The 72,089-nt window shown below is 39.3% G+C and overlaps 1 protein-coding gene across 1 annotated transcript; it reads right to left on the reverse strand.

The window, feature by feature from the left end:
- Window positions 1-6,774: 6,774 nt before the first annotated feature.
- GUCA1C (guanylate cyclase activator 1C) lies at window positions 6,775-43,352 on the reverse strand. The gene is made up of 4 exons (XM_063393830.1): window positions 43,149-43,352; window positions 12,861-13,010; window positions 10,127-10,214; window positions 6,775-7,162 (listed from the first exon to the last, which is right to left on the reverse strand). The coding sequence occupies exons 1-4, from the start codon at window positions 43,350-43,352 to the stop codon at window positions 7,032-7,034; spliced, it is 573 nt and encodes a 190-aa protein (XP_063249900.1). The 3' UTR covers window positions 6,775-7,031.
- Window positions 43,353-72,089: the final 28,737 nt, after the last annotated feature.

The raw sequence follows: 72,089 nt of genomic DNA on the forward strand, positions 1-72,089 counted from the left end.
CCTGCTTGTTCTCAGGGTCTGTTTCCCTCTTCCTTGATCTTGCAGTAGTACTTTGGACAAGTAGAAGAAAGCAGAAAGGATTTGGCAGGGGAAAAACCCCAGCAACAAGCAGACCAAAACAGTGAGAACAGGAAAAAAGACACGAACAATCGGTGAGTCCAGAGGAGAGTCACCAAGATAATTAAAGGGATGGATCCCACCTTCTAGGGGAAAGGCTGAGAGAATTGAGATTGTTCAGCCTAGAGAAGAGAAGGCTTTGAGATGACTTAATTGCAGCCTTCCACTGCCTGAAGGGTGCCTACAAGAAAGATGAAGATAGACTTTCTACGAGGCCAGGTAGTGACAGGGCAGGGGGGAGTGGCTTCAAACTGAAAGAGGGCAGGTTTAGATTGGATATTATGGATATTATGAAGAATTTTTTTTCTGTGAGGGTGGTGAGACTCTGGAACATGTTGTCCAGAGAAGCTATGGATGCCCCATCCCTGGAAGTGTTCAAGGCCAGGTTGGGTGGGGCTCTGAGCAGCCTGGTCTGGTGGGAGGTGTCCCTGCCCATTGCAAAGGGGCTGTAACTAGATGATCTTTGAGGTCACTTCCAATCAAGCCATTCCGTGATCATGTGATTCTGTGATTTGTTGACTGTTACCCCAACTTTTGTACCTGCAGGCCAGTAATTTCTTACAGCTCCATCCTCCTTTTGTCTGTTTTAAGAGCCCTGATTACCACTTCCCTTTAGTCCTAGCAATTGCTTCTTGCCTATTGTGCACATTTGGCTTCTCTCCAAAGGTGAGGCAGCATTTGGCACTTTTCTAGAGAGGAGGCTGTGAAGGTGACAGCAGAACATATCCTGAGTCTGAGTGGGCACAAATGTGCTTTCTACAGCAATCAAAACCACCAGAAAATAGAAAATTAAGATGTATAATTGTGTTCTCCAGAGGCATTTACTAACCCTGGCAGACAGAACACATGTTTCTGGGAGCTTCCCTTTTTGGGGAGCAAGACTATGCCTTTATTTTTCTTGTTTTTTTTTTTTTTTTTAATAATTAAACTTTTCAAGGTGGTAGGTCTCGTGCTGGCTACCGCTACAAGAACTTCCTCTTTCCACTGATGATCTAAGAAAAAGCAGTTCCTAGCTTGGGTACTTGGGAATCTCAGCATCTTAGATAATGAAAAAAAAATAGACTGAGCCTTAAAAAGCCTGGATTTTTTTGTGTATTTTTTTTCATGATTTAGAGAATGACTCCTTTACTGTATTCCCTAGAAGATGATTGCTAACTGACATGACCATTAGAGGCTGAGCTGGTGAACAGGATATGAAAGGGTAGACTGACCTAATTAGAAAATAAATGAGGACAAGGGAAAAAAGATTCTTTTGATATGAGTACCCTTAGTATAATAAGAACAATAAAAACATGTTTAATTGTAAATGTTCAACTTTTTCTTCTGTTAGGAGCTTTTTTAAAAGTGAGCTATATTTTAAATTTGAAGGCAATTTGAAGTCCTCCAGGATAGAAGCAGTTTGTCAGATATTTGTAATTTAAATAAAAAGTGAAGAATAAGTGCAAATTCTTTGAATATTGTCCAGAACATTAAAGCTAAGTGCCGGAGGTATGCTGCAAGTGTAAAAACCAAAACCAAAACCAAAACAAAACACCCCACTTCATTTTTATTGCTTTAGGAACAAAGATGGAAGGGACATGTGAATGGATGGTAAGAATGAAAAGCTGTCCCTGAAGCCTGATGGGAGTTTAGTCTCTTTTGATACCCTCAGAACTGTGTCAACCCTTTCCATGAATATTTCATTGGTTTTTAAAAGGGAAATTATCATGATTCTAATACATCACCTGTTTTTAAAATATGTTTTCAGAATACTTCTTTCATTCCTTCCTTACATCCTTCAGCAGTAGCCCACAGAAATACAAAAAAGTTAATAGAAGAGCTACATAAAAGGTTAATGAGTGCTACACAAAAGGTTAATAATAGTCTCAATAAATCAAGAATTTGATATATTCTTTAGATGTTAGTGAAAAAAATCTGTTCTGGTTTGCAATCAATAGGATCTTTGACTTATATGGGACCACAAATGGACTACAATATTCTTTGTGTAGTGTACTTTCTGAGTGTACTTTGAGTTTTCCAGGAAAGGTGAAATTTAAAACATCTGTGATTGCTATGTATATGCAAGTAACTAGATGGCTCATGGGATAGGAGAATAAAACACTAACCATTTTCTCTTATGTCAGTTGCTCACACTCAGCTGCCCATTGCCATTCAGAGGGCACTTATGGGAAAGATTTATTGTGTTTCCTAAATAAATTGCAGTTTTCCACCATATGGAAAATTCTCCATGCCAACACATCAATTGCTACCTTACTAACTTGCACAGGTAATGAAAATAACCTAGAGAGGAACAATGAAAAGTACCTTTGTTGTATTGAGCTGTCAAACATTCTCAGTGAATAAACAGAAGACATCTTGAGTGGTTAGTTCCCTTGCTATTGGAGAAATCAGGTGCAGTACCAGTGCAGAAGAAACTGCTACAGGCAGATTATCACTGTTTCAGATTCTTTTTTTGTAACATTGCTAATCTGATTCCTTCTGAATACTAGAAAATTTCAGAAGACTATTTTAGTTTGTACCTTTGTGCAGGACATGATAAAGAGATGACAGGCTAGTGTGTCTGACCTCTTGAGCTTTACCTTCAGTGCATCATTGGAAAAGTTTTTTAGTTCTATTAGGGCAGCGTGGAAAGTAAAATTTCAGACAGACCCTCAGATTAAGTACCATATACCTTCTGTTTTTGTTGTGCACTTGTTGTCAAATATTGTCTGAGGTACAGAACATGAACATGTTCCTCCATAGCCTCAGTCTCTTATTCCTTTTCCTCTTTTCCATACTTTGATATTTAGACTTTAGAATATGCCCCTTAGGGATAGGGATTGTCACATCATGCTATTCCTTTGATGAGACCTGATCCTTTCCCTTTTAAGGTTTCTTGCCTTGCTTCTTTTCCTTTGTGGTTTTTGGGTGTTCTGTGACTCCATCCAGTCCTCCCTCCCAGTGTCTCCAGTATTCTGCACAGGACATGAGTTTCTGTAAACAGTGCAGCTTGAAATGAGACAAAAAATTTAGGCCTTAATTTCAAACTGGAGCCAGATAGTTTAGCAACTCAAAAGTTATTGTTTTTAAGCACAGTAAAAACTGCCTAGCAAGGTGTCTTGAATTTTCTTTCAGGTTGTGGACTCCCCATCCTTGGACCAGGCTGGATGAGGCTCTGAGTAAACTGGTCTAGTGGAAGGTTCCCTGTCCGTGGCAGGGGATTCAGGACTAGGTGATCTTTAATGTCCCTTTCAATCCAAACTTCTATGATTCTTTAGCAGAGGAGGTGGAAATAAAGATTAAGTAGTGATACAGCCACGCCTTTAGAATAACTAAGTTACCTTTGATGGCTGACTCTTCTGTCACGTGGCCTCTGGAAGGCAAAAATCAGTGCAGGCCTAAGCAGATGTCACTTTTCAGGTCAATCCATGTAGTCCAATGATGGTCCATGTAGCTGAAGTCCAACTCCTGGCCCTGCACAGCAGCATCCCCAGGAGTCACAGCCTGAGCATTACCCAAAGCATTCCTGAGCTCTGGCAGCCTTGGGGCTGTGCCCACTTCCCTGGGGAGCCTGTCCAGTGCCCGAGCACGCTCTGGGTGAAGAGCCTTTTCTGTCCATGCAGGCCCTCTATGCAAAAGCATCCCGTGGGCTCAGGCAGCCCTCAGGACCATCAGGTCAGCAATGCCTTGAGCTTCTGAAGTGTTTGCTAAGGTGTGTACATAACATGCACTAACACTGCTCTTTTCCTTTTCTGCTGTCCATTCAGCTAGCAAAAGGCATTCTGATGGTCAGGTCAATTTACAGCATACATTTGTGACAACAAATTGCCCCCAGAATGATGAGTTGCAGCTTCATGTTGTTTCAGAACAAGATTTTGAGAGGAGGAGTCACACTTGAAAGGTTTTCCATGTGTCACCTGATTTTACTGATACACTTGATAAGCAGCTGAGTTTAGATAGAAGTTATGGCCAGTCTCAAGCAGCTGTTTTTCAAATTGTGTTTAAGTAGTCAAAGGAAATGTATGTTAATCAACTTACAAAAAAAATTAGGTAGAATCTTATGTCTAGTCGTAAACATGTGGAGTTACTGTAGATAGATAATTTTTGAAATCATGTGCCACAGTGTTTACATTAAAATACACAGATACTTGCATCTTAATTACACAGGTTTCTGCTAAATGATTTTAAATTAATGTAGAAATGAGCATTTCAGCTACACCTTCGTAACTTAGTCTAACAAAATATGGCCAAGAACTTCCTTATGTATATTGTTTTATAATGCAACACAAAACTCTACCAGAATTGGTAATTCACTTCATATAATTACAGTTACACAGAAAAATTAGTCAAATTTAAATGGAAATACTCTTTTTAAAATCCACTTATTTAAAAAAAGAGTCAGTGTATATAGAAAGTAATTTTTTCAAGTCTATCACTTCATTAGTTTAGAACTAAAAATCCCAAATACAGCTGTTTCCGTATACCCAAGCTGCTTAGATTGGACCATTTTATTTTAAATATTGTAAAGCCAGTTCTGAAGGACACCACCCTCACAGGCTTTAAATACAAAAGCATCAGACTAAGAACAGTGACTTTCTGAAGTCTGGGTGTGAGAAAACTGACAGTGACATATTTGTGTGTCAAAGATGAGTAAATACAAGAACTTAAAATTCAAAGCACCAGCAATCTCATACATAATTTTACTTTTTATTTAATTTTTTTATTAAGGATATAAAAGATTCAAATGTCAGAACTATAATGTCAGAACTGTTTATAATGTCAAATGATGCATGTTGCATATTCTTTCTGTATTCCATTGATCAACCAGAACCTGGGATAATAATTGTAGATGATGGAGTACATTTCGTGTGCAAATGGACATGGATTTGAAGTGAATTTGGAAGAAAAAGTCTTTCATGTTGAAGTCTTAATAAACAAAACAGTTTTGTTCAACCTGCATGAATCCTTGCACAAATTATTTTACTTAATTCTGATATTTTTAATGGTAATTAGTATTCGTGTGATGCCTGCAGGGCATTGTCAGACAAGGAGAACTTAGTCTTATGATATAATACAGTAATTTGATAAAATTTGTTACAGATTGGAGAGAGAATCAGTCCTGATGGAACCAGGAAGAACTACAGTTCTCCCTTTGCACACATTTCATGCCATTCCATTGCAGCTCGTAGAATTAGTCTTGTTATTTACAAAGTAAGGTTGTGTTTTGAGCCTGCTTTCCTAAAATAATAAAGAATATGTGATCATGCCATCTGCAAATGCCTTCCCTGCAGTCCAGGCTGCCACCTTCAGAGACAATTGCAAGCCAGATTGACAGGAGGTAGAACTCTCAGAAAGACTCAGTTGCTAAAAGCTTTAACCCAGGTATTTGGGCAGGGCAAAGATACGTAAATTGGTCAGGGAAAGGCTGTCTGTTTTGCAGACGTACAAGTTACCCTATACCTCTTACCTTTTGTCTTACGTAGCCATGGCAGGGAGCCCAGTAAAAACGGTTTTTTTTGCAAAGGAAGACATACAAGTCAAAGGACACAAATCTCTGGCAGTGCTTACAAACTGATTGGGGTTTTGCTATTCTTTGAACTTCTAATTTTGCTTTACAAAGACAACAAAATTTAATTCCAACACTTTTATAAAAGGTTAATTTGAAAGAACAGTGGCTGAGCCCTGGAAAAAAAAATCAAAATATCACATTATTTTAATTAACAAATGTAATAGAATCAAGAGTAGTAGGGAGCTTGTTAAGGAGGATACACATCTTGGGAATATTAAGCTAACTGAAGTGTTTCCCAGAGAACTTAATCCAATTTTGGGTACTGATTGGAGCAAATGTTAGGTTAATGCAAAGCAGATTTTGTTCTTAATTCATCTGGATAGAACACAGTCCTACCTAAAAGTTTGTGCCCACCCTTTAGATAGTAGGTTAAAGAACACATTATTAAAAGAAAAAAAATATTAACTTTGTGTCTTCTAGAAAAGTTGCAGTTTGTGTTATTTTCATGATTTTATTGATTAGTCTGAACAGAAGCAAACGTGCTATTCTCAGTTTGGGTAGTGGTAATTTTCTTCATAGTAGCTGGTATTAGACTGTGTTTTGGATTTATGACCAAAACAATATTGATAACACAAAGATTTTTTTCATTACTGCTGAGAAGCACTTGCACAGTGACAAGTCTTTTTCTGCCTCTCACCCACCGAGTGGGCTGGGGGTGCACAAGGAGTGAAGGGACAGAGCCAGGACAGCTGATCCCAAGTGACCACAGGGATATCCCACACCATATGGAGTCATGCTCTGCTTATAAAGCTGGATGAGAAGAAGGAAGGGAGGGATGTTCAAAGTAATGGCATTTGTCTTCTCAAGTCATCCGTATGCTTGATGGATCCATGCTTTCCATGGAGATGGCTGAACATCTGCCTGCCTGTGGAAATGGTGAACCAATTCCTTGCTTTGCTTTGCTTGCATGCATTTTCTTTCCATATTAAACTGTCTTTGTCTCAGCCCACAAGTTATCTCACTTTCGCTCTTCCAATCCTCTTCCCCATCCCACAAAATTGGAGTGAGTGAGCAGCTAGCCAGGGTTTGACCACAACATGTTCATAGAGAGCAAATAAGTTACTTTTACTGCATCAAATACCTTTTCTATTATATGCAGGCAAAAGTTGTTTGTTTTGTTTTGTTTTGTTTTGTTTTGTTTTGTTTTGTTTTGTTTTGTTTTGTTTTTCTGTGGCTGCCACAGTCATTAGCCAGGGAAAGAATAAAGAAAATAAAAGGAGATATATGAAGAGTGAAAATTGTTACTCCTGAAGAAGGCTGCTCAGTATCGCCCGGGCAGGCTTTGACAACATCAAGCTCTCTGAATATATCAAATATTATCTTTCTTGAAATGATGACACAGAAACCACCTCCATGACTGGATCCTTCAGACACTGTTTCTCCTGCCGTTCTGTATGACTTTGAGTACGTTGGAAAGGTCAAAACTTTTCGTAATCAATTCCATTAGGTCCTCATCTTTTTCCACACCATTGATAAACTCTTCTAAAGTCAGTTCCCCTAAAAGAAAGTCAGATATTCTTTAGAAACTGAGAAACCCAGCAGTCTCTCTAGAAAGCAAAAGACAATTCTTGCCAGATTGAATCCCATGTGAAAGCTGCTGATAGGCAAATGGAGGTAGAGTATTTGGTAATGTTTTCTCATTTTGCATCAGTCAGATCCTAGAACTCAGACTCACTTGTTTTTCTGTTAAAACATGTCAAACACAGCTTTGACTGAAGTCTGAAGCAAATACAAGTGCTCATAAATGTGTGTAAAGGAGCTCTAATGAAGCCTGTTTCAGGGCTGAACTTAGAAGTACTGGCCAGTTCTCACTGAGCTATCTGGAATTTATCTTAGAGCTGTTTTTAAAAGAGATTAGGATGTGATTTGCTAAGGATTAGTGGGCATAGTCCCTGTGTTGACTACTAGGATTATTTAGAGCCATGATCAGATGAAAAACAATAAATCAGCTAAGTGGTTTGATAGGTAAATTCTTCCAAGGAACTGAAATGGGCCATTTAGAGTGTGTTTTTTTGGGCTCATGTTGAAATCAGTTAATAACTTGGAAGTTTCAAGACAACAATAAAATCTCTTTTATTGCAGAGTAGGAATATTATTTAATGTTCTTCCTCTTTTCCTGCTCTTTTCCCTGTCAGCAAAGACCAGTTCTAGGCCTGTGTCTGTTTGCATAGTACACAGAAATGCACACAGTTCTCCATGTAGGGGTTATTCCGGTGATACTGTTTTACCTTGAGAGGAGAAATAAATCTTGGTTGAATAGGAAGAGCCTGATTGTTTCCTCTGAGAATGGTTTAAAGTTTTGTGTTAAATTCACAACAATTAATGTTTTCTTGTAAAATAAGAAACGACAAGGGCCAGGCAAAGAGGAAAATAGCTGGATGAGTTAAGGCCCCAGGGTGCAGTGGGGCAGCAATTCAGGTCATGTCTGTGTGTGGTGAATGCTGAATGTGCTGACTTTGGGCTGTTTTCAGGTTTAAGTACTCCCTGTAGTACTTTTTTTGTGTCTTGGTTTTTGTCCATGGCAGCCTTGGAAATTTCATCTGACATGGAAAAGGAAAATGATCAGCATTTGAAAAATGTGAAAATCACTTTCTAGCCATAGTCAGGAAATTTTGCTTTCTGTTTAGTCATGTATGTCCTTGCTACCCTGGTAACAGGCTTATATAAAGAGGAAAGTCATCATTTGACAGAAGTCCTGGTTCTTAGGCTTCAATGAAAGTACTAAAACTCTCTCCAGGAGCTGGCATGCAGAGCCCTGAGGAAGTTTGTACTCCTTTTTTCAATAACAGCGTATATAATCTTTCCCCAAGCAGAATCAGAACAAGCCATCTCTGTCCACTTGCATGCATCATCCCTCTTCGTCACTCATCCACTCACTTCCTCTGAACTCTCCTATCCCAGGCACTCCTCTTAGTTCCTCTCTCCTTCCCTCTATATTGCCTTTGACTCAGGTCTTTGGGTGGATGGGGTTCCTGGACTCATCACGTGGACATTCCTCCTCATTCACGTCAACTGGTCTTGGAGTCCCTCCTCTTGATCCCAAGCTGTCCATTTTGAGGTACCAATAGCAGGCATACAAACCACCCTGCAGTTGCCAGATGAGGTTACACTGGCAGGCCCAGACTCACTGCTGCAGTGGTGGGGCTCAGATTTCTGTGAGATAATGAAAATAAATTGCAAAACCAAGAGGAGATTTGTTTTAAGAATTGTTCTTTACAACCCATGGGATTACTTATTAATTATATGTCAGTATAAGGAAGGACTTTGCAATTTATTTGTCTGTTTGTGCTTTTCTTTAATAATCTACAGGGAGGTAGCATAGTTGCAGCTAAACTTGGTACAACTTGGCTCATTCCTCAGGCTGAGCTAGTCCTGTTGCTTTCCAGCAATTTAAAAACTAAAAACTATGGAAAACAGTTTGAAATAGAACCACTATGAAGATAATCCGGAATATGTCAAGTTCTGGATTTTCCTTGCTAAAATGTATGACTCAAGTAATGGTCTAGCTGAGATACAATTATTAATTGCCAGTAAACGTATGGTCAAAGTAAGCATAGAGTTTGGGTTAGATTTTGACTGGGTTATTTGGAATCCTTTCGTAATTTGTCTTCACCCAAAGAGTGGGCCAAGGAAGTGGGTGAAAGAAATCCTCCAGTAATGCATCCTTCACATGCATCATAAGACCACTGTTTATACTCTGACTATATTTTGCAAACAACTTTTAAAAAGAGTAACCTCAATACCCTAAAAAAGACCATAAAAATGCTCCTTCCTCTGCCAAAGTGGCCAAAATTCCTGTCTGTGACCTAAGTTTGCTCTTTTTTGCTTTCCTAATTTTCCTAATTTATCAGTGATCTCATCAATTGCTGTAAAACATACTTGCCAGTAGAGGGAGTATTTTTATGATTGGAAGTTTGGAGGGGGACATTCATTCATAACAAATTTTCAATTAGAAACAACTCTGAAGCAGTGAAATGAAATGATAGTTTCCAAATGCAAGACCAATTGCCTTAATGTGGTATCTTGAGGAAAAAACAGGAGCATGTATCTTAGCATGAAGACAGTCAGCCTTCAAGGAACATCCAGTATGCTCACCAGTCTTTAGAACATGCTAGAGCATGTGCAACCATGCATCCTATTTATTTTCTTTTTAAAGGATTTTAAATAGATTATACCAACCCAAATATATTACTCCTCCATTGCCAATCAGGCTTTCATTTTGCTATGCAACCTGAGAACTGGAATTTTGGATGAACAGTGCAAGACCTCTGTTTTAGCCCTTGCTGCATGTAATCCCTTTGTCAGTTGACTTACACTTCACTGTAAAGCTGAAGTAAAATAAGGGCAAAGAAGGACAGATTCAGGCTTCCAGTTATCTAAACCAGTCATCCTTCAGTTGCATGTTCAAATCCCTTCTTGCAGAGAAGTCCCTGCCAAAGCCAACAAAACCTAGATTCTTACCATCATTGTTCACATCTATCTTCTGAAATATCATGTTTGTGAACTCTTCAGCACTCATGTTGGTGTAGCCATTAATAGCCTGGATGGCCTGAGGGCAGAAACACAGCAAGTTCTTTCAGAGTTTTTCCCATCAAGTTGTGAAAACAATACACTGGTAGAAGCAGTACTTGAAGTGCAACTCTTTAGTTCACAAACCCTTTCAAAAATCTCTAAATAAATAGCTATTTCAAGTAAAACTTCAGTAATGAGGGCTAGAAATTTAATTAACATAACACAGCCTGGAGATTACAGACTAATTTGCATATCTCTGAAGAACCGTGTGGCACCTCTGCTCTGTAATACACTTTAGATTCCACATCAGCATTTTTATCTGGCCCTAGAGAGTTCCCTGCCTTCAGAGAGTGCCCTTTGGTCTGTGTGATTTAAATGCAGTATTATTTTTCCCAGCGGAAAGCACAGAAAGCATAAGTAATTTTTCTATTAAGCTATGTTTAATTTAGTAATCACAAATAAAGTCAGCAGTCCTGGAAGTTGTCAGAGTTTACTTGTCCTCCAGAGAAGTTATGAAAATCAGAAGAATCCCCTCCAGTTTTGTTGGTGGTGGTGTTTTTTTTTTATTTTTTTTTTTGTTTTTTTTTGGTTTTTTTTTTTTTTTTTTTTTTTTTTATTTTTTTTTTTTTTTTTTTAGCCAAAGGACTCCAGATATTGATCTGGAGTAAAGGTATAAATTTTATGTTTTTGCAAAATTGTATCCCATTGATTGGGAAAATATGTGCATATACATTATATAATGGGCACACTATAGAATTTGTTTCTCTGCCCTTGAATTATCTTGACATGAACTGTATATGTGCCACTTGTTTCTTTTGCTGTCTCTTTCCTAATATTATATTAGACCTCATATTCTAAAACAAGAAGTTAAAACTATTCAGCACTGATACGGAATTCTTGACCAAATAAAATCATAAAAATGCCCCTCCAAATGCCCCGAATTCCTGTCTGTTTCAAAAAGTAGCAATAATTTTAGAAAAATAGTTACATTAACGTATTTCTATTACTAATTTGTATTTTAGGTACTTTTGGTGTTTTGTATGTCTGACCTTCCTGCAGTCTTCAGCAGAAAGTTGTATCCCTTCCACAGTTAAATTTGTGGAAGTATTTGAGTCACTGACTGCCCTTAAGCCCCTTAAATAGTAAAATACTGGGCATGGAAATGGTGCATGGTTATCTGGAAGGAGATTGGGTGGTTGGTAGTGATATGCTGGTCGATAGTTTGTATAGCTGTAGAGACAGATTTCATTTTAATAGCACTTCTGTGTTTCTAAATTAATGTCTCAGATATGACACATCTTTTTGGACAAGCCCTTGCTTACTGGTGCTTATGATAAGCTGGGCGCCCCTTAATGGCTGTGAGCCTGTTCTTATTTTTCTTTTAGGGCCCACCATTTTTAATCTAGTCTAGGTCAATGACTTAGGCAGATTTAAATTTAAGTTCTTATACTCCAAAAAAGACACATGGAGGTCTAAACTGGTTTTAAAACCAGGTAAATTAAAAAAGAAATATTCTTTACCTTGAAAGGAATTTTTTTTAAATTTTAATTCTCTTTTTGGATAAAGCTCCAGACAAAACACTGTTGACTCATTGGCTCTGGGTGAAAATTAATGGATAATATTTTCTAAAGAAAGATTTCACTAGTCTCAAAGGAGAAATCTGGAAGATTCAGCCTCTCCTTCTACCTTTAGAAAGCTGCTCTTTGGGTGATGAGCTTTATTTGCTTGACCCAGTAGCTCCATCTGGCTGCAGTTCGTTTCAGTTTTGGCAGCAGCTGTTTAAAGTTTCTGTCAGTGACTGGCCTGGCACCAGCAGTAATGTAGACTCCAGTCTACATTACTGCTGGTAGGAAAAGAATGTTCCTTGTTTGTTATGACATTAGAACTCTATTTAGGTTTGATGCTCCCTGCAGCAAAACTTTGATCTGTAGTGAGGCCTGTGCATTTAGGGAACAGTGTTGAGTCATATATATTTGTAAGGACCCCTAACATACCTTTTGGATGAAAGCAGCTAATTAAGAGCACAATGTTATTTCAATAGATCAGGTTGAAAATCATGAAGATGATTTTAAAGAAAGAATTGCACTTCTTTGGTTTTATGGGTTTGAAGTGGACTCATTTTCTGCAAAATTTTGAAAGTGTTCTTATCCAAATATCACTGCGTGATTTAATAGTAAAATTATATTTTCATGATTTAGTTTTAAAACTGGGGTAATGGCATTTGTAGTAAACAAATCTAAGAGCCTTTCAAAAAATTAAAATATTGTAATATTTTGATGACATCTGCATTTTTCTTGCTGCAAGATCAGTTTGAGAAGCCAGTTTTCCACAATAGACTGGCACATATACTTGTAACCATCTGGTTTATTCATTATGCTGCTACAGTTCTACCCTGCCTTATAGTATAGTTTATCACAGTAATGTCTCTACTGTTTCTACAAGCATTTCACTTTCAGTATTTTATCTGTAGAGCTATGGTTTAAAGTAAAATACTACTTAGATGTGTTCAATAAGGAAGAAACTAATGTCAGGAGTGTCACTACTAGCCGCTGTTAATTTTGGTTTTACAACCATAAAACATTAGGTGAAGTACTGGCAATCCATTTACAGCACATGATGAACCACTGTTTCAGGGGCAATGCACTATATCAAATGCTCTTGCTATTGGTCATAACTTGCTTACCCTGAATATGCTTAATAGTTCTTTCTTGTCAATGCATCCGTTTCCATCAGCATCGTATAGCTTGAAATACCATTTCAATTTTTGGTCAATTTTCCCTCGTATCACCAAATTTATTGCAGCTATGAACTCCAAGAAGTCTATAAATCCGTCCTAAGAGAGAGAGAGAGGGAGACAAAAAACCACACCTATTTAACAACATTGGTTTTCTGTTCTTTCTGGCACTTGCACAGAAACAAGTCATCAAATTCTCTACAATACACATTGATTTATGAAGCACCTTAACTGAGAAATCTTCTGTGGTATTAAAATAGGATAAGAGGGTGTGCTCAGCCAGAAGAGCTATAGGAAGAGGTGTTAGGAAGAACAGTTTTGTTCTCCCCTGAAATCTGGGGGCTGTGGAGGTAAGGGGTAAATCTGTTCTGAGCAATTGTTATTGACATCTTTTAAGAGAAAAACCCCTCACTTTTGTGGCAGACTGCCATGTGAAAAAGAGGAGTTTGGGATATCTGCTTTGGTGCTAATGAGAGCTCTACAGTGGAGTTGTTTACATCTATACTGCAGAACTATCTATGATTTCCAGTCCCACAGAGCTGTTCCAGGTGTTATTCATCTGAGAGATCATGTAATAACTGTTTTAAAATTGTAACCAATACTCTGGCATGAACCCTAAGCACTGTGGTTTACCCAAATAAAAATCATGTCTCTCTGATGAACATTTTGCATGGGATATAAAGCCCTTAAGGCATAAACTAAATATTGAGGATATTCATAGGAAGCAATAATTTCAGATTTATTTAATTCATTATTTTCTTACTGCTTTGCTCAAGCTACTGATAGAAGCCTGTCAAGGACAGGCCTCTATAGTCATGTTCTTCTGTTTCTGTAAAAATGTGGTTTGGATGGAAGAAAGAGTTGCTGAATTTGGAGCATATTTGCTCCAACTGTTTCTCATGAGCATACAAAAAGAATTAACAGCTGGTAAATTTAGTCTTGTGATCAGAATCCAATTGCTCAGAAAGACTTGGAAAGGCTTGTTAGTTTCAGATGGCCTTTGACTGAAAGGAGAAGGTTGGATGAGTATCAAGTAGGTTTAGCATGTTAGTTTTATTGTCATATATCAACAGACATCTTGCCAGTTGAGGTTTACAACCAGGAGGCATTAATCAGACCTCAATATTGCACTATAGGAAAAGAAGACCTGTTAGGATGCAGTGCAACTCATTGCCAAAGTCAGAATCCTAAAATCATTGAGGTTGGAAAAGACTCTTAAGGTCATCAGGTCCAGCTGTTAACCCAGAACTGCCAAGTCCATCACTAAACTGTGTCCCTAAGTGCCACACCTTACATGTCTTTTGAAGACCTCCAGGCACGATCAGTGTATTTTTGTGACAAGGAACAAACGTGAGCATGCAAAGAATGACATCAAACAGGAATTTATAAGGGCTAGAATATAGAAATTGAGAGCTGAAATTGAGAGCTCAGCTGACCAACCTTCCATTGTAAACAAACAAAAGTGCCTAGAACCATCCCCACACATCTGCCTGCCTAGATTCAATCACAGTAGATTGTGGAAGTGAATATGGGTTCTCAAAGACTGGATATTTTTTTTAAAATAGGAGTCCATCCTCTTTTTTTTTTTTTTTCTTCATTCTCCTTTTAGATTCCTCACAATTGTGCCCTCATGATGCTGATCTGGGTCAGAGCTCCTGGGAGCCCCTTGTAGTGCTTGTTTAGATTTCTATGCAAGGCTGATCAGCAGAGTAGCATCTAGGAGATAAATCCAATGTATTCAAACACTGGATTCAGCCTTCATGCAGAAAGGGTGTGTGCATAAGTCGTGCAGACTGACCATTGCTTCACAGACCCCTGCAGGTTCTCTGGTGGTTGCTTGTTTTACTCTAATTGCACTCACGAGGAGCAGACACCATTCAACCACTGTTTAAGATTAAATGAAATTTGACAGTAACTACATAGAATTTTCAAACAAAATTAGGCCCAGTATTAAAAGCAGATGCTTAACCAAAAATGACATGTCATGCACTACAAACTTAGTCTTCTTTTTGGCACGCTGGCATAAATTTCCATTTTGCAAGTATTATTTCAAGAAGGATCTCATAAAGTGTTTTACTGGTGGTCAAAATGTATTTTGCTGATTGCATTTCAATCATCTGATTTGATATACCTATTAAGAATGTGGTTAAATGCATTTCACATTGCTGCTTTTTTATTGCATTTCATACTTCTTATTGCAACTACAGATTAATTTTAGGATTGCTGGATGTCCATGACCAGATTAATTTTCTTCTTTCTCCCTTACATTTCACTTGGGATTTTGGAAAACATTATTTTGTTTGCTTTCTTTCTGCATCTTGGTGTCACTATCATTGCTCTGACAAAACATTAGAAGTTTGGACAATGTAAAAACCAGTCTAATGTGTTTGGGTAGGTAATTCTGATCTGGTGGATTACATGGCCTGTCCCAAACAGGAAGGGACTCAAGGCCAGGGTCAAAAAACTTCCACCTCTGAAAAACATCTGGAGAAATTGTAGTTGTCAGGAAAGCCCTTGCCACTTTCTGCAGTCATGCAAAAACTGCTGGTGACATGGTAGCCAGCAGCCAGTTTCTATTTCTCAGGCATTGAAATACTGAGAAGGCAGACATGTTTGTCTGCTTGATGTGGAACCAGAAGCATTTCATAAAAGCATTGATGAGAAATGTAATGTTTCCCTTTCTACACCAAAAAACATACATTGTAGGTAAAAAAGAAAACATTTATGGGGTACAGAAGACTACAGTGATCTTGTTGCACATATACAGAACTTTCTGAGATAAAGAGAAATACTGCCCTTTTTACAGTAGCATCTCAAAACACTACATTAAACAGTGAAAAACATCATAACAGTAACCTACGAAGATCATCCTGTGGTTCTGTGAGTACAACAAATAATGCAATAAATGTGTTATGATGTTATTAAAAGAATACTGCTGTGCTGATTTACCCATCTGCTGCTCTATAATCATTCTCAATACAAGTGTCTAGGTAGGTCCTTAGGTGTCTCTGGGCTCTGTAAACACCTCTCTGCAGCATGCACAGCAATATATCTGTTGCCTGTTAGGAAGTCATTAATTCACAAGCAAAGGGCTGCTGTAAGAATAATAAAATAAATTTTTAAATAATGCCCAACAACATAATAAGCGGAGCTGATTACCAGTGGTGGATGATATAAATTATTTACTTTTGGTGTTTAAATCTGTAATTGTCAAATATTTGTAATATTTTTATTAAATGGAATTAATGTTAGTGAAACCTGCTTAGGACACAAGACAAATTTAGGTGTGTGAAAGTTTCTTTTCCATATCTAAATGGTGCTGGCTCTGCCTTCCTTGTCTGCATCATGTTGCCATGGGCTCCTGTAGGGATGGTGAGGTTCTGCACCTTTCCCTGCCCAAATGAACAGAGGCACATGGAGTCAGTTCACAGGGTAGCCTTCTGTCTATGGTGTTAAACAGGGACAGAACTCTGCTAAAGTGGTTCTCAGGAGTGGGCTGGAGACATACCAAAAAATGGGTTCAGAACTTCTTTTACATGCCCCCAAGTCTTCTGTATTTCTATACTTATTAGGCTTAATAAAAATGTAGACCTATTTTTATTCTTTTAACAGCTTGACTGGATGAACTAGAAGTTTAAGGACACTTTAGGGTCATGCATGTGTTTATGTTTTTTGATACTGTGCTTTTGTAACTTGTTTTGCTTTCACTGATGAGTGATCTTTTTAAGCCACTTGCAACAGATTGATTCACACAACAAAGACAAAAGGAGGCTCCAAAAATGGAAGGAGAGCTTGCTGATGGTATGAAATTGGTCCTCGGGCCACTACCATCCGTGACTGCCTAGGGCCCAGAGCCCATTTCAGTTTTTCATTAGCTACTGTTTCTCTTGAGGAAAAAGGAATTTAATTTTGTCCTTTTATGAGAGGTTTTTGCTTCAGGCTGTCAGTCTGCATACCTTTACTGGCGACTGCTCACCACTGTTTGGTGAGGGCAGAGTTGTGTGTCGAAGATGTGTGGGGCGAAGCTGGGCAGTGAGGGACTGCCACATTACACAACAGCCATTAATACCCCAGCCCTGGAGCTGTAGGAGGGCATTACCCTTTGGCTCCCAGAACAGCACTGCTAATCTTCACAGATCCTTAAAAAACTCTTAGGACTTCAAACTGCAGAGATTAAAAATAATTGACTTGTCAGCTATAAATACACAGCTGATCTGAAGCAGCACGGTTATCCAAGGTTGTGCCAGAGTGATCTGAAGTTGGTGTTTTGGCTGCCTGGCTCTTCCCTGAGAGTGATTTCCTGGCAGTGACAGGGATCCTCTGCAGAGGTAGTCAGCCATCTCACACCACATGCTGTGGCCACGCATGTGGAAAGGGACAATTTCCGTCCCTGAAAACCCCATGGTGAGTGAAGTCATCATCTTATTTGGACCACTGTGGGCTCTACCAAGATCTGTACACAATAAGCAGTGCCTTGTTTCCAAAATTTGCTCCTGAAAAAATCTCTAGACTCAGTCTGATAGCAGAATAGCTTCAATTCTTTATCAGGGTTAATAAGTGTGCAAACACAGATGGTCCAGGTATTTCAAACCTAGGGCTTAGGTCATTAAGCCACCTTCTTTCCCAATCGCCTGTCTTTCAGAATAGTCCTTAAACCTCTTAAGGCAGAAGGAGGAGGTGTGGGTCAAACAGCTCAGAATAACTGTGAAGTTTATAGCTAATCTTAGGTGCTTCTTTCTTTCTCTCTGGGTCCAGTTTCAAATATAGCACTGCTTTCTCTGCCCTCAGAAACCTAAAGGAGGATTTATTTCACTCCATTTCGTCTTCCTCCCTTTCATGGATTCAGAGAATCATAGAGTCATGTGGGTTGGAAAAGGCCTCAGAGATCATCGAGTCAAACCATCCTTGGTTTGTTTTTACTTCTGAGTATTTTCATCTGGTCCTCAAAGGTTGCATCTGCAATTATTGAAGAAATAAAGAGCTACTTGTAGCTCTGTTACTTCTTCCCCAGGATCTAGCTGGTATTTGCTATGGGCAGGGGAGACCTCAGCAAGCAAAGATTATTAAATAAGGATGAGGAACAAAGCAGGGAATTAGGAGCTGCAGATTGTTAAGCGGTTTTGTAATCGTTGCATTCTCACTGTTATGTAACGGGATGAGGCTGTATTGACCAGACTGTTACACAAGGTTCTGCTTTGCCCAGATGAAGAGGACCTGCAAGGTTTGGGGGCTCAGAAATTACCACGATATTTGTGTTGGAGGACTTGGAAATGCAGAGCCAGTTGTGTGTCCTGGCTCTCAGGCTTGTAGGCTACCCTGATAAAACCTGGTGAAATCCAAAACATTCAGATGGCTAAGATGGCAATTTTATTACTCTAAAATTAACAACTACCCCCTAACTCCTTGCCATCATTGACAATTTTTTTCAAGGTGACTGGAGAAGACAGGGAAGTCACCAGGCTGGGGCCTCTGCCCAGGAAGGCTGTACTGAAAAGATCTAGCCCTCTGCCCTCTGCCATCCTCTCCTGGATGCTGGGGTTTAGATTTCTGCACTTCTAATTTTGAGCCTTTGCATGTGCTTTTAGGAACATCTTTCCCAACTTAAAGCAGTAGGCAAGAGAGGAAAAACACTGAAAAACGCAGCCATGACAACACATTTTCCAGCAAATTCCTTGCTGATAATCCTAGCAGATTTTTCTTTGACAAATTCAAAAGCGTAGCAGGACAAACCTCCAGGAAAAGTTGTCTTGTTTTAAAAGAAAGATGTCTGCCAAGGAAGGCAGGAAAAAAATATCACTCTCTTCTCTCTGAATTATTATAACTTTGAAATTAAGGGGCTTTCAGGCAGAGATATGGAAAAGGAATAACAGGTCTTTACTAATATGTATAACAAAGCAAACAAACAAACAACAATCACAGCATTAACAACAAACAAAAACCGAAACACAACCGCAGTCTTCTCTCGGCTGTTGAGCGCTTTCCCCTTTGGTGCAGTTACAGTCACAGCCGGCAGGGGCGCTGTTGGCTCCCGGCCAGGCAGGGCAGGTGCGATGATTCCCCCACGGCTGCAGGGGGCGCTGCGCTGTGGGGCGAGGTCAGTCGTGTCTTCCTCACATGGTCTAAAACTTTTAGATCATAACTCAAAACTCTAATGTTAAATCCTACAGTCAAGAATTCAACTGTACTTGCATTAAGCAAGTGATGATTTTAATGATAATGCAAGCTTTTAGTTGGTAATGACAAATTATTGCAGCATAAGTTTTTACTATCATGGCAGTGTTTGCTTCAGACCCTCTGTAACTTTGGCTCCAGAATCCCAGTGGTCGACCCCGAGTCTCACCAGGCAGCTTCTGCCAAAGGCTCCAGGACAGGCCATGGCTCCCGGCTGCAGAATAGAGCACATTCCTCACCTCTGGTCCTGTCCTGACTGGGCCAAGGGCTACCGCATGAGTGATCTCCTGCTTGATCTGGGCAAAGGCTTGTTGCTGTTCAGGGCCCCAGTGGAAATCGTTCTTCTTGCAGGTAGCCAGGTAGAGAAGGCTCACAATCCGGCTGTACTCAGGAATGTGCGTTCTCCAAAAGCCTATGGCACCTAGGAAAGCTTGCGTTTCGTTCTTGCTGGTCGGTGGAGACATCGCAGTGATCTTATTGATGACCTCAGTGGGAATCTGATGCCTCCCATCTTCCCACTTTACTCCCAGGAACTGGATCTCCTTGGCAGGTCCCTTGACTTTGCTCTTTTTGATGGCAAAACCAGCTTCCAGGAGAATCTGGATGATCTTCTCTCCTTTCTCAAACACTTCCCTTGCCGTGTTCCCACACACAGTGATGTCATCGATGTACTGTAGGTGTTCCGGAGCCTCATCCTTTTCCAGTGCAGCCTCGATCAGTCCATGGTAGATGGTGGGACTGTGCTTCCACCCCTGGGGCAGTCGGTTCCAGGTGTACTGCACGCCCCTCCAGGTGAAAGCAAACTGAGGCCTACATTCTGCAGCCAGAGGAATGGAGAAAAACGCATTAGCAATGTCGATTGTGGTGTAACACTTTGCTGCCTTGGACTCCAGCTCGTACTGGAGTTCCAGCATGTCCGGCACAGCGGCGCTCAGTGGTGGAGTCACTTCATTCAAGCCACGATAGTCCACAGTCAGTCTCCATTCTCCGTCAGACTTGCGCACAGGCCAAATGGGGCTGTTGAAGGGTGAGTGGGTTTTACTGACCACCCCTTGGCTCTCCAGCTCTTGGATCATCTTGTGGATGGGGACCACAGCATCTCGATTCGTTCGATACTGCCGGCGATGCACTGTCGAGGTGGCAACAGGTACTCGTTGCTCTTCTACCTTCAGGAGTCCTACTGCAGATGGGTTCTCTGACAGTCCAGGCAAGGTGTTCAATTTCTTAATGCCCTCTGCCTCCACGGCAGCTATTCCAAAAGCCCATCTGAACCCCTTAGGGTCTTTGTAATAGCCATTCCTGAGATAGTCTATGCCCAGAATACACGGAGCCTCTGGGCCAGTCACAATTGGATGTTTCTGCCACTCCTTCCCGCTCAGGCTCACCTCGGCTTCCAACAGAGTCAATTCTTGTGATCCCCCCGTCACCCCGGCAGTGGAAATAGATTCTGTTCCCACATGTCCCGATGGCATTAGGGTACACTGAGAACCAAATGGTATCAACCAAAGCTTTATATTTCTGTGGCTCTGATGTGCCAGGCCATTGAACCCACACAGTCCAAAAGACTCGGTTTTCCCGTGCCTCTTCCTGGCTAGAGGCAGGGCCCCTCTAGCACCGGTTACTACTCTCCTCCTGTGCATACATAGTAGAGGTTCCTTCAAGGGGGTCTGACAGAGCATCCTCATTTCTGTAATACCTGACAGCCTGGTCATGAGAGGCTGAGGCTACCTTCATTCTAGTGGAACCCCCTCGGTTAGTGTTTCTCTCCTCGAACTCATGCACCCGTGCTGCTAGAACAGAAGAGGGTTTCCCATCTCACCTTCCCATGTCTTCCCCGTGGTCACACAGGAAAAACCACAGGTCAGCTCCTGGGGTCTACCCCCTCTCCCTAGCCAGGAGACATCAGGCTCTTATGCTGGGGTCTGCGACTCGCACTTGTGCCATGCTGTTCTTCCTTACCTGCACCCTCACCTCCCTAATCTCCTCTTTTAAACTCCTCTTTGAGGTCCTTAACTACAGCAGAGACGAGCCTGTATCGGGCCATTGATCATACTCTCATAATTTCTGAGCCTGTTGGTGACAGAACCCACTGTCTCTCAGATGTTATTGGCATTAATCATTGCAATGAGGGTGGTGTATTGAGATGGCCCCAGCTTTGCCAAGGTCCACAACATTTACCCTGTGCATCTACCCTTTTCTGGGTCATTATCATGCTGTCCATCCCTTCCATGGATTCCTCCACCTTGGCCATTTCTTTAGTCTCTCTTACGTACCAGTTGTTGGTGTCTCTAACCAACAGATGGGACAAATTTCCATGAGAGAAAGAAACAAAAGGGAAAATCCTAACCCCCAACAAAAGTACATTGAAGATATACGAATTTTCTAGTGGCAAAGATGTTCTATTTGGCAGATTTGGGTGCTTCTACATAATGCTCTGTGAATCTCAAGGAATGTATGAAAGCTCCTAAAAGTTACATGCATATACTATCATTGCCTGAACTACTTGTATTATTATAATAGACCTTTATTTGTATTATTATAGTAGACTATTACTTTAATAACTGGTTTATTCTTAATTAATATATAAATAAATATAAAAAAAGACAGTTACGCCTTAAAGGAAATCTTATAATTTCTTTAAATAAAAGAAGCACCTTCCTGAACTGTTTAATATTAAAATTACTTTTCCCTTTATCTTCATCATAATTTAACAAGTAATACTTAAAAATAATTATGATTAATTGTCCAAAGTTAATCTCCATTGCCTATTCACATAATGTGACAAAATTACAGTGTTACCTGATAATGGTATGCTCCAAACTCTTCTTAAGCTCAGTGAAAGCTGCAAAATACATGCTAATTTGTTTGCACTTTAATGAACTTTTCAAAAAAACCCTAACCTAATCCAGACCAGCTATGTATTGAGACTGTGTGATGCAAGGAAAATTCAACCAGAGTATTAATCTGTAACACTTATCTACTTGAATATTTTAAAATTTAGATTTTAAAGAGAAATATTTATTGGAAATTCACATTACCCTTTTGGAAATTAAAACAACAACAACAACAACAAAACAAAACAAAAACCCCACAAAAAACCAAAAAAGGCCACTGAATTCTGCAATCCTGTAATAGAGATCTGAGACAGGCATTTCTTTAATGTCCTATCTAAAGAATTGGCCTTCTGTGCTTGATGATGCTGTGTCACTACTGGGGAATTACCTCTGGTCTAAAACTTTTAGATCATAACTCAAAACTCATAATATTAAATCCTACAGTCAAGAATTCAACTGTATTTGTGTTAATCAAGTGATGATTTTTCTAATGTAGGCTTCTAGCTGGTAATGACACATTATTATAGCATAAGTTTGTACTATCACAGCAGTGTGTCCTGTGACAAAGCACTAGAAAACAAAATTAAGATTATGAAATTGCACCAATAACTGTGTGAAGTATTTATTACAGAATCCTTTATTTTATTTTGGTTTTTTTTTTGGAACCAATGTATAAGGTGAGTGTAGAAAATTGAGAGGCAGTTCAAAAGGAGAAAAAAGGCATTTCTTAGTATAGTCTGTAAATAAATAGAATAACATTTGCAAACAGGTGAAATATTCATAGAACATGGAATTTTTTTATCAGGACACTGCATCTTTCAAAGGTACTTAGGAGTACTGAGAAAAATTAGGCAACTACACTGCCTTGAACACAGCAAAGCATAATTTAACCTCCTCATTTGCAGTAATCAGGCTAGTTACTTTACATTTGAGATAATTTTGTGTGACATTACTCCAAATTACGGAGAAGCAAATGATTTGGCTTTGTTGTTTTTGTTGCTTTTATTGGATTGTGTCTGAAACTAATGGGTACAGGATTTTCACATGTCACCTTCAAAAACTCCAAATATATCAGGAAGTAGTAGATTTTTGTTACTTCCGACAGAAGAATTCTTTCTGTCTAAGACATATCTAGAGCCTTATTTTCTTCTAGCCCTTGGTTTAGAAGCTGATTAATTTTTTGATAAACAGGCTTTTATTGCTGACTACAACGTGATAGCAATGACTGTCATAAAACAAAAATAAGTTTTCTAGGCTTTTCTTGTTGGGGACAGATTTATAAGAGTGACAAAGCCTTGAAAAGAGTGACAGAGTTAGACTTCTCTGGGCAAAGTGGAAGTACTGGGCCAATGCAAGAACCATGGAAAAGGAATAACGTAAAATATCCTGCCTCGATGCAAAATCAGTTTATATGGTTCTTGGCCCCACAGCGTAATGCAGATGTTGCTGCTGCAACCTTGTTGCCTTGGCTAAGCTGGCTGGTTAGAGCAGGCTCAGAGAAGTGTCCAAGGAGTCATTTCAGGCTGAAGACATCCCTAAAGTTATGTGTGTTGCTGACCTTATGTTTGCTCAATTATTCAGAGACTTATGGCACAAAAGAGGAAAGTAGTTCGGGGAAGTTTGGGAAAATATTTCTCTGATTCTCATCCTTACTTTCTATTAACTGTCGTACCGATTTTTATTGTGTCCGCTTTGGTAATGCCTGCAAACGTGTAAGGATGTAGCAAAGGGGCTAAGTGGCTGCTTAGGCACCCTGACAGCTCACACCTCGGCTGCTATTCCCAGTTCTGAGGGCGCAGCAGAGCAAGGCAGGAAAGCAAGCCCATTTGAAAATGATATTTTCCAGGAAAGGACAGTTAGCAAAGTTATCCTGAGCCATTATAGTTAATCCCCAAAGAAGTGGAAATGCTTAAGATTTAGGTTCCAGGTAGTTTTTGAAGGATTGCTCTCTAGCACCCATTTTTTTTTCATCCTTTAAGAGCTCTTCATACCTTCTGTGATCATGTGGAAGGCAACTAACACATCATGCTAAGTAAAAATTGCTCAGTTGGGCCCTGCAGTCTTTAACAAAATAATATCTTTAACAAAATAATATCTTCACTAGAATGTCTAGACTAGGTGCTTCATAGAGATCCAAATAACATCCCTCTCTCTCTCACAATTCTTAAGGTGGAAAAAATAGAAGGAAAAAAGACCAACACCTGAAAGTCAAATGAAGAATAAATTACAATAAGCAGCAAAAGACCTCTGAAAATGTCAATTTTTCTGTGGACATTTGTATGCTTTTCATGGAATATGAAGTACAACCACTGCTTTAATAGAGAATTTCATGGCCAAATGACTCCTATTTCCTTCTACTACAATACAAAGATGGTGCACTTGGCTAACCACATTCATGTCCCTATAACCAAAAGAAGATAACATCTGTTTATATCCAGAACACAAAATCAGGTGCTGAGAAGTCTACATAAAAATTTGAATTATAAAGACACAGCAGGACAGTGGGGAAGGAGCTAGGATGAGAAAAAAAGGAAAGGTGGTCTGCCTCACAACACTTCTTAGCTTTGTTCAAAGTACAAGGAGGGAAGGGAAACAGTTATTCTTCAGGAAAAAAAAGTAAAAAAAAAAGATTTAAAAGTGATTAATAAAACTTAAAAGATTTAACTTGAGATTTAGTTTACATTGCTATGTAGTCATTTCTACATACAAAGTTCTATTGAAGTAAGATATTTTTGCATTTCTTATTATCTGTTCTACATCAAACATCCTTTTAAAACTTTCTTCTTAATATTTTCAATGGATACATTTTAAAATCTTTTTTTATCATTCTAATCTGCATAATGATGTCAGATGAACTCTATCAGAGAACTACTTTACATTTTAAATGAAAAACACAAAGTAGAAAAATGATTAAAGATAGACATCAGCTGGTGGCTCCTTATGTAAAGATTCCTAAAACTGCTGGGGAGTGTCCATTTTTGTGCATCTATCAACTTTATCTCTGCATAAGAAGTAGCAGAAAACAGTGTTCTCTGACATGGTCTGTCCAATGCTTTATAAATTATAACGGAAAATCCTTGAACTTGGGTAATTTTCCTTCAGTGCCACACACCTATTAATCTTCTTTACTCTTCACAGTAAGCCTACCTTATAAAATCCAATTTTCTTACAAAGCAACAGACACTTATTCCTGTAGCTAGTTTCAGTTAATGCCGAAAGGAGCAGTAAGAGAACTACAGCAGCAGCATCCCATTTTCAGTCCATGGCTTCATGTGTTAAATGGCTATGCAAATTTTGTCCTTCAGAGGTCTGAAGAACTCAGTCAATCAATCAATCAATCAATCAATCAATCACAGTGTTCAATTTTTATTTCTAGTGGTGGCAAAACCTATCTGCGAGCTAACAGGAAATGAATGACAGTGATCTGGGATTCTGATGTAAAGAAAGAAGATATTTCAGAGTAAGTGTTAAATAGTAGCATTGCCAACTGTAGAATTTTTCCTTATTTCTGTCTAAGGGCAAATAACACTTCCAATGTAATATGGATACACCAGACATTATTTTCTTAGATATGTTTTCTCCTTTTACATCAGTGAAACCTCATTTTGATGGCTGTAATAGCACTGAAATATGATATATATTCTCACTGAAAACCAAATATACATCAGTATACTTGGCAGCTACTGAGATATAGGTGAAAATAACTGTTTCCTCTTTAAAATTCATCATTCGAATGCACGAACTAGGACTACCAGTTATGCGTGGACAGACTCAGAGGAAGGAAAAAAAGTAGCAAGAATTAAATGTGTCTGAATGTGCTTGCAGATTTGTCCTTTTTGGATTATAAATAGCTTAAGGGCGAAGAAGACTGAGAGAATTTTTCCCTAAGAAGGGACTCTTCAAATCCAAGACAGGGAATTCTTAAAAAAATTTATTTGGTTACACTTGTATTTTAATAAACACATTATTTTTGAAAGTTTTCATTGGAAAGCTGTGGCAAAAGATAAACCTACCACTTATTATCCTGCCAATGTCATTATATAAATAATGTTTACAAGTATTAATGTATGAGTCATCAATAAAACATTTCCTGAAATGCTACTTCTGCACTCCTTGTGATAATCTCAAGAAAAGAGAACTTTGCAATTACTGTTCTGAATGTTCAGCACCTTTATTTTTCAATGGTGTTAATAAGGATGAAGAACAGCTTTCAAACTTAACTAGCATATTTATTTGCTTGCTTGTTTGTAAGTTTAATTATTAGCAAAGCATTCCACAAAGGGCAAGCAAGGGCTGAAAAACCTTCATATGACAGTCCCTGTTTTTAAGAAACTTAAAAAATATGAAAAAGACATTTGTGTTCTTGGTGTATAGTTGTAACCACTGGTGGTCTGCACAGGAGACACACCAGGAGGAGTTTGTGCTTATTTAGTATGTTCATGAGAGGAAAGGTTTTCACACACAGCCTTTGTCACTAAATCTCATAGAGAAACAGGTCCTGCCTGGAAATGGCCTTTGTGCACTGAACATGTGCACTCTGTTGAGCCAGAGGCAAAATAACTGTGCAGTGCTGATAGGTGCACTTGTACCTCATGGGTGTGCCTGTACCCCCCAGCTGTGCCTGTACCTCCCAGCTGTGCCTGTACCTCACAGATGTGCCTGTACCTCACAGCTGTGCCTGTACCTCACAGATGTGCCTGTACCTCACAGCTGTGCCTGTACCTCACAGATGTTCCTGTACCTCACAGATGTGCCTGTACCTCCCAGATGTTCCTGTACCTCACAGCTGTACCTGCACCTCACAGATGTTCCTGTACCTCACTGGTGTACCTGTACCTCACAGATGTGCCTGTACCTCACTGGTGTACCTGTACCTCATGGGTGTGCCTGTACCTCCCAGCTGTGCCTGTACCTCACAGATGTTCCTGTACCCCCCAGCTGTACCTGTACCTCACAGATGTGCCTGTACCTCACAGATGTTCCTGTACCTCCCAGCTGTGCCTGTACCTCACAGATGTGCCTGTACCTCACAGCTGTACGTGTACCTCACAGATGTTCCTGTACCTCCCAGCTGTACCTGAACCTCACAGATGTTCCTGTACCTCACAGCTGTGCCTGTACCTCACAGATGTACCTGTACCTCACGGGTGTACCTGTACCTCATGGGTGTGCCTGTACCTCCCAGCTGTGCCTGTACCTCACAGATGTTCCTGTACCTCACTGGTGTACCTGTACCTCACTGGTGTACCTGTACCTGACAGCTGTGCCTGTACCTCACAGATGTTCCTGTACCTCCCAGCTGTACCTGTACCTCACAGATGTTCCTGTACCCCCCAGCTGTGCCTGTACCTCACAGATGTTCCTGTACCTCCCAGCTGTACCTGTACCTCACAGATGTTCCTGTACCCCCCAGCTGTACCTGTACCTCACAGATGTGCCTGTACCTCACAGATGTTCCTGTACCTCACAGATGTTCCTGTACCTCACGGGTGTGCCTGTACCTCATGGGTGTGCCTGTACCTCACAGCTGTGCCTGCACCTCCCACCTGTACCTGTACACACATTAGCACGTGAGATAACTGAGCCCAAGAAGCCAAACAGCCATAGCACCATTTCCTCTGGCACAAAATGATCTGCCTGTTGCCGAGACCAGAGGAGACCACAGTCTCCACATAGCATTTAATTGCTCTGTGAAGATGTCCCCTTCCCTGTCTTTTTTCCACTGGCCTTTAATTTCCATGAGTGGGGAGCTGAACTACTTTTTTATCTCCAACCTAGAGAAAGGCAGGGGACCATAAGGTTTGGCTTGCAACTGAATTCCTGTGGGTATTTGTATGGAGGACTTGAGTGAAATGAGTTTTGACTGGGCTTTCAATCTATCACAAATTGTCAAAAATAAAATCTTACCATGCTGCTATTATTCTTTTTAAACTATTTTCAGTTTACTGGAAATTTAGGGGCTTTGCTGGAAATCCTGAGAGGGGGAAGAGTGTCTGTAACAGGCTTCAGCTGGAAGCAGCAAAGCTGCTGAGATGAAAAGGTGAAATTTAGAACAGTAACTACATCCCATAGTCCAACTGGCAGCCTGTGAGGTTAATATTCCACACCTTACATGCTAGAGGTTTTTAACTGGCCACACATGAAACACAGAGGACAAAATCTATGAACCTTTCAGGAGTGTTTCACCATCTTCTTCTATGTTATGTGCCTCCAAACATGGACATCCTCAGATTAACTTGAGGCATTAGGCTGCTATAAGTGGAATTGTAGATTAATCACAGGACTAACTCTTTAGCAGAGCTTTGTGAGCAGATTCCTATTTTGAGAAAACGGAAGCCTACACATTTTATGCTGAGAAGACCATATTAAATGACTCAAGTTTTCCATAATGGATTTCTCTAGATCTAGATCAACTGTAAACTAGTCCCTAAATTATATGAGCAATAGAAGTCATAACAATTTTTAACTGTAAAAGTCCACTATTAAACCATGGTTAGAGCAGGAAAACATCAGGTCACATATCTATAAATAGGCAGCTGGGGGAAGCATGGGAGAAGGTTCAAGTTTGCCAACCATCTAATTACAACAGCACTTATATATAAAGAGCACTTTTAAGAGGAAGGAAATAATTCTATCAAGAAGTTTGTATGTTCTGCCAGTCACTGAGGTAGTGACCCCTTAATTAGAAAGCAAAAACCAGAGAAGAATGTGTTAATTTTGATCTTCATACCTCAGAAGCTGTTAAAGTACTGAAGGAACTGAATGCAAGCAAAAATGACCAAATTATTTCTGAATTTTTGCATTATGCATTATTTCATCCACTAACTTCTGTGGCTTGGAGATGATTCTCATGTGTTTAATAAAGCACAGTGCCTAAATGTTCTACATAATGTCACAGACCCCTTATTTGTACAATAATAGCTGCAATTTCAGAGCCCACAGTGTGATACCCCCCATCAGCCATCCACTGACCATTCTTCATGCATCTGTACTTAACTAAAAGCTTTTCAGAATCAAATCCTACATTTTTGCCAAAAATCCTGGGGCAGAGAAAAATTTGTTGAAAGGTTCTAGGACAAAAAGCAAGTACATGGAATAAAGAGATCCTCCTCTTTTACTTCGTAAACAGCATTACTTTCTTCCTGCCATAAGAAGCTGGCTGTTGGCACTTTATTATAAGCTTAATCACATAAGAAACATCACAACCATGTATTTGAAAAGCATTTTATCACTGTTTCGTGTTTCTAAAAATATTCCTTAAACATAGTGGCCATTCATCTTGGTAATGAATAAAAAAAGAAATTAAATTTATGAAACCAGAGTGCTTTTAACAAATCTAGAAAAAGAAAAGGAATACAATCATTATACTGAATAGAGATTAAAATGCAGCAAGTCTGTAAAGCTATGTAAAAAGTTGCCATGGGCACAGGATATAAATCTTGCATCTTGCATCTTAAATTGCTTCTTTCCATTTTTTTCTGAATAGAAATATCTGTTGGTCTCAAATATGCCAGTTTTAGTTTCATCTGCCTGACAACCTTCTCTAGCAAAGTTGATCCTCTCAATATCTAACATACCTTTACAAATGCTCACAGGTTATTGATCAGCATAGATTTCTGAGCTTTGCTGCACTCCAGCTTGATTCCCAGCTGCTCTATTGCTTAATACCCATTTCTCTACTCTGTTTTCTGGGGGTTTATTTTCTCATTTTTCTTCTCGCTTGGAAACAGATCAACAGGTTGGGATGTCCTTGCTATAACCACAGTTCAACTTCACATTAGGTGAAAAGCTGAATTTTTTAGTAAAAATAGTTATGAAACACCTGAAAAAAGGGATATCTGTAGGGACTGGTAGAGGTGCTACACTAAGACACCATCTGGACACAAATTACCTACTCTGGTGAAGGGGCTGCAATCCAACCCACCCAGTCAGTTTAATCAAACAGGACAGCCCTCACTGGGTGTCTGTGACCCCAAGAATTACAAAATACAGACAAGGGAGAAGACAGTAGGGGGAAATGCTTTCTCCTGTGCTGACTCCACAGCCATGCCCTGCAGTCCCCCAAGGATGTGCTCCTGAAAGTTGTGATGGTCAGCAGCAGGATGAACCAGTTTTCCTGTGAGACTGAATTCCTGGTCATCACCCCATTCTTAAGTCTGTATTGATCTTAGCTCATCTGAGGAGGATGACAAAAGTCCAGAGAGATGCAGCAAGAAAGTTCCTAGTAAAGGAGGGAGTTTGGTCACACAGATGAGGCAGCTGAGACCTTTCAGGACCGCCATCCTGAAAGCTGTGCAGAAAAGGCAGCGTGTTTGTTCTCCAGCTGACAGTCCTGCTGCAGCTCTTCATGCCTCTCTGGTTCTGACACCACACATACCTCCCATCTACGTTTAAAATGTGTATTAAGCCCCCCAAGCACCTGTCCTCTACTTCTCACAAAAGCAGTTGTTTTAATATCTGGCAGCTTAACCACTTTGATACAAATGATGACAGCCTGCAGAGCAGAGTGACACAACTCTGTAACGCCACAGCAGCAACAATTTGCAGATGACTCCCATTTTGTTTTCAGTGTCTTTGGCCACTGCCACAGCAAAGGGTGAGTGAATGCTCTTTCTCTAACCTGCTTTGATTCCACTCTCCTCGCTTTACATTAATCCAGAATGTGAAGGTCTCAACAAATCTGAAGGTTTCACAGTACTGCAGAGCATGTGCCCCAGGCCATTCAGCATCACCGTGAGTGGAGGGCTCAAGGTGGCCAGCTCCAGGACCCTACAACCATGAGGCAGTGCTCAAGACACACCTAGAAAAGGGTGCTACACAGAAATACCAGATGGCTGTGTCTTCAGCCTTGTCTATGCTACTAAAGAAAATACATCTTATCTGGGAGCCAGCTGCATTACCAAGAGCTGATTGCAATCATGAGCAGTTATTGCAGGATAAAGGAGGGTAAATTAGAAGTATAGCCTGGAGAAACTGCTTGACCTCTTCATTCAGTAGTATTTGGTCTTGTGACTTGTACACTGAGTGTAGCTCCTCATCTGAGTTTTCCCCCCTGCCACACGTTCAATATGGTACTCTGAGAAAATCCATTTAAATCCATTTATATACATTGCACTTCATCTTCAGTTAAGCGCAGACCATATTTCCCCTTTGTCTAACATTGTTATAAGAACTTACTAACTTTGAGCACACAAACATTTTCATATGCTTATATACAAGCACAGGATAAGCAATGAATAGAAGAATAACCAGTGAACTGGAAATGACATCTCTTTTTAAGAATTGTTTCCTGACATTTTTTTGAGTGTCCCCAGAAGGTACTAACAAAAGTCCTGATCCAAACCCTCAAAGCACAGTCTCACTTCTTCACCTCTAGTGCACCTTAATGGCAAACCTGTCCACAAGAGCAGTTTTGGGGGAATAGCACAAAGAAGCCTGCAGGCTGCAAGTCACAAACAAAGCAATAGTATGAGATTAAAAAAAAAGAAACAAAGAAAAGAAGGTTTACCTGGTTCAGATCAAAGATATCAAACACTCGTTTTATGTATAGGTCTCCCTGTGGATCCAGCCCTTGAAGATCCAAAAGTTGCTTGAATTCATGCAGACTAAGCAGCCCAGACGGACATTCTCTCATAAATTTGCTGTAATAATGGTGCATCTGTGCAGGGGGATCTGGTAATGATTCTTGGGAGCCCATCTTGTTACACAGTAAGTGTCCCTTTTTGTCTGTTCACATTTCTATCTCCCAGGTTCAAAGTCTTGCTCATGACCACAACTCAGGTTAATATGGCTTTTAAACGGCCACGTTAAACATCTTACAGCATAAGTTCTATTTCTGTGTAGTGCCTATCTCTACTCATGAGATTACCTTTAATGCCCAGGTCTAAAATAGATGGGATTTCAAATTGTGGCTAAAGTAGAAGCAAAGAGCACCATGGTCAGATTATAGTTCATCACTCTTCCACTGACTACAAACATACCTGTTATTTAAAAAATAAAGAGGATATTCTGAAAGTGACTGATTTTGCATGATATACAAGCCATTAGCAACAAACAAGAGGATAATTCTGGAATAGCTGTCAGGAATAGCTATAATTTTTGCTGCAAATATGGATGGAAAAGTTGAGAGTGCAAACAGCAATGCCTGTTATTACATCCTCTTTGCTGTAAGTGGATTAAGCCTTTCTAAAAATTGAGCCCTTTGGACTCCTCCTTGATGTACTTTTTATCATAAATATGCTGTGTGGGATCTTGTATTTGTGTGCAAATTGCATCCTATTTCTTCCCTCTAAGCATGAATTTCCAGATATAACACACAATTTTGGTCACCTTGTAACAGAATTTGAGTGGAAGAGGAATCTTTTACAGTACCTTCCTTAACAGGAATCAAATTAGTCTTGTAAGTAAATTAAAACCTGGTTTGTTCTTGGTCAGTGCTGTAGTCCTGCTTTTTATTTTACAGCTTTCAGGAGCTGAATTCCTTCTTCCTCCATAAGCTCAGGGGAGGGGTTAGGTATCAGTAATACCTCTGTACTGATTAGCTTTTATACAAGGAGATCAGCGGCTCAGGAGCATTACTATAGGACAAAGAAATGAGGAGCTACAAATACCAGTGTGAACATATAGGGTGTTAGTGATGCAGAAACAAGACACTGCCATTCATCCTTTTCATTTATAATCACACAGTTAAAGAGCACAGCCCATGAAAAATGACAACCATCCTCCAGCCTGACTTCAGCATGAGGGCAATCAATATTAGAGGATCAGGTCAGTTTTTGAGAAGGACTCCTATACTCATAATGGTCTGTGCTTCAGCTCTCTCCACGAGGACAGCAACAAGCTTATTATCATATACTTCAAAATATGGCATATGAGTAAGAAAGCGTGAACACTTCTCAGGTGCCCATGAACCTCTGAAGACCAAACAGAAAGATCCAGACATTGCCCTCAGTTTAGCCAAAACCAGTTCAGTAGGCAAAGAACATAGGGCAAAGAGGGTAAGTTGGTGTGTTGCCTTTCCTCCAGAGACCACGTCCCAGCCCCAGACCTGCTGTGTGATCCCAGTGGCTGAGAGAGATGGGAACACACCCTGTGCAGGCATTTCATCTGCACGTGTGTGCTGGCTGGAGCACTGAGGGTAAAGGGAGGGGATGCAAGGACTTGGGAGGTGAAGGAAAGCAGACAAACCTCTTGGGGATGCACAATCTGATGGCAATTCTGAATTTTCTCCTTCAGCCATCATGCCCTGCTCTTAAAGGAATGGCCAGTGGCTGTGTCAAACAGCAAAGACAGGTATTGTGGTTTAACCCCAAGTGGCAACTGAGTGCTGAGACAGCTGTGCTCCCACTCTCACCCCATCCTGCCCCTGGTGGGATGGAGAGGAGAATAGGAAGAACTGGTAAAAGTAGTGAGTTTAGATAAGGATAGTTTAATAATTGAAATAAAATAAATATAGTAACTAATAATAATAGTGCAGGAGAGGAATAAAGCCCAAGAAAAAACAGTGTTGTACAATACAATTACTTACCACCCTCTGAGCTATGCCCAGCCCATCCCTGAGCAGCAATTGGCCCCTCCCAGCCAACTCCCTTTAGTTTATATATTGAGCATGACATTCTGTGGTATGCAGCATCTCTTTGGCCAGCATGGGTCAGATGTCCTGGCTCTGATCCCTCCCAGCCTCTTGGGCACCTCCTCACTGGCAGAGCATGAGACACTGGAAAGTCCTTGACTTAGGTAAACACTACACAGCAACAACCAAAGCATCAGTGTGTTATTAATATTACTTCTACTAAATCCAAAACACAGCATTGTACCAGGTACAAGGAAGAAAATTAACTCTATCCCAGATAGAGACAATAGAGTATCAGGAACAAGACTTAAGCAGGCTGAAAATTTGACATGATATGGTTAGGTTAAGAACTGTCCATCAATAACTCAGTGCTAGTCATCCTTCCTCCTTTCTCTCTTTCACTTGGGCAATAACAGCTCCCTCCCATCTCTTCACGTGAGCTTGTACAGACACTGGTCACTGGATTTCACTCTAGGCACAGGGAACTTGGGAGTTGCTCACATGTACTAATCCCTCTCCCCTCTCTCCTCTTTTCTCCCCCTCAAAAAACCATATATTTCTTCTGCTTGGTGCTTCCAAATAGTAAGTCTTGGGGAAGTGTGCCCACAGTGATTGAGGCACAGGAGAGACTGCTGCACTTTCCTAAAGAAGGGCCTTGGAAGTCTGACTTTTGGTCAGATTTTGTACATTCTGGCAAAAGACTTATGAGAGAATGTTAAGTTAAAGTTGGAATGTTATTAAAGTAATACCTGTTTTCAGAATCCCTCTAGCTTAATAAGAATGATTACAACACCTGTAAAGACAGCAAAAATGCCTGGGTAAAAAATTATCTGATTTATAGTTCTGTCTCACAGCATCCCTCACCCCTAGTAGGGGACTAGAATGGTATAATTTGGTTGATATAACACCTGACATAAAATGAAAGGTTTTATGGGGCACAAAAAGACTAAAATTTATAACCCTCTGCATAGTCTGATGGCACTTAATGAGCTGCAGACAAAGCATGTGCTGAGATAGTAGAAATTCTATAGAAATCACGTGTTCCAGAAGCTAAAGGCATTGGAGCATTTCTATTTATAAATAAAAATAGAAAAATTGATAACAATGTGGACCCAAACTGAATAAATTAATATAGCAAAGATAATTCAAAGAATGCTGAAACAATGGGTATAGAGACTAGTTTGTGTATAGAAAACCCAGTGAAACAATTCCTAATGGGCCATCTGTACCAAACAAAGCTGATTCTAAAAGGTGAAGATAAAATTACAGTATCAATCGAGATGCCAAGAAGCTTTCTGGAATCTGTACAACAGTATTCTGGGAATGAAAAAAACCATACAAACAGGCAACAGTGGGACTATGCACTTGCACCAAAAATTATAGTCCCATAATAAAGATGGCTTGTTCAAGGACAATCAATGCAACAACCTGGGCACACAGAAACTGCACATTGCAGGTAAAGCAAAACTCTCTCTGTAGGGAACCATGAGAAAAAAGATCAGAGTCCTTAGTTCTGCTCTGAAATTGGTATAAAAGCTCTCAGTTTTAGAAGGGATCGTGTAATTTAGATTTCTTTACAAGTGAAAAAAGGTAGTTTTTTGAAAGAGGTTGAAAGTAGAGGTTGAGCCTTTAAAAAAAAAACACATCACAACAAAACTTCACAGCAGGATTATCAGGAACTAACTTGAAATATAAAAAAGCAGAAAACTAAAATAATAAAGATGACTTTCTCTTGGGTATTGTGAAAACAGTGGTACCTTGGCAGTAGGCAACCCATACTACATCCCTGTGTTGTGAAACAAGGACACATCTTTCCCTTCTGACAGATGCAGCTAAATGCTTCCTCTTTGAAGTGTAATACAAAAAAGAGAACCGCTATTGCATGAAGCGGCAAATGCCAAGTTTTACATGTATTTAAATAAAAAGCTTATCTACAGATTTTTGTCTAAATTCATGTCATCTTTCCAATTAACTTTTTGCATGTGCTCCAGCTCAGTCCAGCCCCACTTTGTTTCCTTCCTCTGCAATTTCTGTGTGGTGTCTTCTCTGACAAAAGCCACTTCTCTTGCTTGTGTGACTCAGCTCATGCTCCTGTACTTTGCTCCATTCCCCTCTTTCTCCATCCCTTTCTTTCCAGCGCTCTGTTGCTATCAGATGCTGGATCCCACCAGTTCTGGGTGCATCTGCCACTGCTCATTTCAGTGCAGAGGGGACCGGTGTGGGCAGGACCAGAGGAAGCACCATTGCAGGCATTCCCATGTCCCTGAGCATGGTTTCCTTCCCCCTGTCCTGCCATCTCCCTCTAGCGCCCTCCATCTCCCCGTGGGTAGGTGGCCATTCATCATCTGTAGCCAACTTCAGAGTCCATTTATGTCTCTTAAGGAAGATGCAACCTCCCTCCCAGGTCAGGCAGATCTGGGGGAGGTGTTTTCAGAGAGACTACCTAGACAGCCCAAATGAAAGACAGTCGTCTGGACAACACACAAAATTTTGGAAAGAGAAGGCTATCCTCCCAGAAGATCTGGAACAGGCTATCCTAGTCATAAAATTTACCTGTGAAGGCTTTCAGTGTTAGCAAATTTTGTTTTTTTGGTGTTTGCTTTTTTTTTGATTTCTAAGACCCAAATTATTAGGTCCCAACCATCACCGTCTTCTCCCTATGGGCCACTCTACAGCTTTCTAACTATTTGAATGACTATTTAGCCTCTCAATTCTGCATTTCTTCTATGCATTATACAAGGAGGAAAACCAAGCTGACCTTTCTTTCTTTTATCTTCATCAGAAAGCAGCTAGCTTTTAGGGGCTGTACTATATAAACCAGAAAGATTTTGCTCCAGTGAGACAAATTTCTAGTAGGACACAAGCCCCTAATCTGAGGCAAGAGGACTCAAAAATTCTTGCTAACTCAAGCGTGGTGGCGGGGAAAAGAGAGGTTGTTACTACATTCTGTGGTGTTTAAACCTTGGCACCACTGTGGGACACACAATTGCTGAATTATTCTCTCACTGAAAACACTGATCAAGCACTGCCCCAACTTTGCTAGTTCACAGCCACGTTCCTTGTGTACCTGCTACTATACTTGTACAAACAATTAACTCCTTGAGTTTTAGTACAGCTTTAAAAACAAAAAAGAAGGCAGTAACCATTAAAGCAATACATCTATAAGAACCTTTTATGTCTGATTTCTTGTTGTAGTACTGCTTCATTATTCCTGTCATGGAGATTTTGAGTATAGCTCAATGATACACGTCTTGGTGATGAGAAAGTCAACTGTGCTTATTATCCTAGTTGTGCAGATCCCAGTCTAGGAGGTTTTTTTTGGGTTTTTTTTTTGTCATTAAACCAGTTACAGATGTAATTTTGTGGGTGTTAGCCATGCTTGGTACAGTGTGCCCATATCTATGAATAGCCAGCAAACCATGCACAATGAAATGACAAGTCTTATCCATTTGTAGTGGTGTTCCTCTGGTTTTGATGATTATGGGAAGCGCTCTTAGATACCAATTTTCCATTTTCCATTTGGAGTTCACGAGTTACAACGAGGACCCACTGCTGAAGCTGTTATTTTCATCAAGGTTTCTAGTTGCCGAAGAGGTGCATCCTCCTTTGCCAAGAGGATAAGTCAGGAATGCTTTCTTTTAGTAGCTATTGTGAATTCCCTGGTTTTCCTAAACTCACTGTGGGCAAGATCTTGGGCTGCACCTTGTCTGGTGGGCATCAGGGAGCTGCAAGTGGGACTGACAATCCCTAATACTGCTAACCTGGCACTTTTCAGTGGTCTTATTAGAAATAAAGGGAAAGAGTCCTCTCATCCAGGAAAAATCTGAGAGGCCAATGAAATGTCCTGGCTCCAAATGGGAGAACTAAGAAGAAAAAAAAAAAATCACTGAACTTTTCCATGCTGATGAACTAGATGGGGGGATCCTCAGAAATCTTCATGTTAATGGTAATAGATCTAAATTAATGCACACCCCAACAACGTTTTGATGCCGTAGGCTGTTTTCATTAAGCATTTCAGCTTAGACAAATTGTATTTTTCCGTTAATAATGCTACATATAAATCCTTAGACTACTCTAAATCCTGGCTTCCTATTTATATCTGCCCACACAGCACAGCTATTTGGAAAAATTTTGAAATTATTTTCTATTTTTCATTTTTTTTTCCCTACTAGCAATAGAATCCCCTGAGTTAAGCACTTTGGAAAAAAGGAAAGCCAAGCCAACAGAGTCATCAGCAAACATTTAATTAAAAGACGAGGCTGCCTTCCTTAAGGGGGTGCCGTTGTTTTGGCTGGAGGCGTTTTCCCCCCTGGAGCCCGAAGCCTTTCCCGAGGGGAGCAGACTCTGAGCCGCTGGCATCTCCTAGCGGCCTGGGCTCGCAAGGCAAGGCAGGGCTCGCGTTCCTGCTGAGGAGCCGGGGATATTTCTGCCCAGCCATCCCCGTTCAGGCCTTTTCTGGGACACTGGAGAGGCTTTGTGCACAGACACCTGCAGGGGCTGGCTCTTGTGGCTGCCACTGCCAGCCCCGCTGTGTCACTGCCGTGAGCAAACAGCCACGTTTGTTCCCGTGTGTTGTTTCTGTCCGACTCTCAGCTCTGTTCCTGATGGAGAATGAATCTCTTCTTAGGATTTTAAATCTCTTCAACACTTTTTCTCCATAGCTCCACAGGGGTTTCAATTAATGTACAAAGAAGGGATGAGGCACTATTTCCTCCTTCTACTCCTTGAACATTTATTCCCAACTCTTTATACGTGTGCCTCGACTTTGTGAATTTTGCTTTTTGTCTTACATTTCGCTTGTTTCTTCCTCCTCCTCAAAAGTTGTTATCTACTTATTCCTGTCTATTCCTGGTTTTCTGACTGCACTTTTTCCACTCCATTTATCAATTATTTTCATTTACCTTCCTGAAGTAACAAATTCTTCTTTCTGATCTATGCAAAAATTGAAGTCTATCTTCCTTCTACTACCTAACTTTAAAAGTTGTTTTTTTATAGGAGGTGAATAGGGATGTAAAACAGCTATATAACTTTTTTACAAGCTTTCCAAATAAGAATAAAAATGGCAATGACAAAATAAAGAAGAAAACCAGAAAAGTTTCATTGAAACTGTCTGAAAACGCAGCTCTTAACAGAGTTTACTTCAGAAATGGTGGGGAAAGTTATTTTTAAAAAGGAGAGTGAAGACAAAAAATATTCACACAACCTACCAGGCGTGAAAGGGGGAAACCTGAGGGGTTTAAGGCTCTCATGCAGCCCCACCTACAAGGAAACAAACTTGTTTAGAAGATTTTTGAAGAGCTTGTCAGTAGGTGGGTCCTTCTCTTTGTCTGGAGTGACCTTGACATGTTCTCAGGTGCATGTGCAGGGACTGCCTTGAACACAAAACATGACATTTATGCTCATGTTGTGTAAGAGTTTGTGTCCTTGCAGCCTTGGTACTCTTGCTAAACTTCAAATGGATCATACAGCATCATTAGCATTGGGAAAAAATGTTCAGCTCTCACAGAAACCTCTCACAGAAAGTACCAGTATTAAAATAAATTTAAATTTATTATTTAAATACAAACACAGGTGAAATTCACATGACAGCACTTGAAGAAAGTGCTATAAATCAGAGCTAGTGAAATTTGGGAAGGGGACTTCTTATTGAAAAGAGACTCTTCATGACTCTCCCATTAAAAGTACGTACTTTGATTTAACATCCATCTAAACCAAGCATGGTATAAGTACTTTTCCTAAAATGATCCTAAGGTTAAAAAGAACTAGCAACATGTCTTTTTGTATAGAATTCTGAATGAGCAAGAGCATGGGGAGACACTAAAAAGTAATAATTTTACTTCATTTGCATAATCCACTTAAGACACATGTTCTGTTCACAGGCTCAGTGATGGGTTTGCAGATAATAAAGAGGTAGAAATTTAAATATTTAAAGCATAGCACTTTTGTTATCTTAGAAACTGGAAGCTGACAGAGCCACCTTCAGCAGTTTCAGGTTTAGGGAGAAGCTTGCAGACACCTAAGCTGATTGTTTGCTTGGAATCTCACTTCCTAAAATCTAAATACATGCCTGCAAAATAAAGAAATTTCATCTCTAATTCTTTTATTCATCCACTAATGTTATAGATCTGGCAGTGAATTTTACCACTATGACAGCAGAGAAAATCTGATCCTCTATCAGAGAAAATGAACATGCAGAATTAGGGTGGAGTGTGTTTGGAGGGGACAGGGTTAGGGTGAAGAAAACAAAAGAAAACTAATGCTGCAATTTTCAACGTCAAAATAAAGTGGCATTGGTGCTTTTTGCGTCTGTATGTGAGATGCCTTTTCAGAACCTTGATTTATGTGCAGGATTTTTTCACAGACTGGTAAAAAAAAAAATCTTGTGTTAAGAAAGAGTTTCCACTGACTCAGGTAAGTTGTTTTTCCCTTGATGTGTAAGGCAGGGCAGAGAGACTTGGTTCATCTAACTTGGAAAGAGCTGAGTCATCTTGAAGTAAGGTCCTTTGTCTCTGCTAAGCACGGAAGGGAGTCCTGAGCTGGATTTCTGTATTAAGACCACAATCCAGAAGACAAATGCTTTTCCTTTGTTCTCTGTCTGAGCCATGCTCTTGTTAGAAGTGTTGATGCAGTCAGAACGACCAAGAATATTATGAGGATACTGTTACTGAGAAAGCCATGCCAAGCCATAAACTCCCAAATGCATTTCCCTTGGCAAGCTGGTATGGCCACAGTTCATTCTGCTTGTTACACAAAATCAGTCCCCTAAGCCAGCCTGAGGCCCCACAGAATGACTTCACAGGAAACATAAATTGCAACAGATAAATATGCACATCCTGTCTAACTAAACAGATGCAGTGTGAATGACGAAGAGGAAACTTATGAAATCTTGGTGTGTTGTTTGAGAGGTCCTGGCTCTCGTTTGCCACAAGGTTTTCAATGAGTCTTTAACAAGTCTTTATTCAAGGCAAGAGGAGAATAAAACTGAGCTACAGCTTATCTAGATGCTATGTGTTTTATCTGAATAATATAGATATAGTGTTACCTTTTAATCAAAATAGATTTTTTAATGAGTATTTAAAGGGAAAAAGTAAAACATTCAGATAAAATATTCAGATTCACTTGATTAATTTCTCTAAATGTTGAAGCCTTTCCTACTAAATTATAGAAATAGATTGGGCAGGGATTAAAACTTGCCAGCCGTTTTTCTGGGAATGGAAGCCCCATTCTTCATCTTCTTTCCATCTGCAAATGGATATAGACTATACAATCTTATGTAACTGACAATTCTAAATGTGCCACTCCTGTCCTGCCTTCTAAATAACTTTGCCTGGTCCTATTGCTGCAGCTGAGCAACAGCTCAATTAAGAAAGCACACAATAAAATCTATGCCTCAGATTAGTAGCAGGTAGTGGAGGATTGTTACAGCATCTTGCAGAACAGGAAATGAATATCAGATATTTAGTGGGAACACATTATTAAATAATGAGATTTTAAGCCCAGCATGAACAGTTTTAGAGTGGATTTTATGAAGCCCTTAAGGCCAAATCATTGTTAAATTTCATTAAAATGGGGGTAGACTCCCAAACTGATAAAAAACTGAAGCATCTTTTTCTGTCTAACATGGAACATTAATTAAACAAGCCCTTCTGGGAATAGCAAAACAAAAGCCTAAAGACATACAAACTATGTCTTTTGTCCCCTAAAACCCCAAACACTGGCACCCCAGCTCCATCCTGTATTTTCTCTAGGCAAAAGGAAACAAGATAATTTTGTAGCCAACTGTTGCCCTAAACAATGAATAAAAGCTTAATTCTGCATGAATGGCACATTCATTCTGGGTGTGTCCCTGCTACTCAGCTGCTAAATTTTATGAAAACATTAGGAACTGATTAAATGGAATACCTACTCTTTGAAATTTTGTGGAAATATATGAATTGATTAAAAAGTTCTGGGCAGAGTCAAACTGTTATATAGTGTATATAACCTGACAAGTTTAAGGCATACATCTTAATATTCCTCAGATAACTTGAGCAAACTACTCCATGGGTGATAAGCTACTTGTAATGAGAGAAAGGCAATTAGGAACTTTTAAAATACCAGCAAACCAAAAGAAGTTCTCCCATAAAATAAAAAGCCAAAATGCCCAACACCCAAAGCCCCCCACACTCTTCAAGAGCACTGAAGTGTCAAGGTCTTTTTGCAGTACCCATTAACGCTGAACTGGAAAAGCTCTTGGGTGAGCTCAGACGCTGTCGGTGTATGCTCTGAGGGAAGGTGAGCATTCATAAAGCTTTTCTGGGGAACTTCAGGCATCAAATTTTATAATTGAAAAGAGCACAGCTAATGAACAATTTCTGCCAGTCAGGTTTCGTGTTTGTAGACTGGAAGTTTGCTCGTCATCTGTAATTGGCACATTTATTGAGTTAGGTGATACTACTTAATCAAATTTCAGTATGTTTAACCATCTGGTAATTGGCTGTGGGAAGAAAAGAGCATGCAAGGAGCCTGATTTTATAGGAAGAGTCCTTGAGGATTATGGAAGAAAGAATTACATAATTCCAAAAAAGCAAGCTGAATTGGGAGTGGAGATGTATATGGAAACACAAGAAAACAGTGCAATAGAGGTACTGATGCATGCAAAAACACACAAGGTATCTTATATTCTCGGCATTTTCTGAAATAAGTATAATTAATTCCATAATGAAGAACAGAAAAGCAATTTCTTGAACAAGAAAATGTCTGGAGCAGTTATGGCTACTATTTAGACCAGTTTTAACCTGCTATTAAAGTAATTTGTGTAATGTAATAACAAATTTTTTATACCTCTCTGAACTCATTGAGATAAGTAATGTGGGTAGAAAACTCTAATGCTTTATTGTTTTTTAAAAATACTTCTTTATACCATGTGTTCTGTTAGCCAAAAGCTGAGTTTGTATTATTGGCAATTCAGCCTAAGCCTAATTTCTGTCTTTTTTAAGGATTATAGATGACTCTTCACTCCTTTTGTCACTTTTGGAAGAAGGTGTTACCTTGGATGAGTCTCGTGGCTAGGAGGAACCTGTATGAACACTGTGTTGGAATAATATAAGACAGCAATGCATCTAATAGCCACTGGACATATCTTTAGGAGGACCTAGGATGTCAAGCAGTAGAATTGGGATGATGGATCAAACCCCAGCAGATGTGCCTTTGGAAAAGGGGGATTGACTGATACCAAATTAGGCCACAGAAGGTGTTCAGAACGAATCCCGTGACAGAAGGAATCTTGTTGTGCCTATGTTGCATAATCTGAAAGCATTAATACCTATGGATCCAGCTGAACACTCACTGCCTTAGAAAGATTTTTCAAGCAGCTATATAAATAAAAATTTCAATCATTAATGCTCACTGAAAATAATAATAAAAATCTGGTTTTCAAAGATGAGAAACCATCAGCACGTATTAGAATGACTGCATGAAACTTTTAAATTGGCAAAGTATACTTGGGAACAGAGCACTCAGCTCTGTTTGCCAGTCACTCTTGTTTAACTGCTCAGAGTTTTCTATTGAATCACTTTCATTACCTCTGAGCAGGGAGCTTGCAGCTCTCTGAGACATGTCTCAGAGTGCATCAAATGATACAGCCATAAGAAAGCCCAGAAGTCAAGAATGAATTCTTACCTTGTTCATGTCAAATGTGTGAAATACTTGTTCCACATAGTTGTTAGCTTCAGGAGTAAGTCCATGTAGATCCAGGACATGTTTAAATTCATGCAGGCAAAGCTGTCCGGACGGGCACTCCTTCATAAACTTTGTGTACCAGTGGTGAATTTCCATAGCGTTAATGTCATCTGCTGATCCAGCAGCACCCATTGCATCAAACATACCAGGTAACCTTTTTCAGTATTTATTCATCCAAATGCTGATTCTTGCTTCCCAACAATGATCATTCAAACACCAACTCTACCTTTGAGAGCTACTTTAAACCTCTTACAGATCACAACCAAGATAGACTAAGTAAATATAGCACCCTAGCAAGATTACTGGCACCCAGTTTTAGTACCCTGTGGTTTTAGCAGCTAATTACAGTCTTTGTGCACAGTCAGTCTGCAGAGCCTCAGATGAACTGATTATACCAGTTCTCTTCTTGCACTTGCATCTGTGGTGCTAAAGGTGTTTAAACTGGATAAATATTGAAAAAGCAACATGCAGGAACTTTGAGGGTAGTTTCTAAACCTTCAGTTTAATAATTTATAAAGTTACAAAAAAGAAGTTTATAAATTTATAAAGTTTAAAACTTAGAGCCATTTTAATACTTGGATACATTTTGTGCAGATGCCTTACAGTAAGTGACTCTTCATTTTTATTATTTCTGTATATATGATGATCCAAATCTAACCTTACAGGTCAAAACTGCAACACAATTTGACTGAAAGTGGCTGTACACTTTCAGCACAAAAACCTTGTCTTTAGACAGCAGTTCTGCAAGCATCTGAGTCTGCTGTAAGCCAATGTTGTCCTGAAAATTGCTTCTGCACTACCATTGCTCTTTCCCTTCCCTTAGGCCAGCAGAAGTGTTTGTGGCTGCACTTGGGAACAAGTGTTAGAACAGATCCAGGCAAAAGCTTGCAATAAGGTGAATACCAATAAATATAGTTAGCTTTAGAAAATACTGCTTACATTTTTGCATTGCCTGGTGTCACAATACTGGCTTCTACCAGAGAACAGATAAAGTGAGGGTGGAAAAGGGCAGCCAGCAGTACGAGGGGTGCAGGACTGCTGCTTCTGCTGCTTCAAATTGTTTGTGGAGACTTGTGGTGTCATAATGTCTGTGCTGTATTGCAGCACATAGCTGTGTACAAGCTCACAGCATTTAAGCCCTGCAGCAGATACTATGGCATGCAGAGGTTAGAGACTAGACTGGCAGAATGTCAAAATGCAGCTGTTACACCTAAAGCTGCTGCAGAGGTGGTGTCCCACCAGTGGCTCTGCAGTGATGTCTCACCAGAGGAGTGTGAGCAGCTTTGCTCTGCAGAGCAGGGTGCAGTCCTGTTGCCCTCGAGTGCTGTGCAGCTGCATGAGGTGAATCTTCCTCTGGGCCAGGGCTCCTGCCTGCTCAGTTGCAAAAGCAGTGTCAGCAGTCAGAAGAGACAAATTTGGTCTCAAGACAGTGAAGAAACTGAGCACTACTGTTGGACATGCCATGAGACCTGGTTTTCAGGTGCCAGGGGTGATGAGCATTGTGGTGGTGCATCCATGAGGTGGACACTGGTGGTAGAACCAGCTAGGTGAGCTGCCCCTGGTACATAAGGTTTAGGGCCATGGCATGCAGGCTCACGTGGACCTCCAGTACTTTTAGGCAAATAAAGAGCTGTGACATGCTAGTCATCAGAACTGCAAGATATTTTTCAGAAACAGGTACAAGCCTTCAGTGTAAAAGGGTAACAAGCTGGGCTGTTGCTGGAACAGACTTTCAGCACATATTTGCACCTACATTGCATAAACCAGAGTCTGCAGCCAGTCAGGGCAAGGCTACCCTGCCCGAGGAGAGAGAGAAGGGGCAAAAAAGTGCACAGGGATGCCTGGAGGACTTCAACAGAGAGATATACTGTACTTATCATTAAAAGGTGATTTTTTCCTAATCTATACTCATTCCTTGGATTGCTTTTAACAGTCTCTCCAGAGCAAAAATAGCTGCCAACTAACATCCTGTCACTTATAAGATCAACACCTTCAATACTGAGAAGCAGCAGAAATTTTCTGTACAAAATACGGAATAAAACTAGAATCTGAAATATGTGAAGCAGTATTTGGAAATATGTCGCTTTAAAATACACCTAGCAGGCAAAGAATGCCATATTTTTAATAACAAAGAAAGTAAGCAAAAGAAAGGTAGTTTAAAATGGCAACCCTCAGTCTTTTATTGTTTTTCATCTAATCTAAATTTTCAATAGTTAGGAATTGGAAATGCCAAACAGAATTTTCCAAGTGTATAAATCCACCAAATTTCCTGTTCAATGAAAAGAGGAAGTTTTAAAGAACTCAAATGTTACTCAAAATTCCTCCTTCCCCCCCCACCCCAAAATAACAGCAGCGTTCAAAGGAAAAAAATCAAAGGTTTGAACCACTGGTTTCAGAAACTGTAGATAATTTTTTTTAGTTAATGAAGTGGCCTGCAATTGGTTTTTTACATTTTAATTTTCAAACCTTCTTCGGAAAAAAGCAACAGCATAAATGGGAATATTAAAAAATAAGACATCTCAGTCCTTGAAAATGTTTCTTTCATATGGCATGTAAGACTCTCTGAACTGTTGTTATTGTCCTTCTGGAAGACAAGGTTAAAATGTCAGAAAAATCTACATTTTATTTAAAATACTTTTCAAGATAATCATCAAGCTATTCTAAATTATCTATTTGATGAATCTGAAAAAAACCCATCAAATTTTAAGGTGGAGCATTTAAAAAATAAGCATATGAACAAGCATAACATGCTTATCAGCAAAGGTCATTATTTAAAAAGATTTAAGAGAAAACATGAGAAGACTTGAAGAAGCAGTGCAATAAACCAGACTAAAATGGAAACATGGAAGCTAGAATTAGGTGCAAGTAGGAGAAGAAGCTGCCTTTCAGGGAGTTCCTGGCCATGTTCCTGCTAGAATAGCTTTACTGAGGGATTATAGTGATGAAGTGCACGCAGATTAGAAGGGTTATGCTGGCAACACTGTTGTTTTTAGCCATTTAATATCCTCACTTTCACTCTGAGGAAAAGTTACTTCTCTAATGAAAGCACCATTTTCTCAGACCTATTGCATGTCCACATCCACGTTAGCTGGGAGTATTTTTTTCATGTGTATTACCCTCCAGCACAGCCCAGAAGTAAAATGAGGGAGAATGTAGAAGCAGAGAACTCTCAGTGTAGGTCTGCAAGCAGTGTAATACAAAAGGGAGGAAAGGCAGATGGAAAAGAAAAGCAACACTTATCAGAGGAACTGACAGGACTTTGAGAATGCAAGGCGCTTCAAGAAAGGGAGGAAAAATTATATATTAAATTCTGCCATAAATGTGAGGCCTGAAAAGAAAAATGTGAACTTATGCATTACAGTTAAAAACAAATTTAGTTCAAATTACTTAAATCCAGCATCAACTCACAGAAACCTACTGCCTGAGCAGTGTCTCTAGGAAAGAGGCATGTGCTTATTTTCCTCTGAATATGATTGTAAAGAACCACCCAGGTCACCTGGAACCTCCTAGCCCTGCTCCAGATGGCTCTTAGACCTTCATATGTGATGGTGGGGACTCAAGGCTACTAACAGAGGTTATGAAATAAAAACCCTTAAGGGTGTGATAGACTGGATCTAGGAAATGTCAAGTTTTCTATGGATGATGCTATAAAATATAGGGGAAACTTCAGTGAAGCATTTAAAACTTAAGAATTGCAGACAATGAGGACAACAATATCAGGACAGAGAAATCCACTTCTATTATAGGGAGAAGCTTCAAAAGACTAAACTCTGACCCCAGCTTTTCCCCGAAGCAAAATTCACACTAAGTCTCTCTCCTTGTTATATATTAGCACCATCAGTCTCTGCAACCCACAGGAATAAAACATTTGGACTTAAAGATGTAGGAAGACAGCACTATTTAAAAGTTTTATCTGATCCCTTTACTACACTGACAGGCAATGATCTTATCTGTAGACATAAAAACTACAGGTCGCAGAAATGAAAAGTTTTATTTTCCTTTAACCTCAAGGCAGCCTTTCTGGAATTCTTTGAAACATTCCTGCAAAATAATTTGAGAAGGATTTTGATTTCTTAAAAAAAAAAAAAAAGTTTGTGCAATTATAATGTGAAACTAATTAGCACAAGGTGGTATGGAGGCTAAAAGTAAATATGAGTTAAAAAACCCAGATCATTTCGGGGAGGAAAAACCCATTTAACCCATTTGTTGAACCTCTTTGAATGAGTGGCCATAGGCTGCTGGAGGCAGAGAGGGTGACAGGGGTCGTGTTCCCTGGGCATACACTCCTGGCTTTTGCCTGAGACAGGAGAGTGGACCTGAGGATCTTAGACCTGTCTAGTGAAGTGCTGCTATTTTTATACCAGACATGGCCCAGAGAGAGTTTAACTGGCTTACCTTTATCCAGCTGGTGGTCAGACTGATGGACTGAAGATCAATCATTCTGGAAAAGTTATGGTGTTCTGAAGGTCCTGTCTAAGATGGATGTCAGGTACAACGCAGGGATACACGTTTATTAGTAAATTGCATACTTATCATAAAAGCATTCATGTAAATTGTATTTTCTCTACAGTTTCTATTTGCACCCTATAATTTTTTCACACAGGTTTAGTGCTTCTTTATTAGGATATTTTCTGATTTAATTTGCTTGTAAGCTTCTCAGTATGCTTGTATGTGAAAATACACAACTCTGAATACACAATAATAAACCTTGTTATTGCTTTAGGTCCTGTATCTGTTTTTTTACATGACAAAAATACTTATGCAGAAATCTGTCTGATACCAAAATCATGAAGCATAAAGGATAACAAGGTTCTACACTGATATCAACTAATAAGAGGACAAATTGTCCTCTGTGTGATAGCCTGCATTGAGGAGATGGCTAGATGGCAATTAAACTTTAATTTTTCCTCTTCCCTTTTCTATAATTAATAATAATTTCTTGTGGGTCTCAAACTTAATTAGATGCCTTTTAAAATTAGTATTTTAAGTGGGTTCTGAATTGTTGTTAAGGTTACTTAAGTAATATTCTAATGCTACTAAAGCCCTTTATAAAGTATTAAGGTGACACCATAATCTTTCTGGGACTCTTACACAACACACAGTACTCTGTATTTAAAGAAAGGAAAAAAAAAAAAAGGCACCCATCCCCTTCATCCCCTTTACCTAATTTAAAAAAAAAAAAGATATAGGATAAATAAAACTTATTTCTTCTTCAGAAGGATAGTAAATATCATAAAATTCACCAAAATGAATTAATGAAACAATTTAACAAATAATATTTGGTGATTATATAAACTCAGTTTGAAGAACATGTATAACATGCTTACACCACCTTGAAAAGAATTCTGACATTTAATAAGTCACAATTTGATTTGAGAGCAGTAATTGCATGTAATCTGTCAGCCCCTCCCTGGAACAGGGTCTGGGATTATCTAAGTGGCAAGATTAGTGCAATGCGAACAGGCAGAGGAATTCATGGCACACAGAGCATCAGATTATCTCATGAACCAGAGGGACTCAGTGGGAAACACAAGCATGTTCGAGTCCAGTGCAGCAGGGGATGTCTCCCTATGAAAAAGCCACAGACGGATATCTGTGCTATCTGCCTGCATCTGTGCTTATAGCTGAACATGCTGCTAACTCTGGAGGCCCAGAACCAGCCACATTTTGCTTCTTTTGTTAAATAACAAGAAAAACTTGAACATTAAATATCCTTTAATGTAAGTTAGACTGTGAAGGGACTTCTGTAATTCTGCCATCTTTCCCCTCCCTTAGACTCCTAAGTTTTCCTTGAAAAGCTGTTTGCAGTTCATAGCTTTGCTGCAATTTGCAAACATAGTCTGCTTTGTGGATATGGTGATGGATAGAAGTTTTCTCTTTCGTTTTTAAACAGTATGAGATCTTTTAAATCTAAACAGACCGTTTCATTTTATATCCTGAATACAGGCAACCCGAAAGTCCCTTTAAAATATATTTCTATATATAGGAGAACTCCTATAAATATTCATCAGCAGGTAGAGAATTACCAGCAACTCACTGTGGTTAATAATCCCCAACAGAGGACATGCAAAGAGTGGCCTGTAAGGTCCATCTATGGTTCATGCCCGGTCAGCAGCAAGCAATAAAGAATGGACTTGTGTTATTCCAGGAACTTACTTTGTATCATATTCAAAACCTTTGGGCAGCCCAGATGCCAATCTTTTATGTTAGAGAGTTCAGACTGAAAAAACCTGGTGACTTTTGTTACTCCTGTATTTTTTTGTCAGAAGGACCCTGAAGAGCTGAGAAAAAGGTATAATAATGGGATAGGACAAAGAAAACAAAAAGGAAAATAATACCTATTTATCTTACTTTCAGCATTTGATATTACATCCTGAGAGGCAATGCACAAAAATAAAACCAGCATGGAATTTAATTTAAAAGAAAGATGCATGAAGGTCTTTCAACCTTTTATAGCTTATATTCCTCAAGAGGAATTTCATCACCACTGTGCTATGCAGCTCTGGCTGTGCTCTGAAGTTGTCTCATGCTGCCACAGCAATCTCAAGGTAGTTCCTGGCTGCTGTAATTCTTGACAAACTCTAAGATATGAAAAAATACCAGCAGGCCCAACATTTGTTCAAGTGTTTTTTAACTGAGTATTGACAAAGAGTATTGCTTTGTGTTTTAGTCTGAAAAAGTGATAAAAATACACATTAGAGAACTTACACTGAGAGGCTGCACTCTATGAGTAAGGTACAACCCCGGAGTATTTAGAGGAGGAATGCATGAACTTCATCAGCACATTCAATTAAAATAAAGGCAAGGAAATCTGTCAGAGTTTTGAATGCAAGAATCATTGCTTCCAGACATTTTTGCTGATCTATTGCAGACTTCTTTTTTGAATTTTTAAAGGGTTTTCATCATTATGGAACAGGTCATAATATCAGCATTCACTATTAAGAGTAAATCGCTTGAACTCTAAGCTCTGAAAAATTTGGCTCAGACTTGCAATCACAATTTGAAAAGAAACTAAGGGGAAAAAACAAGTTTGGGGTTCCATAGCTGTCTGAAGGTTTAATTTCATGAAAAGAAATGTGCCCTTTAGCTTAAGAACTGGGAGTTTCACATTGTGTTTGTGAAACCCCTCAGCTGTTAGACTAAGGCCTTTTAATAGAAGAGTTTTTCTTTTATGACAATTTTTAAAAATCATCATGTTGCTATGATTTGTCTAAAACATAACATACATCTCTTAGAGCAATTCCTCTCAGTCTGAAGAGTTACTCAGAATTAATCCTTGCTTTTGCATTAATGAATTTGAGACCAATTTTCTATGCTGTGAGCAAAGAAATTAATGCATTCACCTCCCCCCCCCAAAAAAAAAAAAATCACAGAAACCAGTTAAGTGAAATAAATTCTGTCTTCATTAATCTTTTGCTAGTTTTGACTTTCAAAGTATTTTGCAACAATAACTGAAAGCTAAAGCCCTGCTCAGGTTTTCTGAATTGGCTTGACCTGTTTGTCTACCTCACATAATTTAAGAAACCTCATTGAAGTATTAAACATACTTCTGTTCATAAGTTCAAGAACAGAAATAAAATCATGCTCTTTTTCTTGGAAAGAGCATCCACAAAGCATTTTAACACCTATTCAATAGCACATAGTTAAAGAATTTTTTTTTTACCTGGACATGTCATGATTCCAAATGTTTAGGAAGAATCTTATTTTGAAGGTTAATTAGTATCTACATTCACAAGGTACTGTGTATGTGTAAAAGGAGTCAAAAATTTTGTAAAGAAGAAATAACTAAACAAAAGCTAACAAAGAAAGGAGAGAACAGCAATTAAATTCAGGAGGGTATAGAAGTCCTAGCTGAGCAAATGATTTCTTTATCATCAGCAGGTGACTAAAGACAGTTGATTTGTCCTCTTATGCCTTAAAGGCAACATTGGAGTATTTAAAAACAATAAGTCTGCAGTACTGGAGTAAAAGGCCAGGACAATGGATAAATATGCCCTCTAGTACTATTGGTGCCTTGGGAAGGCTGACCTGAAATAGAGGATGAACAGAGCCAGAGAATAAAGCCGGTATTTATTGAAAGGCCTTTAAGGGTACATCATGGGCAGCACACGAGCCTGGCCAGGGCTACACCCAAGGTGGACTTAAAATGGTCACAAAATGGACAACTGGTCACAAGATCTTACTCTTTTATGAGTTTTGGTCCATTTGCATGTTGGGTTTAATTGTCCAATTTCAGCTTCAGGTTGTGAAGCCTCCTCTCTTCAGTCCACTGTTGTTTATGCTTTTGGGCCTTAAAGTTGTGTTGTCCTTGGTCTTCAGCATGAAAAGAATTTGTCTACCTACTCTGTGAAGAGAGCTTACTAACACTTAATATGAGGCTCAGAACTACACCCCTAGGCAGCACAGAATCTGAAAAACATGAATGCTGAAACTTAAGGCATCACTATTACAAGTTTCGTATTCTTTGATCTAAAAGGAAGCTCAAAAGAAGAAGGGTAAAAGGCAGTTTAATACTGGAGAGCAGTTCCTGTAAAGTTTAAAAGTCTGAAGTTTGTTTCTGTGGAAAAACCTCTAAGATTGTGAATGTGCAGTGCTGCAGCTGCTTGTCCAAAGTGCACATTCATATTCCTTTATGTCAGCATAGGACAAAATATGAAAAGGTCTCTGAAAAAAAATTCCTAGGTCCTTGATGGGGAAGCAATTCAAACTTTGCATGCAAATATCTGATTTTTACTTTTCACCTTAAAGTTGTCTGAAAGCTTTTAATTCTAAATCCAATTAGCAGTTTGCAGAAGCTGCAGGAAAGCAACTTATTAATGAGAACAGAGTGAGCTGCAGCTTCTCTGAATGGTGCTGTAGTGCTGTCTTCTGAGTTCACCATACATCTGCACAATTGTGGAAACAATTGCGTGGCAATTTGTCCACAGAGGCAAAACATGGCAGCTAAGCACATGTAACTTGGAGTGGTAAAAATAATCTGAGTTGCTGTACTTACCCAGAGTGACTCCTCAAGTGTAACAATTTTACATTATGTTAGGATTGTGGTGGGTTGTCCATGGCCAGCTGCCAGATACCCACCCAACTGCTGTCATTCCTCAGAGGGACAGGGGAGAAAAGAAGATGAAATAGCTCAAGGGTCAAGTTAAAGGGAGAGAGTTTGCTTTACCAATTAGTCTCATGAGGAAAAGACTTGGAGAAAATTAATTTAGTTTATTTTCTATTAAAATAGAGTACCCACCAGAGAAAGAAAAACAAAACCTTCCCCTAAGTCCCTCTTTTAGACATGCTCAACTTCACCCTCTCATTCCTGACTCCTGTACTCCCTCCTTCCAGGCAGTGCAGGGAGTGGGGGCTGTGATAAGTCCATAACAGCTCTTCCTTGCCTCTCCTTCCTCTGCATTCTTTTCTTCTGCAAGGTGGCTCCTTCCCATGGGCTACAGCACTTCAGGATCAAGCTGGTCCAGCGTGGGCTCTCCATGGCCCATGGCTCCTGCAGGGCATGTCCACCTGCCAAAGTGTGCCCCTTTCCATGGGCTGCAGCGCGGATGCCTGCTCCAGTGTGAACTCCTGCAGGGAGAATCTCTGCTTGGACACCTGGGACATCTCCTCCTCCTCTGACTTGGGTGTCTGCAGGGCTGTTCTCCACGCGCTCCCCTCCCTCCTCCCTGACTGCAGCACTGTGCCCTTTTTCACACGGATTTTCCTGAGGCACTGCCGTTGTGGCTGCAGGGCTCAGCTGTGCCCTGTGGTCACTCTGGTGGAATGAGCTGAGCTGGCTGTGCTCAGTGTGGGGCAGGCCCCATCACTCCTCACCAAGGCCACTCTGCAGCACCCTGCACACTGCTTCAACCACAGCTTCAGTACAGCTGAGGAGGGGGACAAAAGCAGACCCTGTGTGCATGGAAAAACAGGAGAAACCCATCACTTCCCAGACAAAACTCACTGGAAGAATTGTGACAATGCCACAGTCGGGGTCACCGTGGTTTCGCATGGAGCAGGAACTCTGCATCTGAGTGAATACCATCAGGCAGCTGTCAGTTCCCAGACAGAGATGTAAGATCTCCTCCAGGTGTGCAGACAAACTGTTCTCTTCATAGCCCAAGTTTGGAAAAAACAACAGCACATCTCCGAGAAGTTCAATGACAATAAAAGCAAATACACATCAGTGATGGAGATTTCCAAAGCACCAAGGCAGGAAAGCTGTGCCTTGGTCACTCAGTCAGGGCATCTTACTAAGAACCTTGCAATGCAGCTATCCCCTCATACAGTGGAAGGAAAAAAACCTGTGTGCAACCAATGAAAAAAATGCTTTTAAATGCCACAAGGCTTTAACTTCTGTAAACTTGGTCAGGGAGGAAGAATAAAATCATACATATAAAGTGTGCTTCAGTGTACACCATTCCACTAGAAGAAGTAGCAGAAAATGTCCTTAATGGGCAGTTTTTAATTTAGTACACTTTTAAGTAGCTGAAAACTTCTCAATGTTATGGTAATTAATTCTGGGTTTTTTTCAGCCAGCTGTATAAAGTGAAACCAAACCATCTGGCCACCCAGAGTGTATAATTTGCTGTGATTAAAATTAAAGAACTGGACTGCAGGCCAACTCTTTTTGCTATCCCATGTGCCTTTACACTGTATCTGTACTATCTGACACCATCAATGTGTCTTCCACACAGTGCCAGTAGTAGTACAGAAAGCTTTTTTCATTTTACTTCAATGATGGAAAGAGTCCATGTTTTAAAAAACAATTCCTTTATTTCAGATCAGAAGCTGCAGCACAGAAAGAGATTTGTTTTAGAGTTACAGTAAAACCATGCTGGTGTCCAAGTGTGTGCAGCTCTGACACCTGACTTGACATCTTGGGGATGAGGTCCCCTCCCATGACTCTCCATCTCTGGAAGGGGAGATAAAGAGCTGCCTTCTGCTGCAGGGCTGCAGCAGCTCCCACTGGACATTTTAGGGAGTATTTACTCAAGGCTCTGCTTGCACAGTGGTTATGAGTTCAGCAAGGAGAGCAACAGAGAAAAGGGGTTAAGGAGGAACTTCTTTCAGACAGAATATTCATGTTGCCCAATCTGCATTGCTTAATAACTCTGCTTGAATTACTAAATGTTTTAAGATGGATGCAAAGCAATCAAGGCTCTAATTTCAATAAATGAAGTGCAACCAAAAGGACAAATAGAGTTAAACACACCTAACAACTGCAAGCCTGTGTGAGGCCTTGCCTTACACACTGAATTATTATGCCACCGAGCTCAGACAGTAAGGGAAGTCAGCTTTGTGCAAGTTTAGTGTTACCTGCAACAAGCCGGACACTGGCAGCACTTCAGAGGCCAGAGCTTGTGGCCTTAAGGTTGTTGTCTTTTCCCACAGAGCTGTGTTGAAAAGCTGAGTTAAGTGCATTTCTCCCTATTGGCAGGAAAAGTCACCTTAGGGAACCACTGGTATTTCTGGCAGTTTTATTGGACATCTGTTCAGTTTCAGGCATATAATAATGATAAGGCTGCTATATCATGCTTATAACGCATACTTAAAGAGACTGCTTAATGCGTGAACTAAAATCTGATGGTTCAATTGCAGCATATTCTTGCTCTTCTACAAATTGTATTTACTGAATAAAAGAATAACAAAAGAAAACACAGCAGTTTTTCCTCTGTCAAAATTACTAAAATGTTTTTGAGTGACTTCAACATTTTTTCTAATTGAGAAACTGTTTTTCTCTTTCAACAAATAACTTAGAGTCATTATAATAACAATCTTAATTGGTCACAGCAGATGTATTCACTGGAACAGAAATGTCACCATTTTGCTAATAATTACCTTTAAAACTTCTTCATGTGTCCACTTTTTTTATTTCCCAAGTTGATAATCCTTAAGTAGGAAGCTGGTTAAGTTTTGACACTTTAATCTTAGTTCCTGACTATATTTTTTTCTTTACTTGAAGAAAAATCTACTAAACTCTACTTTATCCAGTGGTTCAATGTAAAAGACTCCTGGAGAGCAGAAACCTACGGTGAGATCAGGTGCTCTTTAGACCTGACTTACAGCTTCTTAGTTTTAATAGTCAGTGTTAACAGGAGTGTGGAATATGCCCCTAATTCTGTCATTTGGTTAGTATACCACTCCCTTTTTTCCCAGGGAGTAAATGGGCTGAATATATGTAAAACTCTTACTGTTTCTGTCTTCAGAACCTGACTTAACACTTTGCTTTTCTACAGACCAGACAGCCTTATGAGACAAATCTGCCAAGTGAGTAAGTTTGGTATTTTATCCCTTTGTAAAACATGTAGTGTATCACAAGCCAAATTAAAAATGCAGCAAAAAGTGAGAGTTACAAAGACAATTTAGATAGCTCTGCTGCCATAATGCATTGATTTTAAAATTATAAATGCAATGTTTCAAAGTTGTACTGTCAAATCCTCATTTCTCCTCCAAATCTGGTAAACAAAACGCAACATCTGCCAAAAACTTACATATTCAACTTATTCAATTTCCTGAGCGCTGAGTTCAGCACTAAACCAAGATTCCCTCCCCCATACAAGGACAAACTACTTGCAGCTTAGTCAACTCATTGTCCAGAAAAAGGAATAGCCCTTCGGCCCCTACACAGCAGTCCTGGACGCCCACAGGAGGCATGACTATTACTGGCTTCAGAGACAGTTGTAAGAGGTAGTAAGACATGAAAATCCTCACTTCACCCTGCTAAATCCACCATTACACTATGGTGATGTGACAGGAAAAGAGCCAAATACCCGCCACTTTCATCCTGCTGAAGTGCTGAAACAGGGATTAGAGTTATATAATGTTGTAAAATAGGAGTTCAGCGTGCAAAGGGAGGAATCTCTCAGTTCCCTTCCTTATTAAAATCACTGCTCACACAGATGAACAGCATAGCCCATACAGAAACAAAAAACCAGCCAAGCCCTCAAAACTAACTCTCACCCAAGCATAGTGTTACAAAATCACATTCCAGAGTGATCACTGAGTCCCTGAGAATTTCTGCTTAGTATAAAACTGTAGGGCACATGTCCTAGACTGGTGGAAACTTGGTCAGAGATTTGTTATGTCTGAGTATTTTTCAGAGTGCTGAAATTTTGTTTTGATTTGCCCATAAGGCTTTGAAACAGATTGAAAAATGGATGAAAACAATCTGTACACAAGGTGAGCACAGCAGGATTTCTAAAACATTTGCATAGGAAAGCTTGGATGAGAGGCTGGCATTTCCAGTGTTGTCCTACACGTGCACGAGAAAGACCCCAAGGTCCCGGGAATGCTGTCACTGCACCAGCTTCCGTGTGATGGTACAGACTTCTTCAATACACTAAATAAGCAGAGAGAAGAAGAACTTAAAGAAAGTTAGAGGTCCTCTTCCTCAGCAGGTCTTATGGCTTCTTAGGTGCTCATTTGTTAAAGCTACCACAGTTGGTGTCAAATTAAAATTTGAAATCAGGGAGACCACCCTTATTTTTGAGTCAGGGCTCTGGAATCAGGGGAAACCTCCACTGAGCTGAGAATGCTTTTCCCAGGGCTCTGAACGAGGGAACTCTGGTTTCCTCCACCCCTGCAGCACAATCCTAAAGCTCACTTGGTCCAGAAAACAGGGAGCAAAGGATGACTATCCCAGCCACTTCAGCCGAGCAGAAAAAAATTAGGCATAACAGCAAAGTGAAAGCAAAGAGCTGACAGAAAACTTGCCAAGTACAAGTAGGTTTGAGCCCTTCCAAATGATGGTGGTACTAATACTTCTCCAGAAGAGACATGGTTGGAAGAGTTTGGAAGAAGTGGAGTGAAAACAGTTCAGGTATTAAATATCTGTTTCTGCTTTGGGAACAAGAATACATGTTTCTTGGAAAAGCATGGAATCCTTGACAGCCTGCTGTGCAGGGTAGAGTGTAATAAACACAGTGCAAGCCAGATAAATGTTGATTAAATTGTTTGTTTTGCCCACTGGAGATCAATAGTATCAGTTAGGGATGAACAGAAGTCATCCTTCATAATATTCTTTCAGAATATTCTTTCAGCAGAAGACAAGTGCTTTTGTAGCAGAGAAACAAGTGAATTGGAGTTGTAAATTTTATTAAACTGCACGTAAGAAGTGGTTGGTGGAGTGAAGCCCTAGAAATGAATTAACTTAAACATGCAAAATCAAACTATTAACAGATGAATAGGCACTTTTACACAAAAATAAAGTTAAACAGACTTTTAAGAAACGCCTAGTGTTTGGTATTTCGGATTTTAAAGAAGTGTTGGATATTTTGCTCTACAATATCTAGTATTTCAGTACTGCACCAATATTCTGACTGTTGCCATTTTCAGAATTATTACATTATTTGAGAAATATGCTAAAAAACCCACTTTATTTGGCGGGTTTCCTTTCACTGACCTTTAAGAGAGGCACATGAAAAAAATTCAAAGCAACATCTCCCAGTTTTGATACGTGCTGTAAAGTACAGAAATTGATGCTGCAGTTCAAGATACCACATAAAGATAAATGATTGAGGTACTGCAGGAAAATTATTTGTCCAGATACTACCTCATTCTGATATAATATTATTTTAGTACCTGCATTAGTGTTACTGAAGTGCCTTTTCCATTTATCTTACCTCTGCACAGGCACAGTCTACATGCCTTTACACTCATCCATCCAAAAAAGAACAAGATAGCTGGCTGAACGCTACTTTGCATTTAACCACCCTGACAAAAGTAGGGTCAGACATCCAACACTCTGGCCCAGGGAGTCCTTATTATAGCAAATTTATGAGAGCAGATGTTGCTCCAAGCCTTGCAAGAATACATGTTGTGTTTGGCACACTGCAGTTAAGCAGCTACATTTTCTTGCAGCTGCATAAAGTAGCAATTATATTGTTCTAACTACATGCTAAAAATACACCACTGAAACTAAGCCAGCATGATTAAGGGATCTGAAGCCTTGGACAAGCTCTAGACTTTAACACACTGGGCAAGGAGCAGGGTCTTAGAAAAACCCTTTCTTTTTTCTTTTTTTTTTGGCAGTTTAGAGAATAGGTGTTTAATCACTGCTTTTAAAGTCTTCTTTCTGAAAATAGTTGAGGCTGTTTTCCATCAACAATGTCAGATTTATGGTCTTAACCCTATATTTATAAAATAAATTACCAGTAAATGAAGAAGGATAAGAATAAACAAGAATTCTATAGATATAATTTACATCAAGAGGCATTTATTTACACAAAAATGTAGCTTGTAAAATTATTATTACGTTTTTAAAATTGACTGCACTTGTGATTTAAATCTTTAAAAGAATAAAATAATCATTTCAGTGGGTATGGAAGGCAAAAATCCCATGCATAAGACTCAATTAAGGTCACACTCAGGGAAAAGCTTTATTCCAGAGTAAGTCTTCAGACTCTGCTTGAAGCAAAGTTTATAAAATGCCATGTGCAATAAATTCAGGTTTTCTATGGGTTAACCCACCTTTTGATTAAAAACAAGGCTGTAGCTAACAAGAGTGAGATGCTACTGGTTCATCAAGTGCAAATGCATCCTACTACACCTCTGCTTCTATTTTCATCAGAAGCATGTCCACTATGTTAATGGGTTTAAAATGGTGGAGCTGAGCTATAAATATTTCCTTATTAGTTACTTCCCATTTCAATCCAATACAGTTTCAATGACCAGCTCATCATTATTATAAAACAGATTATGACACTGTCTTTATCTTGAACCAAATTTTTTTCTCACTTTTCCTATTCTCTCCTCCAGCTCCTAGGGGATGGAGGTGGTGAGGATGTGAGAGAGTGGCTTGTGGGTATCCAGTTACGGACCACTATATATATATATATATATAGTGTGTGTACTTACATATATATATATATATATATATATATATATATATGTAAGTACACACAAAACATTTTACTAGACCAAGTGAAAAAGATTAAATTTTTTGCAAGTACTTTGACTTAATTATCTTAAATATGTCTTTCTGCTGATGGTTACTAAATAACATCATATCGATATAGAGACCTCTAAGAGAATGAGGTCTCAATGAGGGTGTTCACAGTTGCTGTGAAAATCTGACAGAAGCAGCTTCAACCTCCCAGGGCAGTGCCAGATCAGTCTCTCTGCTCATTCTGCCCTTGGACATGCAAAGTCCAAAAGGAGGAGGCAGAAACAAGACTGGTTTTTGGGAAAGCTCTCAGTGGAGTGTAGGCTGTCTATCAGAGACAGAAACTGAAAACCCTCTTTGATCAGATGTACAGATTCCTACTGGCCTACAGTTTCCCATCATTTATGTATAGCACAGAACTGCTTCAACAGCCCTGTTTAATTGGCTACTGGAAAGTGAGTGGGTAATTTGACATTTGCTCTTGGATATTAGGTTTATTATACAAAGCTTTGTCTTAGAGAACTGTTATATATTTCAGAAGAAAAGGGAAAAGACAGAGCTCGTAGCAGGCCATTATTATAAAGGTGATAGTAGTTACCACTTGAGAATAGCAGATTGTTTTTCACAGTGTAACTGGCATTGATTATCTTCTGTCCATGTGCACTATTGCTATCAGCAGAGATGCCCCAGGAAGATGGTTTTACATAGTGTCTTTGTACAGTACTGAACCTTTGCCATAAGAGGAAGTTGATTATCAGCCACAATGAAATCAGATCAGCTACAAAAGTTAATCATGGAGCTAGATGGTCAAGGAACGCCAAGAATTATTAGTTCATAAAACAAGACAGGCAAACTTCTAAATTAAAGCAAAAAAACCAAAACAAAAACCAAAAAACCCAGCCAAAAACCCACCCTCCCCACGTCCCTCCCCAAATCCCCAAACACAACAAGAGAAAACCAAACCCAACACCAAAACTCCCCTCAAATCCCCTAGAATTAAAGAAAAGGAAACAAAGCACTCCTGAAGAGCAGGGTGCTGTCAGGGGATGAAAAGGGCCCAGCATGAGGAAGAGCTACTGCCCTTGTTTCTCTCTTGTGGCCACAGTGAGTTTTCAGTCCAGTTTTGACGAGGCTGAGCAATGCCATTTCCCTGAGTGTGTGGATGCAGCTATTGCCAACAAGGCCCAACAGATGATTAGAGGGATGAGGAAAGGAAGCGATGTCATGCTTTCCAAGGAGGGAAAGGATCAGGACAGATGTAACTTACTCCAGTTCTTAACAACACGTTCCTACAAATAGAAAGCAATACTGACGCTATTACTGTCACCACTCAGGCATGATGAGAAGTGTTAAAAGTAATGAACTACCTATCTGAACACATAAAAATGAGGTAAAGCATGGTATAATGATTATCAGACATTTCAGCTAGTTCTGAAACAGGGATAATACGTGTTCTGAAAACTGTCCATCAAAGCTATCTTACATTATTCCATGTGACGGATTAAATGGCTGATCTCAATGCATGTGAAATTGCCAGATATTCAGGAACTTCAGGAAACCCAGGTCAGTTTTCACAAAGAGCCTGGGCTCAGTAGTAGTAAAAATTTCTACCTTCTTTTATTCTGCCAAAATGCCAGAGTTTGCGTGGCTTGAAACATAAAAAGGAAAGACTGTGGAGAGAACCATGAAAGGAAAGGCAAATCACAGTGTAAGAGGTCTACCAAACTGAGACAGTGACAAAGGGCTAAAAGAAACTCCCATGGAATCACAAAACATAAGCACTGTAGGTGTGGCATACCTAGGCAGAATCATGCAGTAATTTTGAAAAGTTAATGTTTAAAGCATAACCATTGGGGGTGAGTTTATAGCTATTCACCACAATCAGAATAGTATCCAAGCAGGAATTAAAAACAGATTGGGACTGAAGGATTCAGGGTGGGTAAAAGTTGTGTTATGGTGAATTCTTGCTCAATTAAAAAAAAAAAATAGTGGAACAGAAGAAAGTGTCCTCAGGATGTCTTGGTGCTGTCCACAGCACCAAGTACTGTGTATACACTCATCTTCTGTTTGAATATCAGGAGAGCAGGCCATCTATTACAGCAAGGATACAGCTGGTGGGAAATTTAACTTGTAACATTTTGTACAATCTGCAAAAATTGGGCCAGACAATACTACTTTATACTGCAATTCTAACACGCATGCTGCCTCTTAAAAATGAGTTTATTTGCATATAGATAGGTACTCAGTTGAAGGAAAAACATGGAACAAAATGTAAACAAAAGTAACAGAAAAATGTTTCCCCTTGGCAAAAAGGACTGCAACCTAAAGAGCTCCCTGTGATATCACCCCAAAATGGATGAATTCCAAGGTCTGATAAAAGATGTAACACACCCTTGGAGCCTTGCTCAGTGCCAAACTTTGTATCCCTTATGAGAAACAGCTGTGTGCTATAAGCACTCAAAACTTTACTGACATTTAGCTTAATGGAATTATTTTGGTTTCAATCAACTCAGGAATGTTCTGCTCTTAAATTAACTGCTAATTCCTAATGCAAACCTACTATCCATATATACTATTACGCCCTGATTTGAAAGTCTTTCTCTTTCTCCACCAAAGTTGCCAGAAATTGTTGCAGATTTCTTCTGTTCAATTAAAAAATGACATTAGGATTTTTTTTATGCTCTTTGTGCTCTGAAGATCCCATTCTGTACTGTGGTGAAATGCCACAACAAATCAATGAACATAACCTACTAATACAGTCTAAGCTTTGCCTGATTTAACTGCTTCTTATGCTTTGCCCTCTTGATTCTGGAGCATTCAATTCAAAGTATTTTCAATAAATTACTTTTGCAGGATTTCTTCATAATTTTGGAAATTGGCCTCTTGCTATCAAATTTCCCTTTCTGAAAGTTAATACATATTAAATGTTTATGCCCCTCATATACTGTATCAAAAGTTTTTTTTTTTGAAAGGAGGATAAAGAGGAAGAGGAAAAGATAAACATGCTATTTGGAGGGTATGATGTTTTTCTAAGTTTTTTATATTTGAGTAACTACTTGTAAGAAAGTATTAATTGAAGTTATATATCAGATTTGTCAGTTGACTTTCACTTGCACCACCAACCTTATGTTTTCAAGAACAAGGCAGCACTTTAAGACAGATGATCCACAAGTAGTTAAGGCAAAATGATATCCCAAGCCAGAGATTTAGAGTGCTCAGTCACTGTATTAAGAGTATTACTGGCTTTAAGACATTGAAAGTCCATCCATGTTACCTTTCCTGCCACAGCACAGGAAATAGCTCCTTTGTCATGGATTACAAGAACCAATGTAAATTCATATTTTTGCACAAATGTTTCCAACCTGCACTGTAAGACACTAGTTTAAAAGATGTTTCTTTAAGCAGCAGGAGGTTTAGCATCACCCCTGTGTTCAATTTTGATACAATTTGTTACCATACAACAGCCCTGGCATTTTAAAGAAATTCCTCACATAGATAATTTCTGGACCACTATTTTCCACATCAATTTTAGCAGCATCTGCGGTTCACAAAACAGGTGATTTCCTTGAGATTGGGAAGAGGTACCTGCAAAATGACATAGGAACCAAGCTAGGCTGGAGGTAATTTTACCTTAAAAACATGCACGTTGAATGCCTTCACAATCTGAAATCAATCTCTGGGATGTCTCCTTCTCTGTGTCCCGTTGCAGAATATGTTTCCTTTTGGAAGTCTTGAGATTGTTAGAGGACATTCCAGATGTGACCTGCACTTCTGTGCCTGGGGTGCATGGAGGAGATCTTAAATCACATTTCTGGGTAATGAATGAACATATCTCCATGCTAAAAAATCCCAGTTCATAGTTCTAATTTAAGTGACAAACTTTCAGGAGAGAGGTATCTCCTCAAAGCATCATTTTCTTGTGCAACACCCTGCTTGCAGTTTTTGTAGAAAAATGTGAGTGAAACTGGATGCTTTTACATTTCACTGATTGACTGCTGTAGGAAAAAAGAAAGTTTTCAATTAACAGCTTATTGGCTGGCAAGCCTTTATCTTCTTCCTAGCACTTAGGTTAATGACAGGTTAATCTTCCTAACACAGATCTGACACACCTCTTTTTCAGGAAATCAGAAAACCAATGAAAGCCTAATCAGTTCTCATGTGACTACATAATACCTCTCTACTACTTGCTGCTAAAATGACCAGGCATTATTTTATCAGGTTAAAGCAATATTTCATGTAATCTTCAGCTGGAATCAACAATAGGGAAAAGCAAACAAACCAGAATGCAAACAAAAATGCTCATACTCAATAAAGTTGCAGTGAAAGGAGGAAGAATGGGCTGCAAGGGGATAATTTTTCCCCAACCCTTCCGAGAGATCAATGTGCATCGTAAAGCATGAAGAATGACAGCACCAATAAGTTTTTATCCCAGCCAGTTTAACTAAAAGCATCACTCATGCCATGCCTTATAATTTAGACTTGTATCAACATACAGTTTTATTTACTGCTCTCTGACATTCTATTTGTTCTAGCACAACACAGAAATGTGGGGCAAGGTGAATTATAGGAGCTATAGCACCACATTATTTTCCAATTTTATATACATTAACATTCTGATCCCTTTCTTTCAGGAATGAAATCTGTAGTGAGAGAGGTCTGGTCTCTATCCAAGGCAAAGACATTTGCTTAGTTCTCACATACACCCTTCCCCTGCCTTTAATCTTTCAAGATGTGTGTGTGGGTGTAGTTTTCAGCCATCTGAAGTAAAAGTAGTTCTATCTTTTTGATACTTGAGGGAATGTGAGAACAATTTAATTGAAGAAAAGTTAATTTTTTGTTCTGAATAAAAAAAGGTAGCAAAGTACAATGAGCTAACTGTCTCAAAAATGGTTTGGGAGCTATTCTAATGGAAAAACATAAATATAATCAAACCTTCTCAGAAGAAATGCAATTAGTCCCTTTGTCAAAAGCCAAATCTAAGAAGCGTTATTCCTGAGCTGATCCAATCACCGTGATAAAATTATCATTGCAGAAGATCATCATCATCATCATCATTTGTGAGCTAAAAGATGAGTGGAAATATTTGTGGTTCTGCAAATGAATGCCCTTTTCCAAAGGACTTGCTAACTATACAGTATATACCAAACACGTGCTCCTGAATTTGGCATTTCACACAGCCTCTGTCAACGGCAGTAAAAAAATCCACGTCTTGCTCTGAACTACCAACTGGTTACAAAATGACTATGTTAACACATATAGCCAGTATCTATAATTACAAGAAATTTTTTCACTGAGAATGAGTAAAATTTAATCACCATGTTTACCATTTTAAGATCAGTGTGCAGGTAAAGGTCCTAGGAGAGAAAATTTTTAAAAGAAACCAAATTCTGTAAGCTTGATGGAAAAATATTAATGGTTCCCTGAACGACCACTGTGATAAAAGCAGCTAGAGCTAACCTTACATTTGTGTTTTGGTGTGCAGCAAATGTGAGTGAAACAATAGAGAGTTACATGAAAGTAGGTGTGTAACAACAAAAAAGGAGCACACACCTATTTCTGGGGGACTTGGAGATTGTTCCAGGGAAGTTAGTATCCACTGAAGTGCTAAGGAATGTCATAATTTATGCATTAAAACCTAACCAAACCAGCTCAACATTAAATGTCTTAATTCTTCCTATAAAGTGAAATACCACTTACAGAGTACAGAAGTTCCTGCAACTGTGCCACAGGCTGCCCTTTTTGTGTTTTGATCTTTTGGTCTTCCCTATGTGGTATTTAACAGAACAGATTTATTTTATTTTATTTTATTTTATTTTATTTTATTTTATTTTATTTTATTTTATTTTATTTTATTTTATTTTATTTTATTTTATTTTATTTTATTTTATTTTATTTTATTTTATTTTATTTTATTTTATTTTATTTTATTTTATTTTATTTTACTGTGTTTCCTCTTCCATGTGCCTCTGTCTGTCAAATGACAAAAGTAAAAAACCCCCTTGTGTTTCAGTGACACCCTGGCCTGTGCACAGAAATGATCCCCTGGGAAAAAACAGTGGTTCTTTAATTATATTAAAACTACCTCAGAATTTGAAATGAGTTTTCTCATGTTCTTGGAAAAGAAAGCACAAAAGCATTTACTATGCACACTCCAACAGCATTTTCAGCCCAGGGTTTGTTTTGTTTGTGCAAGAACCCTTCTAAAAGTACTGAGAACAATTCTTCCTTCAAGAAACTCGCTTCTCAACGAGTCTGCAACAAGCAAGACTCAGTACGTAGGGCCGCCTCACATCAGCCCCTGCTTTGTGACAAATGCCTTTTGGAGGTTTGTCCTGCCTTAATCTCTTGGTGTTTAGAGCACAGAGCTTTAGTGAAGCAAGTGACTGCTGCCATGGTGGCCCAGCACAAGAGCTGCACAATCCCAGCTCTGCAGCAGCCCACGAGACCGCCGTGGTGGGCAGACCTCGCCCACGAGCTGTATGCATCAGCCATCAAGCAGGGCTCACAAGGAAAGAATAAATATTTTACTTTGAATTAGGTCTGGCAGATCACTTTTGACAGCATTTGCAAGATCTTCAGTGTTTCTGAAAGCACGTTTTAACCTGTTTGGTTACAAAAGAAACACTTTGCTGAACTAAACATAAGGTGGAGAATGGGACACTGCAATACTGTGTCTCAGGAGCATGGGGATGATCCTCATGGTTCCAAAAAAAAGACAATATGCTCATCATCCAGGTGATCTAGTTTTCTTTGGAGATGGGAAGTCTTTATCCTGAGTTGAAACTCCCAGGGGTCCCAGCCTGGATGACTGAAACTCTTTGAGTTTCCTCAGGACTCTGCCCCGATGGCAACTTGGTAGAGAGAGGAAGCCTTGATCCAGTTGTCTAGAAAAGGAATTTTAATGATGCAAAAATAACGAACAATAAGGCATACACTGTATTTGGAGCAAAATGGAACAAGGCAGTCACAAGGGGCCAAAGGCACAAGGCCAGGGTCAGATGAGTGTTTATGCATCCCGGTGTGGGGAGGAGTTAAGGCGGGGTCTGAGGGAAGGGTCCAATAGGGAGAACGATTAGAAATATTAAAATTACTGCACCAAAAATCAACCTATAGTAACACAAAGAACGAGGAACGTTCTCGTAACGATTTGCATGCTCGAACAGAGGGAACATGTGAATAAGCCTTTTGCTTGTTGCACCTAAAACAGGGCTTCTCAGGGAATTATTTCAGGGTTTTCTTCTTCCTCGGGGAAACCACTACCTACACTGAGTACAACACCTTGTAGAGACCACTTTTTGTATGTGGCCCTTTTCCCCCTACGATTCTCTGCGCAGAGAAATGACAGAACTGATCCCTCAAGTGAAATTTCGGCGCTTGCTTTTGTGAGCATTCCCATACTCCTCAGAGAAAGGGAGAAGCCAGCTATGCTGACACCTGCACCACTTCTGCTTGGTTAGTCCACTTAAGAATTATCCATGTTTGATTTCAGTGAGTAACTCATGAATAAGTGTAAAGTTTGACCTTTTCTAGTTCCCTGGTAACACTAAATGGGTTTCCAATGAGGTAGACTATTCCTGTGAGACACAGCATGACTTTTCTGGGGATGAGTTTCTATTTTGCACAATGTAAAGCCAAAAGCTGACAGTGTGCATGGAGTATTTTCATTTTTATTCTAGCACTGTTTCATAAGTATTTGTCAGAAAGCATGAAATCAAATAAAGGAACACATTTGCTCCTGGGGCTCTGCAGCCTCCAGAATGAAGAGCTAGCTGTTTGTGGTCCAAATGAAAAGCCCTCTAGGAAAAAGGTGCATGAAATTTTGGCACTTATTTATATATGCCTGTCATTAAATGGTAAATACTCACTGAATGGCTGTTCAAAAGGTTAGCTACTGACATTTTAAGTTAATGCTCAGATTGAGCATGCCCCCTGATGTAGCAGCACAAAGAAACAACTACAGAAATAAGGTGCAACCCCTCTTTCCAAATGTGTAACTACCCTTACAAGCAGGTGGAAAAAAAAGGTCACTTCAGCTGTGGACACCTCCTTTCCCAGAGATCATTCAGCCTGAGCACGTTCTGGTGATATCAAACCACCTCTCCCTAATCCCATGCAGGGCAAACACAAAAACTGCAGGCATACAATTTCCTGGGCATTACCACGGAACTCTGTATTTTCTGTTTTTAGGAAACTTAGGAAATGAGAATGAAGGAAATGTCCCTTCATTTTTTCTTCTCAAAGGTCTTGAGGTTTGGGTGTTAACTAGACTCTCCAGAAGACTGAAGGATGAGCAGAATGCAAATTTATCAAATAAAACCACTTACCAAAAATGGGAATAGAAACATGTTTTAATGTGAGAAGTTTGCATGGTAAATTTTAATAGATCACACTAGTTCAACATTAAATTATATCTCACCTTGGGATTCCTTAAGAGCTATTTTGTGTACATTTTCAATGCATTGAAAGCATGTTATGTGCAGAATTCTTTTCCATAATATCCTTTTGCGCAAAGAGTACTGGCTTAGTAAGAGTGGTTACTCAGCATCAAACTATATTTGGAGTTTCTTGATGGAATAAATGCATATATCAATTTCATAAGTGTGAGGCCAAAACACCACAGGTAAATTTGTCATCTGGTTCAGCCCAAGGGTCCTTCTCACTACCTAATCTGTTACTAGAAACACTATAAGAAAATTCTAAAGGGAGAACAGGAACAGGGCAAGCAATATGTAATACTGCTGCAGGAGCTTTCAGCTACTTTCAGCTGAAATTTTTTACATGAAATTTCCATTAATTTCTTAGAAAATAGCTAAAGAATGCTTATATATGAAAACAAAATTTCAAAAATATGAATGCATTTGTACTTCCTTTCTGTGAATAAAGTTTTTACCACTTAAACCATGTGTAACAAGGCCTATTTTCTCCTCTTTTTTTTTTTTTTCTTAAGAATAAATGTTTTCTTTGCATTTTGAGAAGTATATATTATGTATCGCTTTTCTGTATTGTGCTATGGTTACATTTTAGGAATTCATTTACTATTCTTTGATAAGTGACTTAATTTCAAGAAGCATGCAATAAAGAGCTTAACCCCTCTTCACTTGGAAATCCTCACAAGATTTTGTAGTTTGAGAGAGAATTTAGAAAAAAGGGACTCTACTGAAAGCAGGAGTGCTTTACTTGAAAAAATTGTGGTATAAAGAGGTGGTATAAAGCACCATGATAAAATGCACACATTTGTCAAAATTCCTTTGGATCCATGCACAACTGAAGTGCTATTCCTTATTCTTTTGTACAGTGGAAAAAACATTTATCTTGACTGCAAGGGTCCTTTGAAGGTATTACCACTGAGATAAAGGCAAATTCAGAGGATCGAGTTATATTTAGATTTTTCAAGAGCAATTGGCAAGGGATTTCAATCAAAGACAGTAGAATACAATATAGAATATGGAATAAAAAATCTGTCCAAAGGAAGAAAAGAATACTTTTATAGCAAGAAGCTTTCAGTTCAGCAGAGGTGGCTCCAATGCCTGCACCATTTTCTACCCTCTGGAGAGGCAGTTCTAGGAGCTAGAGACTGCCCTCAGACTGAAAAGCCAAAAGTTTTATATAGTTTAGATAAATGTGAGATGTTCTAAGGAAAAAAAATAGTCAGTATGGCAGTAAAGAAAGTGCATCAAATTAAAATTTAAAGTAAAACTTCAGTGTTTCTATGATAGCTGGTGCATGGTGACTCATGAAACCTTTATTTGCCTCATTTATGGACCATCAGTGCATTCCTATATTCTACATGCTCTAAACTCTTCACTTTACCAAATCCTTGTCTCATAGTTCTTTTAGGAGAGCTAAAAACTTTGCATAAACAAAGCAGGATTAAGTAAGAACTGAAAACATTGGGCTAAATAAAACATAGAGATTATGCTACCAGGCAATTAAATACCATGGTATAGAAGATATGCACAACAAAAACAAAGATAACCAATGCTGGTTAGACAAGCTTCAAACAACAACAACAACAACCACCTAAACTAGATGAAGACAAGAGTAATCCAATTGGTTAACTTGGTGAGAAGCAATATTCCCAGAAGAAATTTTAAGGATATAATACTAAGACGTGTGCATTTGGAAAAGTGAAGGAGAAATTCTGAAATACAAAGAATTTGACTTGTGACTTAATTTATTGGTAATTTCTGATCAATGTATCAATTGTATAGGGAGATGTAATTTGTTCTAAAGAAGAAAGAAATATAAACAGGAACTTTGACTTTTGATAATGAAGAACTTGTTTGCAAATCACTTAAGAAGAGCAGAAAAATGATCAAATTTACAGATGAGCTGAAGGGATAAAGGAGAAGAATATTACCAGCCTTGCAAAGAACATCATGAGAGATGGAGTCCATGTGCTTTCCTGTAGCTGGAGTGAATTCAGTTTTTCTATTAAAAACAGATTCAAAGATAATCCACACAACTACTGACCATCCTTATGTGAGCATGTTTCTGGCTGGCAACTTTTGCAAGACTTGAGATGTGTCCAGGCATCTGATTCTTATATAAACTGTGGTCCTTAATTAAGAAATCCTTAATCAACCAGATATTGCCCAGAATGCAGTGATGAAACCCTCAACAGAACTAACTTCCCTGAAATGAAGTGACTTGAATGGAAAATCTGATGAAGCAACAGGTAGATAGATGTTACTATGGAGATTAAAAACACATGGGCTATGAGACTGAGGACAAAAAAGGATGATTTGAAAAGGCAAAAAGGGATGATTTGAAAAATCAGGATAGCCAAAGAGGCAGGTAACAGTGAGGTAGAGAAGGCTCCAGGCTGTAGAAGGAAAGCCTGCTCTTCTGAAGTGATACATAATAGGGTGAAGGAAGACAGGAAAGAAAATTAGCATGAGAAGATATCAAACCATATCCTGCAGAACACCTGCAAGCATTGAGGAATCACAGAATGGTGCACTCTTTCATTCCCGCTTTACAAAAGAGTTGGAAAGAAAGCAAACATTTAAGAAATGATGTGCAAAATCCACCTTCTTTAACTACCACACATATTCAAAAGACAAAGCACAGAGGAGTCCCAGCAATGGAACAGGGCTCCTGAAAAGAGAGTGCTTACCACTCTGGAAACCCTAGGGTGGAGGAGTCCCACTTTCTGAAGGAAGCTCCAATAGCTCTGTCGCAGAGCAGTGGTGGTGCTGAGACCCAGGCTCTGGAGATGCTCCCTGTGCAGCTGAAGAGCAGGTGGTGCCATGGCACAAACTCTGAGCTCCAGCTGCTGCATGAGGGGTTTGGGTGATGCTGCACAGCCTGTGGGCAGACAGCACAACGGACACAGGGGAACTGATTTCATATGCCTTAACAAAATCGGCTTAATACACACTTGTGGGGCTATAATGCCAAATAAAATATGAGGCAATTTCCTGTCCTTTTATCGCTACCTAGCAAAGGGCAGAAATTACCTGAGGTGCTGTGCCTTCTTCCGTGATTATTAATAACAACTCTGTCAGTCCTCTTCTTGGAAAATAGTGGAATAGTTTGAAAAAGAGCATAATGTAACAGAAAGATGGAATGAGGTAGTCTAAAAATGAACATGCCAAGTAATTTTTAGAACTATGCAACCACTGCATATCTAGTCCATAAGGAAAATTTCAACTGTTAAGACAGCAATTAGACATTAAATATATTTAAGGAAAGTCTTATGATCTCTTTTCCTCTCAAGAAAAGACAGATTCAGAAATCAAGATTAAAAGAATGGTATCATGCATCACAAAATGATCATTTGACCAAACGACAATTTTCTGTTCCCTACATACGGCAGAAACAAGCAGATGTCCCTCTTCACGCTATTAAAAGTTTGTTTCTGAGAACAACAACTTTGTCATCTGAAGAAGCACTGAATTATACAGTTTTGTGATGCAAATTCCTATGAACAGCAAATGTTTGCCCCTTGATCTAATGCAACAGTTCCGAATGCAAGATTTCTCATTGGAAACCATATGCTGGGCTTAGGCTCAAGATCCTGAAAGACTTGCATTTGAACTACTTTTGGCCACTTCTTCCATGGACTAAGGAAAACAATTCCTTAACACATTTAGGAAACAACTTGGCTGTAAACTACTAATATATCCTTTTCCTTACAACCTAAATTCCCTAAAAGTATCACTACTTTAAAGCAAACACTGATTTCTATATTTCAGGTTTAGGAAGAAGAAGGTCTACATCCTTCAAACTTGTCAACATCTGTTTCATTCCCAGCAAACTTGGTGTTTGGCAATAATGTATCATTATTTCAGATGTTATTGGCATCTGCACTGCATTTGGATAAGAGGTTACAGCAGTTGATTGCAGATTCCTAATGCCCATATGAAAACCCCTGAGTTAAACTTAAAAACTTAAAAAAACATTCATACATTAAATGTAGTATCATTGTTTTAAAGTTTGTACAGTCAGAAGAATTTTTGTAGAAAACAGATGGATTTAGAGATTTTTTTGTAATTTTTTTTTACAAAAAGTGTGTTTAAACAAATAATCTCTAACTAGGCAATAGTACTCCATAGCTGCCATGGGACAGGTACCTGTGGCCCACAATCCCTTTAACCAGGCTGCTTTTTTATCTTTTCTTCGCAGGACATAGGGAGGGAAGGGAACCCAAAAAGCAAACAAAAAATATCCACTGTTCAGTTCTCAAATCCAGACTGAGTTCAGCAGAACTTTTCAAAGACAAACCACAAATGAATCAAAAGCTGGATAATCTTCAAGTAACAGCTCACCTGGGACTGCAGATTTTCCAGTTAGTTTTGACGTCTCTCGATTGACTCTCTTAAAATGATTTTTTTTTTGTAATTTGACAAATGTTGTAGTTTCTTCAAAGTGCTCAGAGGACTAGAGGGTAAGTACCTAGGTCTATCACACCTACAGGATAGAACAAATCAATACATGAGAAAGATGCAGCAAGAGAAGAATATTATGTGCTATCATTATCTTGAATTACTTGGCAAGAAGTTATCTTTAAT

The sequence above is a fragment of the Prinia subflava genome, chromosome 3 (assembly GCF_021018805.1).
Source record: "Prinia subflava isolate CZ2003 ecotype Zambia chromosome 3, Cam_Psub_1.2, whole genome shotgun sequence".
In the NCBI taxonomy this organism is placed as follows: Eukaryota; Metazoa; Chordata; class Aves; order Passeriformes; family Cisticolidae; genus Prinia; species Prinia subflava.

What these genes read in the sequence shown, in the direction of transcription:
- GUCA1C (XM_063393830.1), bottom strand. Translation starts at nt 43,352, where the DNA reads ATGTTTGATGCAATGGGTGCTGCTGGATCAGCAGATGACATTAACGCT. An exon ending in ACACATTTGACATGAACAAG is followed by an intron (nt 13,011 to 43,148) that starts GTAAGAATTCAT and finishes TCTCTCTCTTAG; the next exon opens with GACGGATTTATAGACTTCTT. An exon ending in GATAGATGTGAACAATGATG is followed by an intron (nt 7,163 to 10,126) that starts GTAAGAATCTAG and finishes ACTTTCTTTTAG; the next exon opens with GGGAACTGACTTTAGAAGAG.